The sequence below is a fragment of the Cupressus sempervirens genome, chromosome 3, assembly GCF_028749045.1.
Source record: "Cupressus sempervirens isolate cs-2001-9-10 chromosome 3, ASM2874904v1, whole genome shotgun sequence".
Taxonomy (NCBI): Eukaryota; Viridiplantae; Streptophyta; class Pinopsida; order Cupressales; family Cupressaceae; genus Cupressus; species Cupressus sempervirens.
Genome location: NC_143120.1, coordinates 323,437,114 through 323,509,202, shown reverse-complemented (window position 1 = coordinate 323,509,202; position 72,089 = coordinate 323,437,114).

The window sequence follows — 72,089 nt, the reverse complement described above, 5'->3', positions numbered from 1 at the left end:
AAATATCAAAATTTGGCAATACATGACTTATCAGTCATACCTCAAAATTTTAATTTCATAACTCCCTCTGAGTTGATTGTTCTTTGCTATATTCTGTACAAAAATTTTCGCATGCTAATTAGATTATCTATTTGTTTGGATTTGTCTCTATCTCCCCCATACTTTTTCTCATTATTACTCCCCCTTTGTCCTTACTCTCCCTTTATCCTTACTCCCCCTTTTTGACACTTATTTCAATGGGTTATATACTAATTCTATGTTTGTCCAAAAATGGTTTGTGGATCTCAAGGATGATATTTAGAGATGCATCCCAATTATCACAAGCTACCTCAAATGACTTAATTTGGATGGCCATCTCAGCAACAAGGTGTACTAAGCCTTCATGTGTAGAAAGATGAGAATCTTTCTTCATGATATTTTTAGTGTAGGCTAGTTCCTTGTGCAGTATCTCCATGTGTGGAGTCAATGTCAACTGGATGCATATTAGTTTGGCCCTGATGTTGGCTTCACTACATGTAATGTTGCTAACTAACTTTGGGAATGTAGGAGGGTATTGAAATATTTCTCACTTTGGGCTAGTGACTTTGGTAGAGTTATACTAGATGAGTGCATAATACTCTCTAAGTTTAGAATATGACTCCTAACTCCCATTGTGAAGAGTGCAGTATCATTCAATTGTTAATTCAACCTAGGTTAGTGCAATAGCACTTGATATATTTTCATCAACCTAATGTTGAAACTTTCTCTCAAACCATTCAAGTAATTTGGCATTAGAGTCCAGGTCCATGTCATTTAGCTTCTCCACTAAGCTGGTTACGTATTTAATTATTGTATTGTTTTCTTCTGGAGCCTACAAATTGAATGCATTAGTAAAAATGTCTTTGTTATCAATCAAATCTTGCTTTTGCCTATGCTCCTGTCTAAGCAATTATTGATTCTTCTTCTTTGCTAGAGCTTCCTAGAGTATACCCATCTGTTCAATAGTAATAAGTGCATAGTCAAATTTGGGAAACTGAATTACTTCATCCAGGTTTACATCAACAAATGATGTAAATTCAGCTCCCTTGGATGTACTTGGACTTGGCCTTGAGGATTGTAATGGTGTGGCTTCTATGCTCGACCTATGAAGAACTTGACTAGGAGTGACAAATTTTGGTAATGTTACCAATGTTTGTATTGTTATCTACTCCTCTGACTTTGTTGTCAAACTTGATTCTTCAGGTGTGTCCTTCTCTTCTTTTGTACTAACAGTAACACCTTGATTATGTGTTGGAGGTGCAGGAGTATCTACCCGACCTGTTTGAATTTGAGTTTTTTCATTCTTTTATGTCTCATATTTCTACTTTCTATCTATCTCACCTTTATCATGTACATTTTCCTCTATAGTGACTGAGACTGAAGTACTTTGTGTCATTTGTATTGATGGTAGGAGTAGTTGTCTCCTTCCTTTGATATACCACAAGGGGTAATGTAGGTTGTATCATAGAAATTTGAGGAAGGATAGTAGGTGTAACTTGTTTCTGTACTTCCTCCCCTATAGATATCTTATCTACCTTCTCAATCTCACCAACACTCATGAGTATAGGATTTTCACAAAGTTTGGCTTGGGTAGTGGATTCCACCAGTATCTTTTTCAAATCATCTACTATGAAGGGATTGACATTCTGAGTGACAAAATTAGAGACATCCTTTATCTTTATAGTGTCATCATCTTTGTTCACCTCATGTGATGGACTGACACTCGGCATTAGTGTATCTGGTACTCTTTATTCTGTTGGATGCTCATCCTTAGCTAGTGCCTATGTGTCTATGTTCATGTTTTTACCTCCCTCAACTATATTTTGTTCAGTGCCATCTTCTTTTTCTCCTTTCTTTTCTTCACCTACCTCAATAGGTTCCTACAATATTCCCTGGGGTGTTGTCAACCCATATGGTGATTTCCACATCAAAGTAGTCTTTTTCACAACATCCTCAAGATTATTCTATAATATATTGAATGCCATGTATTTTGGTGCAAATTTTCTAGAATGTTTCTTAATGGATTTTTCCATTGCACCCTTACTTAGTTTTGGCATTACCTGGGCAAGTGTTGTTTCTCTTATTTGTTTTTTAGTATTCAGGCAATAGTGCCACTTCTACTCAACTCCCTTAGACAAACTCTTGGGTAAGGAGTTGGCAAGTTCAAGAGGAGCCTTTTTAAATATTTCTATCATGGCATATACTTCCTCTTCAACTTGATTCATTTCAATCTTCCCAAGATTTTTAAACTCAATGTGAGAGACTCCAGATAAATCAACATGTTTTCTAATATTCTCACATAGATTATCTAAATTTGAAGAAGAACTGTGACTTACCACTTGAAACTTGAAACTGGTTTTTTTCATCATATTTAGTCTTATCTTTGTTAGATTCAACTAGAGCAACATATTTTCTCCTTGGTCTCTTCTAAGATTCTTCACCCTTGCTAGCTTGACTAGCTCTTTTCTCCTTTGGCTTGGCTACTTCCTTAGCCTTTTATGTAGTGGCCCTTGTGCTATCCCTTGTTGTAGGCATTGTAGGCTGAGTAGGTTTTGCAAACTTATTTGGTTTGTTTCTTGTAGGTGTTTTAGTTTTTCTTTTCTTCTGTTCAGTAGCTTTAGGTGCTTCATTGGCTTCTTCTCCCTTGGCACCTTCTACAATTTCTACTTCCTCTTCTTGTTGGTAGTCTCCTTGACCTTGGGTGATGGAAAGTGGTTCTTGGGTAGGTGCATTCTCTTCTTCTTCATCAACATCATCATCATCTTCATCTTCTTGTACCCCTTCACCACATTTTTCTTTCAACTTCTTTACCATCTTGTTCTTCTTTCTAACAATTGAAGTAGTCTTCAAGCCAATTGTGATTTTTGAATTTTCCACATCATAGTTCCCAAAAGTTGTAGCCTCTTTGTCCACTTCTTTTGCAAGTAATGTTTTTATTTCTATAGAGGTTTCATCAATGTTGATTTCATATCCCATTGGTTTTAACCATCTAACTCTAGGAACTACTACCTAGACATATTTATAATCAGTGTCAACTACGAAGCAAACATCATTAAAATGTTTCTCTACTAGTGAAATTGGTATCCTTAGTTTTTTCTTCATTGACTTCTTAAAGTCTTCAAAGTAACTTGTCATAACTAACTCAAAATTATCTCCTAGTTGCTTAATGAATTCACCTATTTGCATTGCAATAGACCTATTTACCTTCTATCCAACTTTACAAAAAGTAGGAAATATATTATGTACATAAAAGAATAGATCCAAATTTGCATTATGCACTTTTGGACTTCCTTATGTCACCCAAATTCTCAGTCAATTATTGCAACTAAAACTCGGCAAGATCATAAGTATGATCTTTCTTCACTATTTTGTATCCTACATCCACTGCAATACATGGAACACTATTAAGCCTATTGGATTGATAGAACTTATGTGCTATTATCCTCACTACAAAAGAAATTAAAGGATTTGTGATTGTATCTATTGCCATCCCTCATTTATTCCACACAACCCTTGTATTCCTTTTAATTACCTCTTTTTCTTCACTACTCAATGTCTTTGGCCAATCTAGGGTTGGATACCCTGTAACACTATGTAAAATGTTCTTGGCACCGACCCATTCTCTAACCAAATAGAATCATCATGTATCCTTCTCAAAACTATCTTTATCTATTCTATCTTGAAGATGTTCAGGAAATATAGGGCACAAGGTAATCATTTCTTCTCAACAACTTTGAATTCTTCCTTCAACACTCCATTTTCACACAATTTCACATATGTCTCCTATGCTTCCAAGCTTACATGTATAGCAACATCTAACATCTTGGATCATTAAGACTTTCAATGGAATCATTGACAATGCACCAGATGGATCTTGTTTATAAGCTATGTTAGGTATGACTTTGAAATTAGGTTGTTTAATCTCATTACTTATCAATTACACATTCAAAACTTCCTTTCCCTCTACAACCTTGGCTACTAAAGAACTAGATGCCATTTCAGAAAATTAGGTTTTGCAAAAAATTCAAACTACATAACTTGACACTTGATAAATACCTTTACAATTCTGCAATGATGGTGTTGAGTGACTATTGAATCCATTTAAAAAAGCTCAGAATAATTTCTCTAGTTTGTCTTTAGCTCTTTGTGCAATCCTACAAATCTGAATAATGTCAAATGAGTAGAAAGCAATCATATAGACCTCAAAACCTTGCAATTCATGCTTAGTGCTTACATATTTTTAAGCTTGACTTCAATAAAGATTTCAACTCACTTAGCTTCCATGAAGTTTCCTTTCCACTTAGTAGCCACTATGAGCTCGGTCAGCACTAACAACTTTGATAGCTTGACATCAACTAATATTTCACTCGACAACCATAGTGAAATGTTTCATGCTCGATAACAACATGAAAACTAACAAAACTAAAATATTTCTTCTTGATTCTTAACAACACTTTGCATCTTTCTTCATGCATATATAATCTTTTCGGCACTAAATCCTTGGAACTGGTGTAAAGTATATCCTTTTAGATATCAATCTCACTTACCTCTTAATTGCTTAATTGGAGGAGGTGTGATCACTTGACCCATTGGGTGAAGTGATCCCTTCTACACTTGATGTGCTGCAATCTTCCTTCTTCTTCCATGTCTTGTTCATTTCATCTCTAATATTCTCAACATCTACCTTTTCTTTGCCTTTGTTGAACTTGTTGCTTGGTGCCTTTGACCTTGTTGGACAATTTTTGCTTATGTGACCAGTCTTCAAATAACTAAAACATGTGGTTTGACTCAACCATCTACTATAGTCACTTCTAAAATGTGTTCTTATGAAATATTCAGCAACATTACCATATTCTTGATAGTAATAACAACTATACCTTGTGTTATAACCCCAATTATAAGAGTTTTCATTATGCCTTGCTTTTTTCTACTTGTTTGATAACCATTTAGGCTTGGATATACACTCATATGATGTACGTCCATATTTCTAACAGATATAGCAATATCCTTCAAATCTTTGTGAGCTTGTGGTTTTGGTTTTGCATTCATGTGCCCGATGTCCTTGTTTGTTACATTTATGGTAATGACCTATGAATTTCTTCTTAGGATTCTGATTTGTAGTCTTGCTCCTATAAACATTAGCAGTATGACCTATCTTACCACAATTATGATAAGTAGGTTTGGATTTCTTACCTTGGTTACTTCTCTCTTTGCCACTTTTGGATGATTCTCCTTCTTCAATACTAGTGTATCCCAATCTAGAGGTATCACTATTGGATCTAGGGGATCTCATCAATTGTTCAAAGTATTTGATGGCTTCACTAGGTTTGTTGAAACTATCAACAAACTCCTTTTCTCTTTTCAAATCATTTCTCAGTTGTTCATTCTACAATTTTAGTGTTGTCATCTCAATATCCTTTGCATTTAGTTCATGATTTGCAGTCATCATTTGATTCAAGGTTTCCAATTGCATGTTAGCAATTCTAGTTACCCCTGATGTTTTCTCTTCCAATCTATTGGTCAAAATACTTTTGTCATCTTCAATCATGATTTTGTCCTCTTTAGCTTTCTTTTTTTGCTCAATCACTTCACATAGCAATATTGATTGGATCTCTTGTTCTCTCTTTAGATTTCTAACATCTTCAAATAGGGTTTTATTCTTTTTCATCAGATTTGCAACTGCTGCATCAATTTCATTGGAGTTTCCATTTGCAAATAATTCAATAGTATCAATCTCTTGGTAATGTGTGTCATTCTCTTGAATATCAATTTCCTTCCTTCTCTTCAATGATTTCTTTGATTCATATCTTGCTTCATTTAGTTGATGTAGGGCAAGTTGTATTTCAATTGTCTAGTTCTCAATAGTCTTTCCCAATTTGTAGACTTCCATCTCTAAGATATTTCCTCAAAGATGAATAGCTTTACTTTTAAAGAACTCAGCTCTGATACTTATTGTTGGAAATAAAATAGGGAAGTAAACTTTGCGAGGGAGGGGGGGGTGGGTATAATCAACACTTAACACTAAAATTCCAAATTAAGCATATACATCCATAGCATGAAAGTAAAACATTCAACACATGCATGACACAAGATATTGGGTTACCTAGAAACCCTCCAAGGAGAAGGTAAAATTGGGCTGGTAATGACACCCACAAATCTTCACTACTGTAGTAATAAAGTGTATCCAATGAAGTTTTCAATGTTTGATCATAAAAGGTCTACCCCATTAAAGGCTTTAAAGATTCTTAGATCTTACCCCGTTGAAGGATTTAGAAGACACTACTAAAAGTGTGCTTGGTAAGAGGAATTTAACTTTCAATGAAGTAAGCATCCTGTTAAAGGATTTGAAAAATCTTGTTAGGACTATTCTATTAAGAGATTTGACTGATTCATCCATTAAAATGTCTCAGCAATGATCCTATGGTTATAACTCTATTGCTTGATGTCAGATCACCTCTAAATTGATGTGTACTTGATCCTTTCTAATCAGATGTACCTCTGTTGTCCTCTGTTTCCTTTCATCTATTCTCCTTCTAACTAATTCTACAATATAACTCAATTCATAACACCTTAATCATTATGAATGCTCTATTTGTGCATGCAAACTCTCTTCAATTCAACTTAGCATTCCTTTCCACTTGGATTATAAAGTTTAGGGTTCATCTTCCTTTAGAAGTCCTCAGTGATTTAGGGTTAGGTATGAATCAAAAGTAGTGAATCACCCATATTGCCACTTAAACCTTCCCTTTTTCTGATTGGATGCATGTCATGCGTAGGGATTCACAATTAAGATTCATCCTTATCAACAAAGATCGTAAAATAATACTTAAGTTGGCCCAAAAATAGTTTACATAGAAGTTTGTGCCAATATAAACAACTATGTCAAAATTGTAATACTCGGCATCTAAAGTCCCTAATGCTCAGCACTAATTGTTACTTCAATGTTGTCACCTAACATCTAAGTGACTCAACATGTACTGCTTGCTCAACACTTGAATCACTCATCACATACTATCTGCTTAGCATCTGAGTGACTTGACCCTTGAGTGGCTCAACACTCACTATTTACTCAGCATGCACTAACTTATATGTTATGCTCAACATATGTTATTTGTTTGGTTTGAACTAAGTAGATGATTTAAGTGTATAGACACTCATTAGTCAAAACTAATCTGAGATCAACATTGACTACTTTTAGTGATCTACCCTATTAAGAGCAATAAGGACTGTGAGGTCCACCTTGTTAAAGGATTTACAAACATATAATGAAGTATGCACTTGGTTAGGAGATTTAGCAAAAGACTGTTAAGTCTACCCTATTAAAGGATTTGACTGATGCACCTATTAGGATAAACCAGTGGTTGATCTCTTATCTACAACTCTAATTTGATAACTGAGATTTATTGTATTGCAATGATCACCTGACTGTGATAGATAAATCTCTACTGCCCCTTTTTACTACTTGTAGCCTTTAGTTTTCCCTCATATACTTCATCATCATCTTCAATGACATATTTGGATATGATAGAATACATTACATATATACCAATCCAAATAACAACTTACTAGAGTTAGATACAATACCAATTTCATCATAATTCACAAAGTCGGCCAAACTATTGTAACTCGAGTTCTAAAGGAAAACTTGATGATGTTCCAATACACGAAAAACATTGTCAATGCTTGACAAACTCTGGCACTTGGTTGAACTTTGAAGATCGGTCCATACTAATCACTTCCAAGTAGCTTGAACTTGGTCAACACTGTGTGACTCAGTGAACATTGAGAAACTTGATAGCTATTGAATCATTCGGTTGACACTGCATGACTTAGTCAACAATAGATTTAAATTGTTAACACTATGAGCTCAATAGATACAATAGAACTTGATTAACATACCAGACCTCAGTTAATACTATGATCTTCTTTACTTCCACTAAATAGCTTGGTAGCCTCTGCTACACTTAGTTTGCACTATACATAGTCTATGAAGCTCGATAAACACTATGTAACTTGGAAAACACTACAAACTAAATCAAGTGCTTAGTAGACACTGCATTTTGACTACTTGGCTTGGGAATAAATGAAATAATTGGTTAACACTACTGAAAGAATGATAATCTCGGTAGCTATGTCACCATTTGACTATGAATGATAATCTCGATAGCAATGTCACCATTTGACTAAGTGTTGAGTCACTGATAGACAAATTGGCCTTAATATCAATAGCCTCCCCCTTTGGCATTAGTGACAAAAACACTTATCAAACCAAAAATCTGAATAATCAAAACTATAAGTCAAAAAAATTATTTATCATCATTCTAAGTTTTCAACTCAGTTTGACTTCTTCTTGTCATTGCTTGGTAGAATACTCTATTTTTTTTATTTTTCAAAATTTCTTTTGTAAAGATATTATCTTCTTATCTACAATTTACTATACTACCCCCCCATACAGATATCTCTCCTATATACATAGATCTAGAGTATAATATGCTTCTCCTCCTTTTATTAATATCTTCTCCCTTTTTATACAATATACAATATCATTTACTTCTCCCCCTTTTTGACATGAATGACAAAGGTGTATAATATCTATATATGAATACCAAAATGTGACAAGAAATCAAAATGTACCTTCAAAATTAGTACCATAGTCTTGTCCCAATTCTCTTGTAATACCTTACTTGCATGCAAGGCTATCTAAACTTCTGCTAATAAGTCCATCACATGGTTAGCTATGGGGAAGTTGTTATAATGGATGAGAGATTTTGAATGTTCAATGTACTTTTGCAATGCATCCATTTTTGGAAGAATCATGCCTTGAATTTCTACAAGTGTGGCCCTAATCCTGGTTTTTTCCTTCAATAATTTTGCCTACAAATTTGTCAAATGTTTGATCTTTGTGAAATGTGCAAAACAATAACTCGAGTAAAGTGACAACTAGTGTGCACTTGCCTTCATATCTTCATCTATCTTGAACAATTTATCCTTGATTTCCTTTGTGAAGATAGATGTCTCACTCAGTTTGACAAACAATGAAATATCATTATTACCAGAAGTTTCTAGAGAAACAAGAATAGTAGATAAATCTACTTGTTTTATAGCAATTTTCTACGCAACTTTCTCTAATACTCTATTCTCAAACTTTCTTTTAGCTCTTTGAAGCAATTTTTATTGTCTTTTCAGATGTTCATTGAATTTGTGTACAATTTCTATTAGCTGATCCAAAATAGTTTGTGTACTATCAATCTCAATACTTAGAGCATCAACAAATATGCTCTTTATGTCCTCAAGGACTTGATTTTTCTTCTTATTTTCTTCTCCAAGCTTCTATTTCTTAGCTCTCTTCTTCAATAGTTCACCTAGGGTATCCATTTGATCAAGGGTGAGGGTAGAGATATCCCAATTTGGAGTAACTATGTCCTCATCTAGATCAATTTCTTCTGCTTCTTCTTTACCCTCAACTTTTAGAATGGTAGAAACAATTTTTTTACTCTTATCTAATACTTCAGTGCTCGATTGAGACTGGTTGTCAATTTTCATTGCACTAGCTATGAATATAATTGAAATAAAAATAATTGTAGAAATAGATGGAATAGAAATAAATGTAGAGATGGCACTGAAAACAAGAATACCTTGATGTTGCACAATCAAGCCTAATGATGGAGGAACTTGTTGCATGGTAGATGAAGTGTTGAGCACTTCAATCAGTGTAATACTTGATAGAATAGATCCAAAGCTTGGTTGGGTGCTTGGTATAGTAATGGTATCCACAACCAACTTGGTAGAATCTTTCTCTGAGCTTGATTGCACTAAGGCTTTTCTTGGAGAGTGAGGAAATTAAGCCATGACTACCACTATAATTTTCTCTACATCTATTTCCTCAATGTTTCGTATCTCTCAAAGTCTTCCTCTAGTAGCTTCCTTTTCTTCCTCCTCCTCATCAAGATTGGCATCATCTTTTATTTCTACTTCTTCTTCCTCATCTTCCTCCTCCTTTTCATCTACATGCACAACAAAGTCACTAGGTTTGTGCAACCCATAAATTTTCTTCCATATGGTAGTAGCTTACTTTATCATAGATTCAATATCCTTAAGAAATTTCATACATGTGTTGAATTTGAGAGCGAACTTCTTCTCATTTTGCTTCAAGGATTCCTTCACTTCCTTCTCATTGAGACTCGACATGAGTTACTTCAAAGTTTGTTCAAATATTTCCTTGGTAGTCCTCTTTTCACTTTCCCATCTAGGTTTAATTACCTTAAAAAATTTATTAGGTATTGTTTGTGTAAGCTCATCTGGTCAGTAATTCCACTTGCCCAATTTTGACATAAACATATCCTCAATCTTCTTTTTCTCTTCTGCATTCCTAGTCTCATACTTAAGAGACTTAAAATTTTCCATGCCATATTATTCTTCCATCCTTTTCAACTTTTCTTGAAGTGTACGTGCAAGTCTTTTGAAGATAATCTTCTTAGCTTCATTTTCACCTGACTTAAACTTCTTCTTAGATTTTGTTGTCCTTCTTTTGAATACAATAGGGGAGGATTTAGCAAGCTTGGTTATAATGACCTTCCTCTTCTTCTTGGGAGGCTATTCCTTCTTAGATTTGGATTTCTTTGCTTCATCTTCTTCATCATGATTGTCTACATCATCTCCTTTTCCTTTTGTTAGCATGAGAGGAGAACTTGCTTGCTTGGTGTTCTTCATCAACTTTTCTATCCTCTTTCTTCCTTTGTTCACTACTTGAGGTAGCTTGATCTCAAGCTCAATTATTGGCTTTGCCTCATCATATGTTCCAAAATAGGTCACTTTAGGGTCTAAAGGTTCATTCAATAGAGCTCCTATAATATCCTTAGTGCCATCAATGTTAACCTCATACTCTAGAGGCTTAACCCACGCCACTCTAGGTCTGACTGCCTGAATGTAGACTTTGTCATAGTCAACCATGAAATAAATATCTTGCTCATAGTCTTCTACAAGAATCTTAGGGATCCTAAATCTATTCTTCATCTTTTCTTTGAATGTTTTAAAATAATTATCCATGATGCTATCAAAATTCTCACCCATTTCTCCTATATACTCATTAATTTGATATAAAACCAAAACATCCTTCCTCCATACTAAAAAACCTTTGGAAGTGAAAAGCTTTTGAACAAAGAAAAATGGACATGTCAAAAGAGAACCAAACTTACATGGGTTATTCTTTGACACTTTAATGCTCTCCATGTTCTTATTGAATTGGTTCAACAACTATTCTGCAAGGTTGAAGGATAGATTATTCTTTACCACCTTGTATGCAAGATCAACAACTTCACATGACACATTGTTTAACTAACTAGAGCTATAGATTTTGTAATCAATCACATGTATGCCTAACTTTAGCTCCATGTCTCTCATGCCATTAAGCTTAATGCCTCTTTCATCCCACTTAGTAAGAGTCTTCTTAGTTTTTCTCGACCTGGGGTTGGTCATCTTCACTGTGTTTAACATTGGTAGTCCAATGAATCTATGAATCATTTTCTTTGAAATCTAAATGGTTTGGTCCAACCATAATTTCCCCTTGTGAACTCGACTTAGAATAAGTCTAATCCACTTGACTTTAAAGTCCCTTAGCATATGTGAAATATGTGTCAAACCCTTGGTTTCCAAATGTTGATGCTTGGGTTTTAATACACCATCCACACATAAATTATTAAATGCCTCATTCATCTCTAGGGTTCTAAGTTCTTGAATAGAATAGTGGTAAAATGAATGGATGTCATGCATGAGTAATATCTTGGGCAGAATTTGAGGTTGTGCACCAACTGGTTCAAACACCTCTACAATTGCTAGACTCAACTTGAAATTAGGTGCCTTGCAGTCAACTCCATGAACCAACATTTCAGAACCTTTCTTCACTTTGCTACTTGATGATGTCATTGCTTGGTATGGTTTCTGAAAAAGTGAGAAATCTTCAACAATAAATACTCAAATCTCTTGGGCACTCTGAATTTGTTCTTTGCGCTATGCTTTGTAAAATTCACAGTGAAATAATGAAATTGATTTCATCCTTTTAACAAATTTCATTTTTTTGAATGCCATTAATGCTTCGTACATCATACTTTCTCAGTGATAGACTTCCCTCCACTTAGTTTTGCTTTTATGCTTGAGAGACATTCATAGGTTGGTAGAGTCACCATCACTCAACATTTGCATCCAATGTTCCAGTGTATCTCGACCTCACTCAGTAATGTCTTGAATTTCCATCATTACTCGGTGATCCTTGTGCATCTCAAATTTTGAAATGGATTTTTCTTCTTGCTAGCTAGAACTAATGTTAGATTACTTCTTCTGACTCACAGTTCCAGTGATCTCTATAGGGAACTGAGTTGAAATGATTGAGCCACCCAAGTCATTGACTTGAGTGTCAATAACTTTAGGACTTTGATATGCATTCTCTAGAGATTTTGGTACCCACTGCTGCCTCATTTTTTTTTTCTGATATTATCAAATTTGGCTTTCTTTTCATCTTCATTTCTACCTGTATTCATACAATTCTTGGCAAGACATCCAAGTTCTTTACAAATAAAATATCTTTTTGTAGTATCTCTTTTCCTCATGTGATGTTTCACACAGTTTTCTCCAATGTGTCCAAACTCACCATAGTAGTGACATCTACACCATGTGTTGTAATCCCATCCAAATATTGCTTTCACAATTTGTTGTGCTGGTTCCATTTCTTGGTTTTGCACTTTGAAGATTTGTGCCCTTGTTTCTTGCAATTGTGACACTTTCCTTCAAACTTAGGTTTCTTTGTACATTCACTTACTCTATGACCATGCTTGTTGCAACTATAACACTTTCCATTGAATTTTTCTTTTCCATTGCTCCAACATTTATTTGATGTATGTCCTATCTTACCACAATGATTGCAAGTAGACCTTTTTTTCTTTTGAGCTCCTTGTTGAGATGATTCACCTTCTTCTGTATATCCTTTTCCAACTTTGACTTTGTTTCTATACTTACTTTTCTCATTCAACTAATTCACGTTTTCCTAAGATTTCATCATTCTTTCATTGGTTTTCTTTGCAATGCTCAGATCATTCTATAGTCTTTCATTCTTTGATCTTAGATTCATAAGTTCTTCATTTGTACTAGTGAGTTGATCAAAAAAGTTTGCTTACTGAAGGGATAGTTGTTGAATTTCATTGTCCTTAAGTTCTATCTCTTCTTTGGCTTTGTCTTTTTCTTCCATGACTTCACATAATCTGCCTAATTGAATTTTTTTCTCTCTTTTCATCTTTCTAACTTCTTGAAGATTGGAATTCTTTTCTAACAGATCTTTGATTATAACATCAACTTCATCTAAATTTCTTTTTCAATATAGGTATTCAATTATTTCTTCAATGTAGATATTTTCATCCATTTGTACTACAAGATCTTTTCTTCTTTTCAATGATTGAGAGAGTTTCTCCTTTTCTTTCTTGAGTTGTCCAATTGCTAATTCCAAATCCAACTTTTCATTCTCAATAGCCTTATCTAGTTTGTATACCTCCATTGCCTCTAACATTATCTCAAGCTATTAAAATTCTAATGTGAGAACCAAAAGCTTTGATACCAATTGTTGGAAATATAAGGTAGGCTAGGTTATTGAGAGGGGAGGGGTGAATCAGGAACCAATAAATTTTTATCTTTTTTCACCAATTAGTCCTTCATATAATATTATCTTGATCTAATTGCATGTATGAAAGAATGAAAGAAATAAAACATTCATAACACTTTGATATAAGATATGGTAACCCATAAAACTTCCAAATAGAAAGTAAAACTGGGGTGGGAATGATACCGACAAGCTTTAGTACTACAATATAAAGTTAACCTATTAAGGATTAGGATTGACCACTTCTGGTGATCTGCCCTATTTGGAGCAATAAGGACTATGATATCCACCTTATTAAAGGATTTACAAACATACAATGAAGTACACACTCAGTTAGGAGATTTAGCAAAAGACTGTTAAGTCTACCCTATTAAAGGATTTTACTGATGCACATGTTAGGATAAACTAGTGGCTGATCTCTTATCTATAATTTTGAATTGCTAAATAAATCTCTGCTACCCCTTTTTACTACTTGTAGCCTTTAATTCACACTCATATACTTCATCATCTTCTTCAATGACATATTTGGATATGATATAATACATTACATATATACCAATCCAAATAACAACTTACTAGAGTTAGCTACAATACCAATTTCATCATAATTCCCAAAGTCAGCCCAACTATTGTAACTCGGGTTCTAAAGACAAACTTGGTGATATTATGACACACAAAAAATATTGTCAATGCTCAAAAAAATCTGGCAATCAGTTAAAATTTGAAGCTCAGTCCATACTAATCACTTCCAAGTAGCTCAAACTTGGTCAGCACTATGTGACTTGATGAACATTGAGAAACTTATTAGCTACTAAATCACTTGGTTGACACTATATGACTCAATCAAAACTAGATTCACAACATTAACACTATGAGCTCAATAGATATAGTAGAGCTTGATTAACATACCAGAGCTTGGTTAACACTATGATCTTCTTCACTTCCAGTGACTAGCTCGGTAGCCTCTATTATGCTCAGTTTGCATTGTACATAGTCTATGAAGCTCAATAAATACTGTGTAACTTGGAAAAAATTGCAAACTAACTCAAGTACTTGGTAGACACTGCATTCTGACTAATTGGCTTAGGAGCAACTAAAACAATTCATTAACACTGCTGAAATAATGATAAGCTTAGTAGCAACTATAGAGGTTGGTAGTAATGTAATCACTTGACTAAGTGTTGAGTCACTAATAGAAAAATTGACATTAATGTCAACACAAAAGTTGGAAAAATATAATGAAGATCTAATGATGGAAATTGAAGAAGGATAAGGATGAGCACAAAGTTTTATTTTCTAAGTGACTAAATGCAATGAATTTGAGATCAATGTGTAACGCCCCACCATGTGACCCAAAATAAGTTAACCTAAAGTTTTATTAAGTTTTTCAAACATTTTTCTTTTTAAAGTTAAAGATAATAACTTAACAACAACAGTTATAACATAGCAAAAGCAATTAACATTCACATAAACATATTAACAACACATAAACATGTTACAACTCTTAAGGGTCCCATGATAATGAATCACATTTAATTTTAATTAACACTAAATTCAATATATAATAAATCCACATCAAACAATAATTTACCAGTATGAAACCATTAAAATAATATACAATTATATACGATGCCACTTGGCAATAAATAGAATGCACAATATCCACTGTACAGGTCATAGGGTATGAAAGGCTAAAATAATATACATCATGAAATAAACTACATCATCTCTTAAGATCTTATGAAATCAAATACAATACAATAGTACAACCATCCATCATAGAAAATACAAGAACAAATAGAAATACAAGAATAGATAGAAAGGAACATCTGCACAAACATATCTAGCAATGGCATCCAACGGTCAGATCTCAATGGTATAAGAAAAAGAACTACCACCCAACCATGTGGAACCTAAATAGCCCACTCCCACTGCCCTGAGGAGATAGTCTCAAGTCCCCAATAGGATAACAAACTCAAAAGTCAAAAACCAACATCTAAGTTCAAAGAATCACCTAAAATCAAACTATCTCAAATGGTACCAAGACACAGGTATCAACTAAACCTAGAGGCAAAAATGAAACGTAGGAAATCTACTATGCAAGTGAGAAAGTGTCATTGCACGAATCAATGCTAGAGTTACTCTAGTAGTCTAACTTGACCCCAACCCCCTAGTGACTCTATGCGGCACTAGTATCCTTTCATACTGACAAGACATACTAACAATGCATGGTCCCAACCAAGTGTTCTTTCTACTCTCATCCTAGTTTGTACTAGCACTCAAGGCATTGGTAAGAACATACAAAGACTCTTATTAGGTTCATTTTATTCCCATTTAGTTTAGTGTTTTCACTTATTAAACAACTTACAATGGGTTATCTTGGCAACCACTTTGGGCCCTAACCTCCATTGTAAGCCACTTCCCAACATTACATATAGATAACCTACCCCAAACTTAGATAAAAAAAGACCACATACCATACATCAGTTCTTAAATAAGAAACTGACAAGTATTTGAAAAAATAGTAATCATAATCACAGATTCCATCAATACAATCATCCTAATAATACTGATCCCAAAATCAAGTATAAATAAACCAATCCATTTCATAACATGACATCACCAAGCATAAATCATACAAACACCTCAGTCCTATACAAGTGACCAGAAAGCAATCCAAAAACAACTGATCGAAGACTCAAAGGTTATATCAGATAGGTCACACCATTCACCTCAATTTCACAAAAGAACACTAGAAAGCAATAACAATCAATAGATCAACACACATCATAGAGCACACCAGACACATTACCATGGTTAAGTATAAAAGATCGAGATCAAAACATCATCATGACATCAGAAAACATAACTCGCAAGCCTCTGGTAAACATCCTGAATGGCCCAAGCTAAGTCAAACCCAAAAACTCCAACACCAGTAAATCACACATCATATAAAGTGCATACAAAAGTGAATTTCATAATTCATTAGGTTTTGAAAATCTTAAAGTTCAATATTTACTAAAGGTTTTTAGATTAAATCACAGACAATTCTATAATGGAAATCAATTTTCTCAAAAAAGAGTTTCAACTTAGAGAACTTCTGAAAATAGAAACACAACAAACACGAAGAAGACAAGAATTTGAAGAACGAGCAATTACTGCAAAAACTCACAAGATCCTACCTAGATCTGATGCTGAAATGATGAATGCACAAATACATAAGAATCTTCCTTTTCCTTCAAAGACCCTCTTTTTGGAAATTGGCTCCTCCAAACTTGTGTATCTAGAAATGAGCTCCAATTTCCTTAATAAAGAGTTTTCCCCCCAAATCAAGGCTATGATCATGCAATCATGTGAAAATCCTATCTTTAATTACTATATTTTAATTTTTATTCACACACTTTATACAATTTAATTAAAATAAATTTTATTAAATTAAAGCTTTCTCTCCCTTATTAAATCATGTGACGTTTTAAATATAATATTTATTAATTTAACTAATAATATTATTTAGAGTTTATTAAAAGTAAAACTCCTAAAAAAATTATTATTAAATTAAATAAATATAGATATACCTAAATTAGAACTTTAATCAAATCTTTTAAATTTAATTCTTTCATGCACATTTATATAACTTTTTTATTAAAATATTATTTTTTATTTTCTTTTCCTCCACTTATTAATTAGTGTAAGCACTATTTAAAAGATAGCTTATTATTTAAATTAATAAGAATAATCAAAGCTCATTTTTTAAATGCAACTCTAATTTAATAATTATTAATTAAATAATCATAATAAAACAATATTAAATATTTAATCTTTTAATATTTTAATTCTATTTTTATCCAAATTCTTAAATTAGACTTTTTTAAATAAATATTTTAAACTGAAGTACATATTTAATTAATTTCTAATTAATTAAATATCATCATATTCTAATCTTTCTTTAACCAATTTTCTAAATTTAAACCTCTAATTTTAGACTTCTACTTTTAGACTTTTTATTTAAAGCATAAATTGTAATTAGTTTTTAATTAATCAAATATTCACATATTTTAATATTTTCTTTTTAATCAAATAATATTTATTACTCAACTAATAATATTATTCAGAATTTATTATTCAGCTAGATAGTTTTGCTTTTCCTCCTTTTGTTGCTTTGTATGTTCAACTGATACTTTCTCTTCTGGGTGAGGCTTGGCCTCCTTGTGTATATTCGTATTGATACTCTGGTATTTTTTTTTGGTTCTGAAACTCTTATTTCTAATATAAAAAAAAAAGTATGCTAAAATTAGAACTTTAATTTAATTTTTTAAATTTAATTCTTTTATTTAATTAATTTTTCAATTAATTAAATACAATTAAATATTGAATTTTCTATATACAATTTTCATGCAACAACTTTATGCAATTTAAATTGAAATATCTTTATTAAATTAATTTTCTTTCTCACTTTAATTAATCATGAGACGTTCTTAATATCATATTTATTAATTTAACTAATAATATTATTTAGAGTTTATTAATAAAACTCCTAAATAAATTATTATTAAATTAAATAATTATAAATATGCCAAAATTAGAACTATAACTTTATCTTTATTTTTTTTTTATAATTAATTCATGAGACATTTTTAATAATATATTTATTAACTTAATTAATAACATTATTTAGAGTTTATTATTAAAATAAAACTCCTAAACAATGATCATTAAATTAAATAAATATAAATACATCAAAAATAGAACTTTAATAAAATCTTTAAATTTAATTCTTTTATTTAATTAATTTGTCAATTAATTAAATATCAATTTTTTAAATAAAATTTCCATTAAATTAAATCATTAAATTATCTTTTTTGATTTAATTATAATAGAAAATCACAACAGACCCACAAAACCAAATACAACAACTCAACTAAAGACACATGACAAAAATCAAATTCTAGGGTTAAAATTATGAATTCACGTCACTTGACGAATTCAAACAGGTAAAATAACTCAGATACTTGTCATACTTTATAGGACAATTGTCTTAGGGTTTAGGATTTGGATTCAAGAGTTATCTCTCCACTTATAACATTGAAATACTACGATAGGGTATGCTCATCCTGGCAATTTAGGGAAGTTGATACCCGATACCTGTAATCTGCATAAAATCCACAAATTTTTGGCTATTGATTAACAAAGAAGATTAAAGTACAAAGTTGTTGAAGTTGAAAGAAGTAAGGAAGATCGAGTAAAGAAGAGAGGAGATCAAAGAAGAGTTAAGGAAAGAGTGAAAGTGATAAGGTGTGAATCGGCCAAATGAAGATCAAAAGGAGACCAAGTAGAAAAGAGATCTAAACAAGAAAGATAGTGTTGAACCTAAAAAATCATTTGAACTATTACTTTATAATCATTACAACATAATAATATCTTAACCGAGTGGACCTAAAAAGTCTGTGAAATCCTATATGGTAACATCGATTAGTGATGTTTGTAATTCCTTTAGAATAGGCCACTCTTTAAATAGGATCAAGGAGTGATAAGATTTAGATGACATTTTGATTAAAATCCTCTAACCAAGTCACATTCACAAGGTATATGTAAACCTTCAACAAGGTTGGATTCTAGTAGAGCTCACTTTAGAACATGAAAATTTAGGATTGCTAGTCCCAGGTGGTTTTTCCCCTTTATAGGGTTTCCATATGAAAAATCTTGGTGTAAAATGTGTGAATCTTCTTATGTTTCAAGTTAATTTTTATTACCAATCAATAAATGATCAGTAACAACTAGGTAGCATAATAGCTATATGACTGATAGTCATTAATAATAGGAATAGTGAATGACTAGTTTAGAATGAAATGATTATAAGTGTTAATTATAAAATTGAATGAGATCATCAAGTAAATTATTTTGAAATTTATAAAGTTTTATTTGGTACTAAAGTGTTTTAAGGGACTGTAGGATAATTGAACATAACTGAATCACTGATTCATCCCCCTCCTCTTAGTTATCTAACAACTATTGTGAAATCCTTGAAGAAGGTAGATCTTAGCACATATGATTATATACTCTTACAAGAGTAAGTCACCAAAAGTGACAAAGACATTGTAGCCCTAACAAGGCACCCTCTTACTGCAATAGTGATGGATATATGAGTACTATCCCCACTACAATTTTCTCTCTAACCAAGGGTTTTTGTATGACCATATACTTGTGTTATGTGTTATGAGTTTATTTTATGGTTGAATGGTTGATGCAAGTTAAATTAGCCAAATTTTTTTTCATTTACAAGTATTATGGTTATTGTTATGTGATTACCAAGTTGTGGAAAAGGATAAGAGTACCACTAAATTTGTTTGTCAAAGTTTTAGAGGATACTAATTCCCCTCCCCCTCTAAGTATCCTACCTTTCCTAATATTCAAACAATTGGTATCAAAGCATAGTTCTCTTGTTGAGGGTTTTACCACGTAAGAGAAAAAATATAAATCATGTAGAGGTGAATCTTGACAAAACCATTGAGAATCATAAACTAGAGTTAACGATGACCATGAATTAATGAGATGAGATGAAAGACAAAATGAAGAAGTCAATGAATAGAAGGAAGTAAAGTTCCAAACAAATGAATGCAATAACATATAAAGAAGAGATGATTGAAGAAATTTCAGATGGAAACATGTCTAATGAATCTAATGCTACCAAAATTGATCTATTGGAGAACAAACATAGCCTTACTTGTTGGAATGTTGTGAAGTGATTCTTGATTCACCCCCCTGCGCTCAGTCACCTAGTTTACATTACATTTCCAACAATTGGTATCATAGCAAGGTTCTCTTATCATAAAGTTTAGTAGCTTGAGAACAAAGATTAGAGACAATGGAAGTATACAAGCTAGAGAAAGCCATTGAGAATGGAAAGTTGGATCTACATGTGGCCATGGAAAAAATCAAACAACTAAAGGAGCAACTCTCTCAAACCCAGAAAAGAAAAAAAGAATTAGAAGAAAAGATAAATTACAATCTCTATATAGGAGAAAGAATCAAAGATATTTTAAAAGAGAAAATTTTAGATGAAGCAAATGCAACTATAGAAGATCTACTTGGATGGAACCTTTTTCTTCAAGAAGAAATCAAAAAATTGAAAAGAGAACAGGGGATTCATTTAGTTAGGACATATGAAGTCACAAAAAAAAAGAACCAAGCTGAAAATAACAAAAATATGGTAGAAGAAGACAAAAGACTACTCAACACTAGGATAAGAATAAAAAGACAATGAAATCCACTAGCTTTCACTACATCAGGAAGACTTGGTAAATCAGTTGATCAATTCAAATAAAAAATTCATCCATATAAGGACATAAAATAAAAGGCTCATGAATGATCTTAGAGAAAAAAAAAAAGAAACCAATGAAAGAATGATGAATTCATAAGCAAGCATGAATCAGTTACCTCAAATATCCTAGATAAGACAGAAAGGTAAAGCGAGATTGGGCTATACTGAACAAGGAGAGTCATCACAACAAGAAGCTCAAAATAATAAAAGACCTACATGCTATCATTGTGGAAAAATAGGGCATACTTCAAACAAGTGTTGGAGGAATGGAAAGTCAAGTTTAATGGAAAACATTATAGTTGCATCAAACATGGGCATAGAGCAAGTGAATGCACAAAGAAGACCAAATTTGAAGGAAAATGTTTCTCATGCAACAAGTAGGGTCATAAATCTTCAGAGTGTAGAACCAAGAATTGGAATCCCACTGAACAACTTGCTTAAGCTATCTTTGGTTGGGATTAACACACTTGGTGCAAATGTTATTTATGTGGAGAGTTTGAGCACATTGGACCAAAATGCATGAAGACTTACCTTAAAAAAAGGGATCCTACCAAGAAAATTTATGTATGCTAAGAACTTGATCATCTAGCAAAGAATTTCATGAATAAAGGAAAATTTGAAGATGAAAAGAAAGAAAAGGCTGATACAATCAAAAGATAAATGAAGCAGTAATGGATAAAGAAGTCTCCAAAGAATTCTAGTGAAATCAATGAGGTCATTGACACCCAAGACAATGGACTGGATGATTCAAACATCTCTACATAAATATACAAGGAGACCATTGGAGTTGTGATAAAACTTATATTCTACATTAGTTCCAAGCAAGATAGTCTAGACCAACATATTAGATGTACTTGGATAGATGAAAGACTCAAACCTAACCGAGCATGGAAAGACTCAACTAAATTATAGACTAAACCAACTGTGGAAAGACTATACTAATCAAGCTCCAAGACCAAATCAAGTATCTTTTACCTACCCAAGTGTGTAGTATTAAATGAAGCCTTAAATTTAGAAATTTAATAAAAGGTAAAGATCAAAGCTTTGTCTCACTGCATTTTCCAAATTATCTTCGAGCTCAACGTTTCTTAAGCCCCCTAGAGAAATTTTATTATAAATTGTTGAAGGATATTCTTAGGCTAAGTCATTGTTACAACTCAAAATTGAAACCCTAATTTTGAGTACCATTGAAAAATTAAGCCGTATAAATGATTTTTGATGCATGCGTACTCGGCTATCCTTTTGAGGCTTAAGAGGTGTTTAATGTTTCTAACACCTTGTATTCAATGCTTCTATGAGATCCATGATGATAATTTCCATTCTGAGCCATTTCGTGAAGTCCCATTTTGAGCAATGTCAAATTCTGCATTTTTGCCTGTGTCAAACAATGACAAGAGGTTGTGTTTGCAATTGAATATCTCACACCTAGTAATGTTTCATGACTTTCCATTTTAGGAGTGTTTAGTGTCCATAATAGAGAACCTATGTTTCAAATTTTGAGTTGTTTTGAGTCCATTTGTCTAGGTTTTGAATCCCTTAAAGTTGGTCATTTATTGTTGTCATGCTCATGTAAATTGTTCAAAATTCTGGGAGGCCCTATTTGAATTGTTATAAATTTGACCTAGTTGACTAAAATGAAAAAATTCCTTTTGTGTTGCATTGTAGAGGTTAGAAACTTACTATGTTTCAATTTTGAGCTTATGATGAATCCATTTGTTCAGTTTTCAAATGTGATTCCAAATGCAATTTCTAACTTTTTACTAGTGTCAAGAAAGGCAAATTGGTCAGTACCCCTATTCGTGATGTCATATCTCTAAATTTGTGATAGGTGAGATTGAATAGATTGTACCACTATTTTTTACTCTAAAAATACTTTGAGTGTGCCAATTTTCAAATCTTGACGAATCCGTTTGCACATTTTTCCAAGTCCATTCCATTTGCAAAAAATACTTTTATGTTATTGTTTCCAATCTACAAATTTTGAGTAGCTCACTTTGACCACTCGCCATTTGTACCCAGTTACTCATCATGGGCCCTAATCCCATGTTTATGTTGTCCTCATGATAATGAACCAAATCCCCAATTTTTGTGCCCCCAAGTGTCAGTTTACCCTATTTTTGAAGCCAAATTTGAACGTGTTTTGTGGTTTTCTGACATATTTACTTGAAGGTAATTCTCAGAGGGAAACTTTGACAATCAATATCTTTTGACTAAGAATTTTTCATGAGAAAAGATTTGACATGGTAAAAGTATGCGGGACAGAGAATCAGTGTGTTTGATTCGAGAGCCCAGTCAAGTGTTTGGATCAGTTTTTAAAGCCAACTGACAGGCCATGTAAGCTGAAAATCACAATTTGCATATTAATGATAAAATGTGATAGAGTAGTGATTGAATTTGTTTCCAATGGTCGAATTTGTTTCAAATTAGTGCCAGAGGGTGAATGAATCATTTTTGTAGTTCAGTTGTTCAGAAACAATTTTTTTTTAAGTTAGACCCACAGATGTCAAGAAGATGTTGCAATGATTCATTGTGTACAATATCACTACAGATTCAATAGAGATTTAAAAGGAAAATCTTGAAGTGCTATTGATACTTTTCAAACTCAAACATATGAAAGGTTATGAGAAATTGATGGATTTCAACTAATGATTTAGTGTTTCTCGATTTGGGGAGGGAATTTCCAATGATCAGAAGATATTGCTTTCCTTGAGGATGATGTTATATATTTCCTAAGATTCGTCCATATAAGTCCAAGTCAATTGTATCAGGCAAAAGCTTTACAAGTTGAAAGAAGGGAAATTGTTAAATGCTAAAGTCAAAAGTGGGTGATGCCACCCAAGCATATTGATGTTGGCACATAATTAAAAGTAGGTACAGGAGCCCACTATGCTAATTATAATCATGATTTTGGATACGAAGAGGTTAAAGAGAAGTTACCATAGTATTTCTTGCAAAATGGGCTTTAATATCCGACCCATTCTTAATCTTTGTCTTTTCACTCTCATTTATGTCATTGAGCTTCACCACAACCAAAGATTGAGCATTTACACATTTCCATTCACATGTGAATCTACAAGGATGGTCTGTTGTTCATGGGTTTCATCTTCATTCTCTTTCCTTGTTTCATTTGTTGCAAGTATTACTTTAGACAGGGGAATGCATTTTACTAAATCCTTTTGCACTTGCTAAGTGTTTAGAAATCCTCAATGGGTCAACGTAGAAGGAGAGAATATCCAAGTCTTGGTAGAGGCAGAACACCCACAAGTAGAGGAAGACATCAACGAATGAGGAAACTATGTTATAAATTAGAGAATGTGTCTTTTAATAAGTTTGACCAAATTCTATAGCCCACAGCAAGAGGCTGCAGCAAGAGCATTCACGATAGGAAGGAGTCGCCATGACATAGGCAGGAGTGTTCGAATCCATAGGCAACGAGTATCCATGTGAGTTGTAGAGGGAAATACATGCTCTAATAGGTGGTTGCACAAGAAGATGGAGGTAATTCATGACAACCAAGCTTGTTAAAGGCAAAGAAGCCCACGTCATAGTAAGACCATGTGTAGAAGCAAGGAGACACCATACTGAAGAGGCCCATGCAAAGGATGGAACAAGGAGTTCCATGCAAAAAGTGACAACCAATGTGGTAGGGGAGTCAACAACCATGGCAAAATGAGGAGCTAACGCTGAAAGAGGTGGATGTCAACAATCTCCTACAGAGGAAAGCCATAGACCCACATTAAAGACCACCTAAAAGCATGGGATCCACAAAACATATGCATGGAATAGGGAATGCCAATGCATATTTCATTTTCAATGATGATTTCAAGGTGTTTGTATCCGCCATGAATAAGCTTTCAATATCTTCCTCTTGTAGTTGCCTTTGCATCCGTGCTTTTGCATCTGTTAGTGTAGTTTTTTATTTTTCCTATTTTGCTAGGTTTTTCCTACACTTTTAATAATCTCGCTTAGGTTAATAAAGCATGTCTTATTAGGTGAATGGTTGTGAGGTGTCATCTTCCTACATGTGAGCATCCATTAGCTATCTTGGGAAGATACTTTGCTATCTTTAGTCTGATAGATGGTTGCTCCTCATTGGTTGGTGTTGCCACCTCCTCCCTCTTCCTAGCCTATATAAGCATGCTACCTGGCTTGTATTTGTATCTCTTATTTTTGCATCCTCTTAATGCTATTTTGCTTCCAGCATTTGCATTACTCTCTTGGAGACTAACTCTATGATGCTATTTTGATTTTGTATCATTTGAATTCATAGTTTAGATATTTACTCTTTGCACTAGTTTTCTGGGTTATTAATCTGTTCAGATTCTAACATGGTATCAGAGCTTTTCTATGTGCAAGAGTAGATTTTAGTTTCCTTATTTGAGAGATTCGGGGGAGGCAAATAAACTTTATTGTAGTTTTTTGAAAAACGAAGTATGCTCTTCTCTTGCATCTTTGGATGATCTTGAGAATCAGAAAAGTTTTGACAAAAACAGTTTTTCTCTGAGGTTTCAATCTCAAATCTGACAACCAACTTGCATATTTGGAGTTTTCAATCAGTTTTGCAGGTTCCAGCATGCCATTGATGGACTTAAGAAGCTAATCCAGCATTTGCATGTCATATTTTGGTTGCTGGGGTCGTTTTTTGATTTTTGGAGCCATTTTTTACTGTTAAAGACGTCTAATTTACACTACAGCAACATCTTCTGTTCATCAGCAAGAAAAATGCTTTCTGGGTTTTGTTTGCAACCCCGAAAAACCATCTGGGTATCTTTTAGATTTTGCATGCAAACTGTATATTTTTCATAATCGAGCATGCAAAGCTACAGCCATACCCCTCTCCGTTGGCAGTCGCAGATTTGAATGCAGTTTTCAAATGTCTCGTTCTTGCTCATACGGACTCCGATTTTGATGATTCTTGTTATGAAATTGGCTATTTTTTTGTGCTCTATCCACTAGTGGAGTTGTTTTTTGATTTTCATGCATGAATTCTTCAGAAATTGCAGATTCTCAGTCGTGACTGTGCACAGTTCTCATTTTGGAAACTTCGGAGGATCATAACTTTCTCATACGACCTCGTATCGAGGTGACTCTTTGTTTGAAAGTGCATGATTTTTCGAGTAGATCACATTGGTGCTATTTGTTTCCTTAATTATTGTGCCCAAGTTTCACTTCTAGCATATGCTCTTCATGAGGGTTTGTAATGCATTGAAATCAAGACCACTAAGTAATTCTTTCTAGTGGTAGTTGTAAATGCACTAAAATAAAGTGCCAAATAATATTTATTTGAGGGGGGGTTCTTTGATTGAGTAAAGAGGGGGGGGCATTGTCGTGGCTGGGTTCTCTTCTTTTTAGCATTTCTTCTCTGCATTTCTTCATCATGGATCAAACAAATATGCCCATCCTAACTCCATACAATTACTTTGAGTGGAAATCACGCATGACAATTCACTTAAAGAAAGCTGGATTAAATAGGATAACTATGGGACTTGAAACTGAACCTACTAAAGATGAAGACAAGCCTAAGTGGTTTAACAAATGTGATGAGGCATATGGAACATTGTGTTTGTCTGTTTCTCCTGACTTGCTATTTCACGTTGAGTCTTTGGATACACCAAATGAAGTATGGACAAAGCTAGAGACACTATTTGGCACACAAGATTCAATGAGGGGTCATATGTTGGAAAATGAATTAATTAGTTTGAGTCTAGGCAATTTCAACACAATCCAAGATTTCTTCACCAAATTCAAATCACTAAGGCTGCAGTTAAAACAATGTGGAATTGAAAAGAAAGATGAACAACTGATTCTTAGTATTCTCTCTAAGCTAAGTTCAGAATATTCTGTGTTTGTTTCTACCTTCTATGCTACTAAGGGTGCACTTGGTACTCAATTCACCATGCCATCTTTAGATGATTTTGCTGTCAATCTCACTCGAGAATAGGACAAGCTAATCCAGATGGGCATTCTTAAGTCCTTTAAGTCACATGCCTTGGCTACTAACCAAGGCACAAAAGAACAACAAGGACAAAGTAGTAACAACAATAGTAAGGACAAGAAACAAAAGAATAGCGAGGAGAAGAAGGATCAGATGCCGGTTTCTTCAAAAGCAACTATTGATACACCATCTTCCAAGGGTGATAAGCCTAAGAAAGAAAAGGTCAAATGTGCCTATTGTAAAAGATCTGGTTATGATGAACATAAATGTTTGCAGAAACAACTTGATCACTTGACATACATTCTTGAGAAGAATAATATCAGTGTTCCTGAGTCTATCAAACAAAGTTCTAATGAAGGGTCTAACAAAGAAAAAGAAAATAGCAAGGGGAAAGGAAAGGGCAAGGCCCTTTTTGTAGTTGCTTCCTCACCATCCACTTGGGTTCTTGATTCGGGTGCTTCACACCACATGGCTTCATCTAAGGAAGAAATTGCATCCTTGGAGCAATGTACTATGCCTTCTATGTTGATGGGTGACAACACTCCTATTGAGGTGTGTGGGAGAGGGTTTGTTGATGTGGGGGATGGCACATTCCATGATGTTCCTTATGTACCCTCATTGTCAACTAATCTCCTATCGGTACACCAGATCACTCACACAGGTTTAGGCAAGCGGGTTGAGTTCACTCCTGATTTAGTGGAGATACGTGAGTTGCACAATGATTCTACAATTGCAGTTGGGAGAGCAGATCATCAGTCAAGACTCTATATGTTTTCTCACCTTGTTCCTGATCCTCCTTTGACTATTTTTCTCACTCACTCTAATGATGTGAGCAGATTATGGCATGAGCAGTTTGGCCATCTTAACTTCCACTACTTGCATCAGCTTAACCAGCAGAGCATGGTCACAGGGTTGCCTTCTACTTTGACATTGGAGTCACTTGGAATACATGATAGATCTTTTGGGGGGGCCTCTTCCTCTCACTTGGAGTCCTAATTTTCTTTGGGGAGTCTCTTTTCTCTCTCTTTTGGGGGAATTTTATGTACATGGGTACCTCATCAGCCTTGACTTGCCGGGACCCATTTCTATATCCACCTAAGCTTCGCTTATGGGGGGGTATTAGTGTAGTTTTTTATTTTTCCTATTTTGCTAGGTTTTTCCTACACTTTTAATAATCTCGCTTAGGTTAATAAAGCATGTCTTATTAGGTGAATGGTTGTGAGGTGTCATCTTCCTACATGTGAGCATCCATTAGCTATCTTGGGAAGATACTTTGCTATCTTTAGTCCGATAGATGGTTGCTCCTCATTGGTTGGTGTTGCCACCTCCTCCCTCTTCCTAGCCTATATAAGCATGCTACCTGGCTTGTATTTGTATCTCTTATTTTTGCATCCTCTTAATGCTATTTTGCTTCCAGCATTTGCATTACTCTCTTGGAGACTAACTCTATGATGCTATTTTGATTTTGTATCATTTGCATTCATAGTTTAGATATTTACTCTTTGCACTAGTTTTCTGGGTTATTAATCTTTTCAGATTCTAACAGATAGCACCTCTGCATACATATCGATTGAGTGCTAAAGGACAATGGTTGGAATGTGACTTCCATCCAACCACAACATATGCAAACATGAGCTTGGAAAGGATAAGGATATTGAGGTTTCCCCTTAAAAGGGAATTTGAATACATTTAAAAAAAGGGATTTTGAGATAATATTCAAAATCTTCAAGACTCCTCATTCCTATTCAAATCCATTCACGAGCAAAATGAAACCTTGTAGATGCAGGCATGGATTGTACAAAGCAAAAAAATAGAGGGAAGAGAGTTATAAAACAATAATCCCACATTGAGCAGGCTAAGAAGTTTTTAGACATTTAAATTCTATTCAACTCATCTTGTATGTTGTCTATAAAACAAAAGACTTTTGCAAGCCGTGACTTGTGTGGTGGGCCCAACTTGGACAACTAGGACGGCTAGCATGACAAGTGATTTTTACCAAATGTGCAAAGAAGAAAAGTTTGCCAAAATTTAGTGGTCGCTATGTCGCCATTGAAAAATTGGAGGGTTTTCTAGCAAGCAACATGGCGACCTGCCAGAAAACCTAGAAATTCTGGCGAGCAGTTGTGAGTGTCATGGGATCCACCATTGACAAGGTGGCCACTCAAGATCTGATATTTAGAATTTGAAAGTTGAAAAAAATTGTTTAAACAATGACCTTCTATAGTTTTAAACTATGGTATGGAATTTTTTTAATTTTTCAAATTTATTCCTTTTAATTGCTCTATTCCTAGTTGGGGACCTGATTTTTCAAATGGCCACCAAAGGGGCAATTTTTGTCTAAAATAGGCACTTCAATATACCGTTGGAATTGGGAGGAATTTTTTTTTCCAAATATGAAGTTAGATTTTGCACAACTATTCACCAGTTCAGTCTATAAGTGAATTTGTAATTTTTAGGGCATTCTCAGCAGAAAGAGCAGATTTCACCATTGAGCATCAAGGTTGGTTAGGAGGAAAATATAAAAGCTTGTTGAAGCTTGATTGTAAAAAAAAATTGATTATGATAAGCTTATTGTGCCTCTTAAGACCATGTAACTAATTTTTCACCTTTGGATTGATTTAAAATATAGCATCAAAATTAGTTATCTTTTCAATCAAATACTTGAGATATTTTGTGCTTTTGAGAGCCAAAATGGTTAAGGATTTGATATGTAGTTGCAGAGAGAGATTAGAGAGATGCTTTGTCACTTCTAGGAGTTGTTTTCCAAGTAGACACATGTCAAATGCATAACAGATCTAAGAATTTACTCTCCTCTAAATCATTCTCTTTCTTTCTCTATTGTAGGGATTCCAGTTTTGGAGAAAAAATGATTCATTGCTATGATACCATGTGTTTTCCAATCTAGATTTTTTTCATATTTTTGAAACCAAGGTTCTAGTATTGATGTGTTCCCATCACTGTGACACCACATTCTTTAGCATATTCTCTCTTGTATGAACAACAATAGTGAAGATAATAGAGAAAGTTCAAATATATTAGGTGTTTTTATGTTTTGATTTCATGCATTCGAATGTATTGTTTCAAATAAATGAATACGAATGAGCCAGAATTTCTTTAGTTTCATTCTCATTCTCATCTCCTATCTATGTAATATGTAGTCTTATGTAGTCTAGAAACAAAAAACTAGGACTCATTCACATCCCTTTAAGGTTTTATGTCAGATATGTTTTGCTATTGAAACAAAGGGTCAAGTAAATGCTTGATGTGTTTGACAGGATTGCTGATTATTTGAGAAGGATACTTCATAAGAATGAGGTTTTTATGAACATTGATGTCTGATTCACAAGGTGATAGGATAGCTCTGATGTTTGGGTGTATGAAATATGTCCTAGATATCACAGATGTATGTATTGAATTCATGAAATTGCCCAATAGAAAAGGCACCGATCAATTACAGGATCACTTGTTTATACTACTGCATATTTGGGGTTGTGTTGATATTCAACATCATTAATCAATTGTATTTCCCTTTTATGTTGAAAAGCTGAAATGTGATGCCCTCACTCAGCTTGTGAATTTCATTGTCTTGCATTTAGCTATGGCATATCTATGTTATTGTATAAGTCAATAGGAGAAATAAGGGCTAAATCTACTATTAATAGATTCAAGAATATGTTTAGCATTGGTACCATATAGATTGAATATGAGGTCCACCTGCCTCGGTTTTGCAAAGCCTAAAGTAAAAGAAGGGTTTAGCCTTATAGTTGGCCTGACGTCTGAAAGGATATGTTAAGGATGGGAGTTAGCTTCTCGTAGATGTGTCTTGTTCTCATTGAGGTATTTTGAAACCTGTAGCATTTCAAAACATCAACAATCATCATCGTGAAATTCTTCTTCACCAAGCAATATGGTAGTGTCTTCTAGTTCAAAGGTTAAGAAAGGTTCAAAAATGTTGGTAAAGAGTTTGAATTGCATTCCTCTAAAATTCCAGCCATATCCAATAATTACAGAGGAAAAGGATCCTCAAGGTTCTCACTCTTCCATTCCTCCAAAGGTATTACTTATCCACGATATCAGATCATTTAATCATTTTTCGATCCAAGAACTAAGAAATCTTGAGCTAGATCAGGCCCATGCATATTTATACAAAAATGATGTGTTGAAGCTAGAACATAAGCATCTAGAGGTCAAGGGCTTGACCCACATCATCCACATGCCTAGGAACTTTTGAATCAAGTGGATTGGGCTTATACTAAGCTAAGTTCATGATATATCATTTTGGTTGGAACATACCTACCCTATCACTAAGAAGATTATTCATAGGATAACAATGCATCCTATGATAGAGAAATCCAAGAGTATTAATACCCTAGTTCAAGAAGAACTGACAATGTTGACACTCACTGAATGGGATAACAAAGGCATGAAGTTGAACAATGTGTCAGACATGGAAATCAAGTTTGGCATCCATGTCATTGGTCATAAAATCTATAGCTCAAGTCATGCCAACAATGTGCCATGCAAGGTAGTGGACCTAACATACAAGATTGTAAAGAAGAACCTATCATTTGACCTTGCTAAGCTTTAGTTCTCCCAACTAAGAAATAACATGGAGAGCATTCGTGCTCAAAGAATATTTCATGTAAGTTTGCTACACTCTTAGTATGTTTGTTCTTTTATGTTCATAAAATCTTTCCTTCCAAACAAAATGTTGTTTGGAAGGACACCATTGTTCTGTATCAAATCAATGAATTCATAAGAGAAATGGGTGAGAACTTTGATAGCATCATGGATGCTTACTTTGACAATTTCAAAGAAAGGATGTAAAGAAGGCTTACGATTCTTGAGTAGCTTGTCAAATATTATGAGCAGGATATATGCTTCCTAGTTAACTATGACAGAGTTCACATCTAGGTAGTTAGACCTAAGATAGCATGGGTTAAACCTCTATCATATGAGGTGAATATTGATGAAAAAAAGGATATTATTGAGGCTCTCATCAATGAGCTTGTGGACCCCAAGGCTACTTACTTTGGAACTCATGATGAAGCAAAGAGAAGAATCTCTCTTAAGATTCAGATCCCTCAAATTCTGAAGAGAGGGAAGAAGAGGTTGGAAACTATTGGAAAGAAACTTGCCAAATTAAACACTAATGGTAATGATGTAGAAGAGAAGATGAAGAGGAAGAGAGTGATGAAGAAGAAGAGGAAGAAGATGAAACCAAGGAAGGAAAGAAAGCATCTAAAACTTCAGGATGATAATGAAGATGAAGACAAAGCCCCAATTATATACTTGAAGAAGGCACCCCTTACCTTTGAAAAGAAACTAGAAAGTATAAGGGAATGAAGGGGTGTAGCAGGATTTAAATACTTCAAGTATGACTCTAGAAGCAAATAGGAGAAGAAACAAATTGAAGAAGCATTAGTTGTGAAAATGACAAAGTGGAAATATGATCCTTTTGAGCTTAAGGGCCATGCTCCTAAAAATCTATTGAAGGTTGTTTCACACCATTGGAATAATGCAACAAAAATAGAGAAGGATATTAGAGAGAAGACTTTAAGAAATCTCATGCCTAATCTCTCCAACAAAAGAAATTAAGGAGGCAATGTCTAAACATGTAGATAAACATACTCCTATATTTAAAGCTTTCCAAATTTGGTCAAATAAAATAGAAGATTTTGTGCAATCCTAGAAGAACATTTTTGACATCAAGGAAGAAAGAGATCTTCTAGAGATTTAGATAATTGAGGACTTTGATGCTGAGAAAATTATAACTGAAGTCACGATGTCACTTCTCTCTACTCCACATAAGGTAGAAATTGTGCAATAATCAATTGAGTTGAACCCAGTTCAACCTAGCAGTGAAGTAACAATTGTCACATCTTCACCAAGTTCTACCATAAAGTAAACTAAGCAATAGGTCCTATTAGCTTCAACTAAGCAAAAGAATCCATCCATCTCAATCGAGCATCAATCTCTCTTAGTCTCAACCACACAACAACAACAACAATAACAAAAGGACTTGGTTAACAAAGGAAATGTTATATTTCCTTCTTCAACAACTAAAAGCAAGGGAAAAAAGAACATAGTTGATGGCATTGACCTTGATGAGGAGATTTTAATCCAAAATTGGGACCAATAAAATATATTATCTAAAGAAATGGACATTTTGGGAGAGCTATGGAAGACAAGGGCAAAGCAAAAACTGCTAAGAGCTAAGAGAGATAGGAGCCAAGTCTTGGAAGACATCAAAGAAATATTCATAGATGCTCTATCTATAGAGGTATATGAAAAGGTCCCCATCATTGATCAACTAATTAATATTGTGCACAATTTAAATGAAGATACTAATGGCAAGGACAAACTTCTCATGAAAGTTGAGAGATATTTTTAGAATAAAGTGCTAAAAAATATAGCACAAAAGATAGCAATTGATCAAGTAGAATTATCTACTTTGATATATTCATTAGAAAATGTTATAAACAATGTTGTACCTTTATTTGTAAAGTTGAGTGATTTCACTAACTTTACCAAGGAAATAAAGGAAAAACTGGCCAAGATTGACAAGGACTTGTAGGAGAGTGCAAATCAATTGGCATTTAATCCAAGCTCCAGTTCCAATCATTTTGCAAAATCTAGATTTTTGATAGATTTTTAGGTAGAATTGCTAAGGGAAGAGGCTAGAATAAGGGCAACATTGATTGATATTCAAGGTATGATACTTCCCCATATGGATATTATGTAGAATAGGGTGGATCATGCAAGGACATTAGTCAAGCACACAAATCTGTTAGTTACAGATCATATGTATGAGTTATCAATAGAGATTCAGATTGATCTACATATTTTGAAGGTTCTGCAAGATAACTCAGATAAGACTTTGCCCATAATTTTGAAGATACACCATGATTTTCTTTCTCATTTTCGCTTAAACTTGTAAATATGTTGACATTTGTAACAAAAGCAAAGGGGAAAGAAAGTGTACAAAGGGGGAAAGCATATAGAGGAAGTATATGTACATATATGTAAAAGGAAATATGTACAACAATTAAGATATGTAAAAATCATAAAAGCAAAAAAAAATTTGAAAAACCAAAAATAGAGCTTTTAGTTCAAACTGAGTTGCAGAGTCTTCAGTGCAAACCAAGCTACTAGATCAGGCATATTCCAAGGGGGAGTTTAACTGAAGAAGTTTTTTTAGATCTTGTGTATGATAAGTGTTTTCGTCACTAATGCCAAAGGGAGAGATTGTTATTGTCTTGCAAGATATATTGTTAGTTAGTGTCAAAATATTTTTTCATAATGAAAAGAAAATTACAATCGAGTTACTAGTATGCAGTGTTAACTAGCTCACAAATGATCCAAGCAAACAAGTTAACCTTGCACATAATTTTAGTGGTAGTTGAGTTGCAGTAGCAACGGAGTTGATAGGTCACAACGTGCTTCAATGTGAATCGAGTGAGAAAAAGTCTTGTTCCAAGGTAATAATCAAGCTGGCAGAGAAGTACAAGCTGAGTTAGAAGTGTCATAATGAAAAGAAAATTACAACCAAGTTACTAGTACATAATGAAAAGACAATTACAACCGAGTTACTAGTATGCAGTGTTAACTAGCTCACAAATGATCCAAGCAAACAAGTTAACCTTGCACATAATTTCAGTGGTAATTGAGTTGCATTAGCAGTGGGGTTGACAATTCACAACGTGCTCCAATGTGAATCAAATGAGAAAAGAAGTCTTGTTCCAAGGTAATAATCAAGATGGCAGAGAAGTAAAAGCTGAGTTAGAAGTGTCTACCGAGTGATTAGTGTGAATCGAGCACCTAGTATCTACTGAGTGCTAGAGCAAGCTAAGGAGATAGTGGTGACTAAGTGTTTCTGATATCCTACATCCTTGATTTTGTGCATTTAACACCTTTATTTTATGAGCATATTCATATTGATTTAATTATATATAAGAAATCTTCCTTTTCTATGCTTCATCCTTCTTTTCAATTCATCACTTGTACTATGTTTCATGTGATTTGCAATGATAAATGCTTTATTTTTCATGATCAATTTACCTAAAACTTCTATGTTTCTATTATTTTTCTCCTTGGTTTGTGGCATTTTAATATAGTCCTTTTGAAGGCTCAATGTCTTACTTTTTGAGTAACATAATAGTCATTTCCCTTTTCCCTTCACTTGGGGGGAAATGGCCCTATCTTTTGTTCTTATATCATTAGATCTATTATCTCCCTTTTTGACTTATTTCACACTTAGGGAGGCATAATGTGTCCTTCTTCACTTGTTTAATGCATCCAATATCCTTTATGAAGTTGCATTATGATGCATGAGCATCCTAGGTATAAGAGGAATCTTGCATCAACAAAAAATATTTCATATCACTTGTTTATAATAGGGTTGTCTTAGTGCAAAGTTTTTGTTTGTGGAGGCTTATTACTTAGTAAGTTAATCATACGAGCTCAAAATGTCCTAATTTCAAATGTGAATGTTCATCTTGGATATATTAGTCTACCAGTTAAGGCTCAATGCATAATCATGAGTATTCATGGATTTATTACCATTTTTTGGTGGGATATTTTGTTATAAAAACTTTAGGCTCACCATTGAAGGCCTAAAAGTGCCTAGATAAGGCTCAAAACCTCGATGGATGGGCGCTTGCACAAATTCGAGCTTGTAGATTAGAAGCTAAGGTTTCTGAAAAGTGGTTATAATAGCCAATCAGAGCAACGATTCAAGAGTTATGGCCTTCTGAAGTTGGGCTGACCAAAACTTCCAAAATAAATGTAAAAAATGTATTTAACCAACTCTATATGTATTTTTAGGGTCTTTGGGCCCTAGATATTAAGTTTGAGTGTCAAGAACCTTCCTAGACAATATAAAATTCCCTATTTAAGAAATGCTTGAACATTGTCTAGGAAAAATTTGGATGATAGTTCACAGCTTTGTCTTTGTAAATTATTGTAATTAAGGTGCCCATATGGGTTATCGTATTATAATTCTAAATTATTTAATTCCACATTTGTGGTGATAATAACCTTTTGTTTCTCACAAATTGTTGTTATTTCTTTGTTTATGGTACTAAGGGGAGCACCCTTATTTAAGTGGTATCAGAGCTAGAGTTCGTGAGTGTGTGGAAAGATCACCATCTATGAGGTAGTTTAAACCATGATCATGGTTTGGGCTGAGCACATAGATAGATCATCGATTGTGAGGTTTTTTGCAATAGGGTTTCAATGAAAGCACAAAAATGCCTCTATGAAGAGAGTATGGTGGAAGAGTTGTAGGTGTTACACGAGAGGGTTTTAGATCCCTCCAAAGATAGATACAAGCATTGGAAGAAAAAATGCGTAGAGGAATAAATCTTGTCATAAGAGATGAAAGCAATGATGAGAAAGAAGAAGAAGAAAATGTTCAAGTAGAGGTAGTTCTAAACCTAGAGAAAGAGAATCTTTTTAAGGGCATGTCCAAGATTGGAAAAGGCCTAAGTTTGAGGTTCCCACATTTTTGGGAAATCTTAACCCAGAGGAGTTGATCAATTGGATCAATGAATTGGAGGAATACTTTGAGTATGAAGATATTAAGGATCTTGATAGAATCAAGTTTGCAAAGGAAAAATTGAAGGGACATGCAAAGATCTGGTGGCAAGAGATTCAATTGGAGTGAAACAAAAGAGGAAATGAAAAAATCACCCGATGGGACTAGATAATAGCTAAATTGAAAATAAAATTAATTCCCATGGATTATGAGCTAGATCTACTAAAGAAAATGCAAGGGCTGAAATAAGTAGGAAGATCTGTTCAAGAGTATACTAAAGAGTTCTACCAAGTTCTCATTAGAACCGACCATGCAAAAGCTGATAACAAAAAATTAGCTCATTATCTTAATGGTTTAGGCCAAGCATTCGGGAGGAGTTGAGCTTGATTTGAATGACCAGTATTAAGGAGGCATACTGTTTTTCCCTAAGAGTAGAGGAGAAGTTGAGAAAAAAGTTTGATAACAAAATAGTGGTAGAGGTTGCAGTGGAAGATATGGTGGATGATATTATGGAGGCTGAAATGATGATCAGAAGAACAAGGATGAGGTGAGCAGTAGAAGTCAAAACTAGATGGGGGACATTTCCAATTGTTTCCATGATCAAAATGGTAGAGATTAGAGGGGAAGAGGCAGAGGACAATGATCTGGAAGAGGAGGCTTCTATGGGAAATGTTTTCACTATGGAGAAGAATGACATAGAGCATTTGAGTTTTCCTAGCACCAAGGAAGGATAGATCAGAGAGTAGAAGGACAAGAAAGAGTTGCACATATTGATAAAGATGTCAGATGATCACATTCTGAATATGTTGAAAGAGGAGAAGTCCTAGTTAACAGGAGAGTCCTACTGAGTGGTGAGAATGAACTTTATCAGAGAAGGATCTTGTTCCATAGAAAGTTCATATGTGAAGATAAGTTTTGTGATGTGATCATTGATGGTGGAAGTACTAACAATCTAATGTTAGAAATGATGGTCATAAAGTTGAAGCAAAAGAGGAAAAAACACTCGCATCCATAAAAAATTCCCTGGGTGCAAGATGAATACAAGGTCATGGTTAGTGAGCAATGATTAGTGAATTTCAAGATTGGAAGCTACCAAGATGAGGTTCTTTGTGATATCATACTAATGGACATATTGTATGCAAGAAAATGTAACCTGTCAGGAGAACATGTAAACAAGCAAACATTAGTAACATGTGCATATTAAAGATTCAAATAAAAATTGGAATAACACTAAATCTACTTGAGTTTTAAAACTAAGTGCAACTCTTAAGAAACATCATCATGCAACCTCAAACTAGCTCAACAAGGGCACGCATAAGAGGCCTTGTTGGTGTGATCTAGTTGGATGGATATGAATGTGCTCTCCTCAAACACAACTATGATTGAATCCCATGATAATGCAAGTATTAAAATGAGATATGAATCTATGCCAGATGAGTGAGAAATGCTTCAAGAGGAGGCTATGGAGGAAGCCATTCTTAAAACATTCTAGGAAATAAAGATGGATACAAGAAAATAAACTAGATTATAAAATCAAAAAATGAAATCTAATACAACTACCAAAGAGTTAAAAACTGTTGAAAATATAGATGAAGTAACTGAGAGGGGAGGGGTGAATCAGTTACTACAAAAACAATTCCAAAAATCTCTTAGATGTTTATAATGCTTACTTACTGCTGATACTCAATAAATAGTGCAGGAATACTGTAACTCGGTAGGTTAAGTAGTTACTAATCATCTAGCATTCATAGTTATTAATACGCATGCAAAGATTAAATAAATGAATACAAGAGACACTAGATTTAACGTGGAAACCCAATATGGGAAAACCACCAAGTAACTAGTCACCAATTTTCACTCTTTTGAAATGAGCCCTATTAGGAGCCAGCCCTGTTAAAGGTTACAATACACACTGTTAGGTGTGACCTTGTTAGAGGATTTAATCACCCTATTAGAAGTGGCCTAGTTAGAGGTCTTTAAAACAATTCAATTGAACTGTCAGCTTGTTAGAGGATTTACAAAATGGCTGTTGAACCAACTCTATAAAGAGATTCTAGATTCACTGTTACAATGATTAGAAAGAAACAATGAAGTGACCTGAATGATATTCAACTTATCTTTTGCTGACTACAGATCTCTATTCTACTTTACTAGATCCTTACTAATCGAATATGACTTTGCAGCTCCTCCAAGATATCTAATCCTTCATCAGAATTTGCTCAATATTTGCTTATTCCATCCTTATTCATATATTCACACTTACACTTAAATTCACAACTTGAACATCTATATATACCTTTCAGATTATCAAGTTGGCTCAAATATAAGTTACAACAACTGAAAAAATCATTACATTAGTCGACTACACTTATTTCACGAAACAATTGAACTTAATATCAAAACAATAAAATCCTTCGCTGGCCAACCCAACTTGGTAACCACTGCTCCAAAATGGTTTTCTAGTGTTAACCAAGTGAAGCTTGGTGAACACTACAAACCCTACAAAAATCCTTTGGAGACCGAGTGAACTCGGTTAGCACTGACCTTCCTTTGCTGACCTTGTGAGCTCAATAGAAGCTAACTTTCTGCCACATTATCTTTGATGACCGAGTGAGCTCGGTAGACATTGAATTTTCTTCGTTAACCTTGGGAGCTTGGTTAACACTAACTTTCTGCTACAAAATCCTTTGATGACCGAGTGAGCTCAGTAGACATTGACTTTTCTTCGTTAACCTTGGGAGCTCGGTTAACACTAACTTTCTACTACAAAATCTTTTGATGCCCAAGTGAGCTCAGTAAGAACTGACTTTACTGTGTAATGTTCAAGAATGTTTGGTAGACAATGTAAATTGCTTTGTTGATCATCTAAGCTTGGTAGACTTTTTCTAATGACTGATATGACATTTGTGTAACATCAAAGACAATACACAATTAACAATTGTATCCAATAATCTCCCTCTTTGGCATTGATGGAAACACAACATGTCATAGCAGAATAAAATTTGAAACAAGTCTAACAAGTCTTTTTCTTTTAGAACAACTTTCTCTATTAGATAGCAAACTCTCCCTCTTTCAGTAATCTCCCTCTGTGAAGGAATTCCATAGCAAACTCTTCGTCTCAAACAAATTTCAGAAAGATATGACAGTAAAACTCTCCCTCTTTGACAACACATGCCAAAGAAAACACAACTCAAATGAATTTTAATGTACCTTTAGTACTCATTCATATGCAATATTTTCTAATTATGCTGCTTCAACTGATAGATCTTCAACTTGGTATGCTTTGATGCATCACTAAAACTTCATTTTAGTGAGCTTCAAATAGGGGAGTGACCCCTAACTCACCTCTTAGATACAAGAATGCATCCTTAGGTAATGGCTTTGTGAATATGTCAGTAATTTGTTCCTTTGTATGGACATATTCCAATCTGATTTCTTTATCTTGCACCAATTCTCTGACAAAATGATATTTTATTGCAATGTGCTTAGTTTTGGAATGCATCACTGGATTCTTAGATATGTTGATTGCACTTGTATTATCACAGAACATAACAACTGGTTCTTTGATTTCCACCTTCATGCCTTCCAACAACTGTTTAAACCAAACAATATTAGAATAGTTTACTGCTACAACAACATACTCTGCCTCTGCTGTAGATTGGGATGTACAATTCTGCTTTTTGCTTGTCCAAGAAACCAACCTCTTTCCAAGAAAGAATGTTCCTCCACTTGTACTTTTTCTGTCATCAAAGTTTCCTTCCCAATCAACACCAGTAAACACTTTCAAATCCAGATTACCTCCAAATTTGTACCATAAACCATAATCTTCAGTTCCTTTCAAATATCACATTATTCTTTTGATTGCCATCATGTGATTTTCTCTTGGTTTTGCTGAAAATCTTGCTACAATACCAACTACAAGGGCAATATCTAGCCCAGTACACATAGGAGTCCCAACTAGTTTACAATCTTCCATACCAAACTTTTTCAATATCTCCTTGATGTATTTTGATTGAGTGATGTAGATACCATTTTTATTCTACTGAGTTTGAAGACCAACAAAGAATTTGATTTCACCAAACATAGATATTTCAAATTCCTTGTTCATTTGCTCTGAAAATTCTTTGCAAAGATCGTCATTCCCTGTGAAAATAGTATCATCTACAAATATTTCTACCAAGAATATCTTATTATGTGGTCCTTCCTTTATATACAAGTTACTGTTATCATTAGTTCTTTGAAAACCAATCTGAATAAAATAGTTATGCAATCTTTCATACCATGCTCTAGGGACTTGTTTTAGACCATATAATGCCTTGTGTAATTTGCAGACCATGTTCTTCTTATCTAGATCAATAAAACCTTCAGGTTGTTCAATGTAAACTTCTTCATCCAGTATACCATTGAAGAATGCTGACTTGACATCCATCTGATAAACTTTGAATCCTTTGTGAGCAACATATGCAAGTAAGGTTCTGACTCTTTCCAATCTTGCAATAGGAGAAAAAGTTTCTCCATATTCTATTCCTTCTTCTTGAGCATATCCTTTGCATACTAGTCTAGCTTTGTTTCTTGATACCTTACCATCTTTAGTCAACTTATTTCTGAATATCCACTTAGTTTGAATCACATTTTTATCTTTAGGCCTGGGTACAAGAGTCCATGTCTTGTTTTTCTCTATCTGCTCTATTTCTTCATTCATAGCCTCAATCCAACTATCATTTTCCAATGCATCTTTGATATTTCTAGGTTCAAAATCAGCAAGTAAACAAGTACCTTTCAACTTACTTCTTGTCATGGTTCCTTCATATTTGTCTCCAATGATCTGATCTACTAAATAATGTCTCCTGACATATTTTGCTAATACAAGTTCCTTGCCTTTTGAATGAATTTCAATGTTATCCTCTTGCACTTCAACTTCAGGTTCTGGCTGTTCTGGCTCAGTAGATATTGGCTCAGGTCCTTCAGACTCGGTAGACACTTGCTTGGTAGCATCTAAATGTAACTCGTGTTGCTGTAGCTCGATTTGAACTTTCTGTAACTTAGTTACCGATGACTCGGGAGTAGAAGATTTTTGATTGAATGGTATTGTATCAGGTTCAATGCAAACAAACCTTTTATAATCTTTTGGTTCCCTTTTGCTTTCTTCTTCAGTCCTTTCTGCAAACTCATCAACTTTCACATGTGCACTTTCTATGACTTTGTAAGTAGACAAGTTCAAACATCTATATGCTTTACTTTTGCAAGAGTATCCCAAAAATATTCCTTCATCACTTTTCACATCAAATTTGCCTTTTCTAGATTCTTTCAAAATGTAACATTTACTTCCAAATACTTTTAGATAACTTACATTAGGTTTATAGCCATGCCATATCTCATAGGGAGTTTTGAATGAGTCCTTTTTTAGCTATACTCGATTCAAGGTATGAACTGTAGTGCTGATAGCTTCCTTCCAGTATTTGATAGCAATGCTCTTTTCAATCATTAAGGTTCTTGCACAATCTATGATAGATCTATTCCTCCTTTCGGCTATTCAATTTTGCTCAAGAGTTCCAGGGGCTGATACCTGTCTTTTGATTCCTCTTTCAATGCAAAAGTTATTGAACTCATGTGAAATGAATTCTCTACCTCTGTCTAACCTCAAGCATTTCAATCTTTTCCCTATTTCCTTTTCTACTTTGGCCAAATACCATTTGAATTTCTCAAATTCTTTTGATTTGTTCCTTAGATACATGACAATCATCATTCTTGAGTAATCATCAACAAAAAGAAGATAGAACTTTTCTCCTGTATAGCTTTCAATTTCAATGGGTCCACATAAATTAGTATGCACAATTTCTAATATATCTTCAGATTGATAGTTTTTACTTTTAAAACTAGTCTTTCCCATATTACCAATCTGACAATTCTTGCATAGACCGACCTCAGATTTCTTTATGTTAGGAATGCCTCTTACTTTCTTGAATTTTCTTATCTTCACCAAATTATCAAAATTGACATGACACAACCTTTTATGCCATGACCAACTTTCTTCAACTTGAGCAATAAAGCATGAGCATTCACCAAGTTCAAGATCAAATAAGTTACCTTTTGTTTGAGTGCTTGATCCAATCAGTTTTCCTTTGCCATCCAGCAGTCTTGCTTTTCCATGTATGAATTCTACTTTGAATCCATTATTGAGTAGCTATGCCACACTCAACAAATTATTCTTTAGTCCTTCTACCCAATAGGCATTATCACATATAAGTTCTTTGGTTAGAAAGATTCTTCCTCTTCCTTTTATACAACAAGGTTCATTGTTACCAAATCTTACACTGCCACCATCATAGTCTTCAAAGTATTCAAACACAATTTTATCACCAGTCATGTGATGAGAACAACCACTATCTATGATCCATGTATCATTTTTTCTCATATGAGATATGAGTGCCATTTCCTCATCATTACCAGACTCATCTTTCATAGCAATGTAGACAATTTCATCTTCTTCGTCATCATTAGAATCATTAGAATCTTTAGCCATAAAACATGTTTTCTTACCTTTATCCTTGAATGATTTGAAGTCTTTCTTGCCATTGTACTTGTAACTTTTCTTCTCATCTTTGTTCTACTTGTTTGGGCACCTAGCAGCAATATGACCAACTTCTTCACATGAAAAATAGATTAGAGGAACTTTACCTTTATATTTCCCTCCGCCTCTAGAATATTTTCTTGCTAGTAGAGCTTCAATCACCTCAAGATCACTGTTTGAACTTTGGTCTGATTCATCTTCACTTCTTGACTAAGATTCCTTTTTCATTTTGCTTTTCTCCTTGAGTGAAATCTTGGCTTCAAATGCTGATTCAATGTTCTTGGAAGCTGGAACATAGTTGTCAAAGTTGTCTAGTTCAAATGTAGTTAATCTTCCAACTATGGCCTCTAGATTTATCTTATGATTTGCTTCACATCTTCTTTCTTGAATTGCAGAAACTCTAATTGCATAAATGGAAAGTACAGTTCTAAGAACTTTACTTATAACTGTCTCCTCCTTGATATCTCCTCCAGATGCTTTGATTGCACTGACACATACTTTGACTCTTTCAACATATTTTATAATATTTTGATCCTCTCTCATCCTCATCTGATCAAATTGTTCTCTCAGACTTTCTGCTTTGGCTCTTCTTACATTATCATCTCCTCCATAGATTTATTTTAGCTTTTCCCACATTTCAAAGGCAAATTTGCATTCCTTGATGTCATCAAATTCTTCATAACTTAGAGCAGATGCTATATCTATCATCATAATGTTGTGGGTCTTCTTTTCAACAATATCATTGACAGATAGTGTACCAGCTAGTTCTGCATATTTTTCATCAAGGTCTTTTAGTCTTGTATCTCCAATAGAAGCTATATGAAGTCTCATCAACCCTTGCCACACTGAGAAGTTATCCCTATTAAGTCTTGGAATTTCCCTCTTATAAGACATCCTGATCTTTGGCTTAGATCCTTGAAATCTTATCCTGTAAGCACCAAAAGCTCTGATACCAATTGTTGAAAATATAGATGAAGTAACTAAGAGGGGAGGGGTGAATCAATTACTACAAAAACAATTCCAAAAATCCCTTAGATGTCTATAATGCTTACTTACTACTTATACTTGGTAAATAGTGTAGGAATACTATAACTCGGTAGGTTAACTAGTTACTAATCATCTAGCATTCATGGTTATTAATATGCATGCAAAGGTTAAATAAATGAAAACAAGAGACACCAGATTTAATGTGGAAATCCAATATGGGAAAAACCACCAAGTAACTAGTCACCAATTTTCACTCTTCTAAAGTGAGCCCTGTTAGGAGCCAACCCTGTTAAAGGTTACAATACACACTATTAGGTGTGACCTTGTTAGAAGATTTGATCACCCTATTAGAAGTGGCCTGGTTAGAGGTCTTTAGAACAACTCAACTGAATTGTCACCTTGTTAGAGGATTTACAAAATGGTTGTTAAACCAACTCTATAAAGAGATTCTAGATTCACTGTTACAATGATTAGAAAGCAACAATGAAGTGACCTAAATGATATGCAACTTATCTTTTGTTGATTACAGATCTTTGTTTTGCTTTACTGGATCCTTACTGATCGAATACAACTTTGTAGCTCCTCCAGGATATCTAATCCTTCATCAAAATTTTCTCAATATTTTCTTATCCCATCCTCATTCATATATTCACACTCACACTTAAATTCACAACTTGAACATCTATATATATACCTTTAAAATTATCAAGTCGGCTCAAATATAAGTTACAACAACTAAAAATATCATTACATCAGTCAACTACACTTATTGCACAAAACAATTGAACTTAATATCAAAACAATAAAATCCTTCGCTGGCTGACCCAGCTCGATAACCAGTGCTCCAGAATGGTTTTCTAGTGTTAACTAAGTGAAGCTTGGTAAACACTGCAAACCCTGCAAAAATTCTTTGGAGATCGAGTGAACTCACTTAGCACTGACCTTCCTTTGCTGACCTTGTGAGCTTGGTAGAAGTTAACTTTCTGCCACATTATATTTGATGACTGAGTGAGCTTGGTAGACATTGACTTTTCTTCGTTAACCTTGGGAGCTCAGTCAACACTAACTTTTTGCTACAAAATTATTTGATGCTCGAGTGAGCTCAGTAGACATTGACTTTTCTTCGTTAACCTTGGGAGCTCGGTTAACACTAACTTTCTTCTACAAAATCCTTTGATGCCTAAGTGAGCTTGGTAAGAACTGACTTTACTATGTAATGTTTAGGAATGTTCGGTAGACACTGTAAATTGCTTTGTTGACCATCTGAGCTTGGTAGACTCTGTCTGATGACTGATATGACATTTGTGTAACATCAAAGACAATACACAATTAACAATTGTATCCAACAAAAACAATGCATGAAAATATTTAAAATAACTAGAAAGCTCTAAGCTTAAACTGGCATGATAACGGTGCATATGGAGGGGATTGAAAATGCTTGAGACAAGGACTCTATTTATAGGCTTGAGAGAGGCCTTTAGGAGGTGACATCTACATAACATCCACATAGGTGCTATAGGGGAGACACATGGGCTAAGGGGACAAGCCCTAAAAAGGTCAACATAAGCCTCTTTGGTGATATAGATATCTCAAGGTTTGCTCACACATGTGTGAGCAACCTTGGGATAAGGAAAGGAAGACAAGTGTGTAAGAGGATTTTTGGATAAATCAATAAAAGGGAGGCTTTCTTAGATCTTGAGTTGCTCATACATATGTGAGCAACCATGTAGGGGGTAAATGGTGTTTAGGGGGATATTTAGGATAATTAAATGGGATTTACTAATGGGTAGGCTTAGAAGGATGAGAGTGATGGGTGTAGACTAGGTTTTAAGATGGGATTTTGAATAAATTAAATAGGATTTAACTTAATCATAGGATTAAAAAATTTAATAAAGTAGAAGGAAATAAATATATTGAGATTTATTTAAAAGGGGATTTATGGAGCACTATGAATTAAACAAATTTAATATATTAGAGTGGATGCATTTAAATTAAATTTAAATACATTAGGGAAGTAAACCTATTTAATAAAATTAAATAAGTAGAAGAATACGAAAAATATAATTAATAAATAAATAATCAATTATAATGTCAAAGAAAATATTAAATAAAATAATATAGTGTTTGGGATGATTTTAAGCATCTACACATATGTCATATGTTTCTAGGTAGGCCATGGTAGTTTGACAGGTATTTTGTACATGATGGGTGAGCAAATACCGACACTCTGACAAAGGATGGAGTGAAACATAAGTTGAAGCCAATTAAGGAGAAAGAAGAAAAGGTATGTAGTGCTGCTAAAATATGTTTTGTTGATGGAAACAAGTTTCTCCAAGGTATGAAGCATGATCATATGTGTTTTGTGATAATCACAAAAGATGGTAAAGAAGAAGTAGAGAAGGTACCTGTAGGAGTTGCAGATTTGTTAGGAGAGTTTCTTGATATTGTGTCAAATAATGCACCTAATGGATTACCCCCTATGAGGAAGATCAGTCAACAGATGGATTTGATTCTAGGAGCTAGTTTTCCAAACAAGGCAACACATAGAATGACACTAGTAGAATGTGAGGAGTTGAATAGACAAGTGCCTGAGTTATTGTAGAAGGTGTTGATTCAAGAGAGTTAGAGTCCATGTGTTGTACCGGCAGTATTAGCACCTAAGAAGAATGCAGAATGGAGTATGTGCATAGATTCTCAGGATATCAACAAGATCACAATCAAGTATAAATTTACATTGCCAAGGATGGATAATATTATGGACTATTTGAGTGGAGCTATGCATTTCATGAAGATAGATCTGAATAGTAGATAGCATTAGATTTGAATTAGAGAAGGTAATGAGTGGAAAACTACTTTAGGGATAAGGGAAGGATAGTATAAGTGGTTAAGCATGCCTTTTGGGCTAACCAATTCACTGAGCACTATCATGAGGCTCATTAATGAGGTACTAAAGGAGTTTCTAGGTAAGTTTGTCATAGATGACATATTGATCTTTAGTAAGACATTTTAGGAGCATTTGATGCATATTCAAAAGGTGTTTGCTAAGTTGAGGGAAGAAAAGTTGCTGATAAACCTAAAGAAGTGCAGTTTTGTGAAGAAGGAGTTGGTGTACTTGGGATTTGTAGTCTTAGCAGAAGGCCTAAAAATGGACCCAGAGAAAGTTAAGGCTATCCTTGAATGGCCTACTCCAAAGAGTGCTACAGAGGTAAGATATTTTCATGTATTGGCAAGTTTTTACACAAAATTTATAAGAGGTTTTAGTAGTATTTGTGAACCATTGAATGAAATAATGAGGGGGGGTAGGAAAGAATTTAAGTGAACTATAGAAGTGTATAAATGTTTTAATCTGTTGAAACAAAAAAGTTACAAAGAAACTTGTTTTAGCACTTCAAAATTTTAACAAGGTGTTTCAAGTAGATTGTGATGCTAGTGGTACTGTAATAGGAGTTGTTTTGAGCCAAGAAGGCAGACATGTTGCTTATTTTAGTGAGAAGTTGAATGATGCCAAAAAAAAATATTTTGTTTATGATCAAGAATTTTATGCTATATTTTAGGTATTGAAGAAGTGGAGACACTATCTTCTTCCTAAGTAGTTTGTTTTGTATAGTGATTAACAATATTTGCAATATTTGAATAGTCAAGGAAAATTAAACCAAAGGCATTTGAAGTGGGTTGAATTTTTGTAGAGTTATACATTTGTTTTGAAACAAATGAGTGGGAAGTCTAACAGAGTTGCAGATGCTCTTAGTAGAAGATTGATTTTTCTAACAGAGATGCATATTGACATGGTTGGGTTCAAGGAACTCAAGAATTTGTATCTAGAGGATCTTGATTTTTGTGAAGCTTGAAAGGACAAAGTGGTTGGATTTTATAATCCAAGATGGTATGTTTTTCAAAGGGAGCTAGTTATGCATTCCAAGAAGTTCAATGAGAGATAATCTCATCAAGGAGAAGCATAGTGGAAGATTGGTTGGACACATTGGGAGAGATAAGACCATTTCTTTGGTTGCTAAGAATTATTACTGGCCACAGTTGTAGCATGATGTGAAGAAGTTTGTACAGAGTTTTAGAGTATTTTAGATAGCAAAAGGAGTGAAGTAGAATACAAGGTTGTATCAGCCATTTCCTATACCATAGAAGCTATGCGAAGATGTTAGCATGGATTTTGTTCTTGGATTACCAAGGAATCAGTGAGAGAATGACTCTTTTTTTGTGGTGATTCATAGGTTTTCAAAGATGACACATTTCATTCCCTGCAAAAATACTAGTGATGTTGTTCATGTGGCAGAGTTGTTTTTCAAAGAAGTGGTTAGACAACATGGTCTGTCAAAGAGTATAGTTTTAGATTGAGATGCCAATTTTTTTGGGCATCTCTGATGTACATTGTGGAAGAAGTTGAAGATGGATTTGAAGTTCAGTTCATCACATCATCCAAAGATTGATGGACAAATAGAAGTTGTGATTCATAGTTTAAGAAACTTGTTGAGATGTTTGGTTGGAAATAAACTAAAAGGATGGGATCTGATTTTAGCATAGGCAGAATTTGCATATAATGATTTTATCAACAAAAGTACTAGTAAATGACCATTCTAGATTGTATATGGGAGTAGTCCCAAAAATGCTTCTGAATTGAGGCAATTGGATAAAGGAGAGATAAGTAGTGCTTATGCAAAATAATTTGTTGAACATTTGAAGAATATCCATGATGAGGTGAGGAAGCACATTATCAAGATAAATACATAGTACAAGGCTAAGGTAGATGTGAAAAGGAGGTATAAGGAATTTCATATTGGAGATGAAGTCATGGTTCATTTGAGAAAGGAGCATTTTCCTGTGAGTACATCTAATAAGTTGAAAATGAAGAAGTTTGGATAGTGCAAGATAGTGAAAAGGAATGATTATAGAAATGCCTATGAAGTGGAGTTCTTGCTGAATTGAAAATTTCACTAGTATTTAAATTTCAAATTTGACAAAGTTTTACGAAGGAGGTGATGGTGATGAAGTTGTAAAAGTGTAGTGGAGTATTCCAATAGCTAGTTTGGCTACAAGGGAGATAGAAGAGATATTGGATAGTCTTGTTGGCAAAAGTACAAGGAATATAACTTATGAAGAATACCTGGCAAAACAAAATAGGGAGGCCAGTAGAAGATTTTTCATGGCTAGAAATGGAGGAGGATAACCATATTAGTTTTCCTTTGAGCACCTGAGACGTGACAAGGTCACTTCTCAAATTACCCTAGGTGTCTGATGTAGGAGCATGTTGGGTGTAAGAGCAATCTTGCCTCAACCAAAAATATTTCATTTCACTTGTTTGACTAAAGGTTGTCTTAATTCAAAGTTGTTGTCTATGGAGGATTTCTACTTAGTAATTTAGTCATGCAAGCTACGAAAGTCCTAATTTCAAAGGTGGATGTTCATCTTGGATATATCAGTCTACTAGTTGAGGCTCAGTGTCATATCATGAGTATTCATGGATTTATTATGGATTTTTAGTGTGTAATTTTGTTATAAAAAAATTTAGGCTCACCGTTGAAGGCCTAAATGTTCCTGGATGAAGCCTAAAAACTAGAAATATGGGTGCTTGCATGGATCCAAGCTTATAGATAAGAAGCTAAGGTTTCCAAAAAGTGGTTATAATAGCCAATCAGAGTAATAATTTGAGAGTTATGGCCTTTTGAAGTTGGGGAGACCAAAACTTCCAAAATAAATGTCAAAAATGTATTTGGTTGACTCTATATGTATTGTTAGGATCTTTTGACCCTAGGTATTAAGTTTGAGTGTCTAGAAGCTTCCTAGGTGGCATAAAATTGCCTATTTAAGAAATGCATGAACATTGTCTAGGACAGCTCTGGGTGATAGCTCACAACTGTTTTGCAGATTACTTTAATGAATGCACACATGTGGGTTAGCATATTCTAATTTTGAATTCTGTAATTTTGCATTTGCGGGGATAATAAGAAGCCTATATTTTTTCTCACAAATTGTTGTCATTTCTTTATTTCTATTACATATTTATGTGTCACAAGCATGGATATGAACAATTAGAGCCAAAGGCATGCCTAACTATCCAACCACCTTACTGAGAAAACACAATGGAAGCAAAAAAAATAAAGAACAACACCAAGGAGGGAGGGAAGGAGAGAGAGAGAGAGAGAGAGAGAGAGAGAGAGAGAGAGAGAGAGAGAGAGAGAGAGAGAGAGAGAGAGAATAAATTTTATTGAACTATAAGGCCTCTCGGGTTATGACTAGATACAAAATATAACTTCAAGATCTGCAATTCAACTTCAAATTTGCAATTCCAAAAACATCCACTCTAAACTCTCTAAGTCCTTACTCTAACCTAAACCAAATACCTCTATTTATATTGGCCAAAGTGGCTTACAGAAGATTCTATATCATTAAATAATAGAAAGGGTGATCTTGAAATGGTCTACACTTATCCCAAGACAAGATCCTATTATTAAATTCATGATCCAAATTAAATACATAATTTGGCTCACACTAAGAACCAATCATGACAAACTCGGTCAAAAAAGGAACTAAGCATTAATAATTATCAAGATCACTTGGCACATGAAGCAATACTCGGCCAACATTGGTCAACTTGGCCAATACTTGATCACTTGACAATAACTTGAACTTGATAGTAACTGGAACTCGAGAATAACTGGTACTCAGAAGTAATTGGAACTTGACAGTAACTAGCACTCGACAGTAACTAGTAGAATGAAAAAGAATGAGAAGGATTACAAGGCAACCCAGGATGCTTTTGCATTAGATAGCCAGGGTCAAAATAAATAATTCTCTTGAATCATTGAGATGTAGCAACTTGAGCTGAATCAAACTCAGATTGAGAAATCCATGTAGCATCTTCAACTAGTATGTTCTTCCACTTCACCAAATATTCATAGGAATGTTTTCCTCTTGTAATTTTACCAACTCTCTGATAAAATATCTATTCAACCTCTTCAATCTACTTCTTAGGATAATCATCTAATACAGTGACTTCATCATCTGACTCATGATACTTATACAAATCGACAACATTAAATATGGGAGATATATCAATGTCATTAGGTAACTTAACTTCATTATTATTACCACTGTCAAACTTCCTCAAGATCTTACAAGGTCCACACTTCTTCATCTTCAACTTATTGTATGTTCCAATAGAAAATCTACCTTTCTTCAAATGAACCAACACCCCATCACCAACTTCAAAAACATGATGTCTCCTACACTTATCAGCATTCTCTTTATACTTCTGATTACTTTGTTCCAACTTTGACATTACTTCCTCATGCAAAGACTTCATAAAACCCAAAAATTCTTCCCCTTCAACACTTATCTTCTCTTCATTAGCAACATCCCTCAAATTTGATATTCCTCTAGGTGGTAGTCCAGTACCAATCTCAAAATGTTTTTTTCTCGTACTCCTATTTACAAATTATTATATGCAAACTCATCTTGTGCCAATACCAACTTTCAATTACTCAACTTATCTCCAACTAAACATCTCAAAAAAATTACACAAGCTTCTATTCACAATCTCCATATATCCATCTATTTGTAGATGAAATATAGAACTAAATCTAAACTCAATATCCATCTTCTTCCACAAATTCCTCCAAAAATAACCAAAAAACTTATAGTCTCTATCAAAAAGAATACTCTTTGGTAATCCATGCAATCTAAAAATCTCTTTGAAGAAAATCTCAGCAACATGCATGACATTTAATGTCTTCTTACATGGTATGAAATGTGTCATCTTTGAAAATCTATTAACAACAAAAAATATGGAATCATACCCTCTTGTTGTCTTAGGTAATCCAAGAATAAAATCCATATTGATATCATTCCAAGGTTTCTTGGGAATAGAAATAGGTGTATACAATCTAATATTCTAACTTACTCATTTTGCAACTTGACAAACTCCTTACAAAATTCTAAAGATCTTTATACATCTGTGGCCAATAATACTTATCTTTTAGCAAACTCAATGTCTTATCAATTTTAAAATGTCTAGCCAAACCACCACAATACTTTTCCTTAATCAAATTAACTCTCATAGAACTTCTTGGTCTACACAATTGAATTCCTTTAATCAAAATTCCTTCTTGAATGAAATAATTATCATACTTACTCATGTGATTTGATAGATTCGGTGCTCTTTAGTCTCTACACAACTCAGAAAAATTAGGGTCAATATCATACAACTCTTTCTTCATCTTGGTCAACAAAGAATGTCTTTTTCTCAATACATCAACAACTTGATTAGTGACTCCACTTTTACGCTTAATCACAAATGTGAAACTTTGAAAGTACTCAACCTACTTCATATGTCTCTAATTTAACTTTGGTTGACTCCCCAAATACTATAAATTTTTATGATTAGTATACAACACAAACTTCTTAGGAATCAAATAATGTCTCCACTTCTTCAAGGCTTGAACAATAGCATAAAACTCTTGATCATACACAAAATACTTCCTTTTAGCATCATTCAACTTCTCACTAAAGAAAGCAATAGGTTTACCTTCTTGACTCAACACAACTCCTCTTTTACTACCACCCGTATCACATTCCACTTGAAATACTTTATTGAAATTAGGCAAAGCCAATATAGGTAACTCAAGCAAATTTTGTTTCAAAGTCCCAAAACTATTATAAGCTCCATGTGTCCACTTAAAATCCTTTTTATCTTCTTTCATTGTCTTAGTCATAACATTACAAATAGAACTAAAATTATTTATAAAATTACTGTAGAACCTATCAAAACCATGAAATGATCTTACCTCACCAAAATTCTCAGGTGTAGGCCATTCCAAAATTGTTTTAACCCATCAACTAAAATCACAAATCCCAAATACACAATTTTCTCTTGCATAAAAGAACACTTTTTCAAGTTAATTGATAACTTCTCTTATTTCATTCTTTGCAATACTTGTTTAGTGTACTCAAGATGATCTTCCTTAGTCTTAATGAATATAAAAATATCATCAAAATAAGCAATCACAAACTTAGCCAAAAATCTCTTGAGAACATTCATCTACCTCATGAAAGTACTAGGTGCATTAGTAAAACCAATAGGCATAACCAACCATTCATACAAACCATCTTTGTTTTGAAAGCAATATTTGATTCATCACCTTCCTTGCTTCTAATATGATGATAACCATGCTTCAAATCAATTTTAGTAAAATATTTTTCTCCACTCAAACAATCCATTATGTCATCCATCCTCAGCATAGGAAACCTATATTTCACTATAATCTTGTTAATAGCTCTAGAATCAATACACATTCTCCATTCTCCATTCTTCTTAGGTGCTAATACAATAGGTACAACAAATGGAATCAAAATTTCTCTAATCAAACTTTTCTACAATAACTCAGACACTTATTTGTTAATTTTTTCATTCTCTGTAGTTGTCAATCTATATGGTGCTTTATTTGAAAAACTAGCTCCAGGCATCAGGTCCATACAATGACTTATACTTCTCACTCTGGTAAACCATTAGGTACATTCTCTAAAACAATTTTTGTATACTTATTTAGCAAAATTTCAATTTCTACTAGCACTATATCACTTGGTTATTACTAACCTCTGTCACTTGGTCATCACTATTTTCTAGCACTCGGTTATGACTAGCACAACTTAGTCTTATAGGAATCATGGAAAAATATATTTGATTCTTCTTCATTTCCTTTTCAAATTGTCTCCTATTGATCACACAAACTTGAATAGTAGTACAATTAACCTCATTTGAACTTTCAATCAAAGGCAACAATACTTGTTTTCTCCCATTCACCCAAAGAGTATATTGATTCAATCTTCCATCATGTATAGCATATCTATCATATTGCCAAAGTCTACCCAATAGAATATGACAACAATCCATAGGCACAACATCACATAGAACTTTATCAAAGTAATTTCCAATCTTGAATTTCACAACACATTGTTCACTTATCAATATCTTATGCTCATCCTTGATCCATGAAACATGATAGGGTTTAGGACGTTTTAGCCTCTGTAACTACAACTTTATAACCAACTCCTCTGATGCCAAATTTTTTGAACTTCCACTATCAATGATCAACTTGCAATATTTTTCAACCATTTTACATCTGGTCTTGAAAAGACTTCTTCTTAGCATAGGTTCCTTATCAATTTCTTTATTACACAAAGTTCTTCTCACCATCATATTTTCTCCAACCTCAGGTCCACTTGGTGAACCCTCAAGGTTTCGTTAAATCACAACGTTTATGTTACCTTGATCATTCTCACCAGAGGATCTATGCCCTTCTTTACCACATCTAAAAAAATCACCACAAAAACCACCTCTAAAATACGAGTTACCTCTTCCTTGGTAAGAACTAGTACCTCCTTAGTAAGAATTACCACCTTTCCATTTGATCTTGCCTTTGTCATCATTTTTACATTTAGATTTACCCTTATCTTTCACAAAATTTTTAGACCTTCCACCTTCTCCGTAGGATCTACCTCTACCTCTTTGGAATCTACCACCTCTACCTCTTTGTCTTTGTTCATGCTTCTTTGTCAAGATTTCCTTACCTTTCAAGGCATATTGATATGCTTCTTCCACACTTTCCAATTTCACAAAACTTATCTTGTCTTGAATTCCAAATCTCAATCCATTTAGATACCTTGCGACTTTCTCAACCTCATCATCCACATGTCCAAATCTGATGTTCAATCCATAAAATTCCTCAATATACTCCTTCACATTCATGTACCTTTGTCTCAAATTTTGTGTCTTTCTCAACAAGATAACTTGGTAATCAGCAAGAAGAAACTTTTTCTTCACCTTGTTCATCATTTTTTGCCAAGTTTTGATCTTCTCCTTTCCTCTCCTTTGTCTATCAGTTTGCAAATGCTCCACCATAGTGAGGCATGACATTTCAACCTAGTATCTATGATTTTCACCTTCCTATTATCAAGAGTGTTTTCAAACTCAAAGAACTTCTCCATATCAGAGATCCAATCCAATACAACATTGGTGTCCAATTTTCCATCATAAGGAACAACTTCTACAGCAGGCTTTGAATGTGCCCAAGACAATACTCTTAATAATCTTTCCTCATCTTTATCTTCTTCAGGTTTTGGATTAGGGTTTGGTGTCATTTCTTAATCATCACTCACATCATCAAAATGTTCTCCTCTCCTCTAGGTTTTCTCCACATCATCTAATATAGCTCCAATTTGTGTCAACATGTCCATAATAACAATGTCAAAAATCTGTCTTCCTCAAACCATTTTTAAAAATAGGTTCTTGCAAGATCGTAACTCTCTGCAAGGTATAGGTCAAAGCTTTAGATCTATCACCCAAAAACCCAATCCAACTTAGGGTTCTATATGATTTAATCTCCTCAAGGATGAACCTCAAGCTCTAATACCACTTGACACAAGGAGGGATATGAATAGCTATGGCCAAAGGCACACCTAACTATACAACCATCTTGTTGTGTAAACAAAATTAAAGAAAACAACATGGAGAACAAGATAAAAAAGAGAGAACAAAATGCTTTTATTGATTCATCAAATTATCAGTATACATGCCTAGCTGTAAAGCCTTCTGGGTTACACGGATACAAAATATAACTTCAAGATCCATGATCGAGCTTTAAATTCATGCTTCCAAACACATTTATTGTGAACTCTCTAAGTGCTTATTCTAACCTCAACCTATTACCTCTATTTATACTTTCCAAAATGACTTATAGAAGATTCTAGATCATTACATAATAGAAAGGCTGACCTTAAAATGGTCTGTACTCATCCCAAGACAAGATCCTATAATTAAATTCATGATCCAAATTAAATGTGTAAGTCGGCTAACACTAAGAACCAATCACAACAAACTTGGTCAAATAAGGAAAGGGCATCAGTAACTATCAGTCTCACTTAGCACATGAAAGAATAATTAGACAACACTAGTCAAATCAACCAATACTAGATGACTTAGCAACAACTAGAACTTGACAACAACTAGAACTTGGCAGTAACTAGAACTTGATAGTAACTAAAACTCGGCAAGAGCTGGCACTAAGTAGTAACTGGAAGAATGAAAAAAATAGGTAGGATTATAAGGCAACCTAGGATGCTCCTGCATCACATATGCAAGAGAAAAAATGGTATGCAAAACCCTAAACCTAAGTGTACTGGTAACTATTTTAATTGCAAGAACCAAGGATACCAAGCACATGAATTCAAATCAAATAAAAGTAATGCACCCACTAGACCTAGATTTGAAGGACATTGTTATAAATGTTAGAAATATGGACATAGAGCTCATGAATGCATATCCAAGGAAAAATCTAACTAAGCATCTGAAAAGAAAACACATGCACCTAAGAAAGGTAACTCTTACAATTGGAATTACAACACATGGTACAATTGTCATTATTGTGGAGAGTATGGGTGCATTCTAGAGAATTGCATAAAGACACATTTTAGAGGTAACTACAATAAATGCTTGAATGGAAACCTAGTTTGTTTCAATTGTCTTAAGATTGGACATGTTAGTAAGAACTATAGGACCTAAGCACTAGCATCAAACAATGAAAATAATAAAGGAAAAGGGAAAGTCAAGGTAAATAAAACATGGAAAGAGATAGTGGAAGCTCGAAGCAATAGAGAAAGAAAAGTTAAGATCACCAAATTCAATGGATTAAGTGATCACACCTCATCTAACTGAGAAAAAGAAGGTATGTAAGGGACTATATACTCAATGAAATATCATACATTAGTTATTAAAAAGTAAATGGTTAAAAGTCCATATCAACATGAATCAAGATACATTAGGAAAAAAATGAGAGAAGTATTGGGAAATGAAATATGTTTAACTATCAAGTGCCAAGGATTAGTAACTCAGTCTATGTTGACCGAGCATTGCAATATAGAATGAGAACTTACACTGACCGAGATGATGTATTGGCCATGAAAATTGATATTAATTAAGTAAGGTGATAGTGACTGAGTATTTGAAAAGAGGCATGTGTTAGGATAAACCACAGATAGAAATAAAAACTACATGAAAATATAACCAATAACAAAAAAATAATAGATCACACATAAATGAACACAAAGCACCAAGATTTAACGTGGTTCACCCAATCCGTGGGCTATGTCCACCAAACAACAAGTCCAATATTATTACAATCTAGTGATTACAACCTGATTACAATCTGTAATCTCTTACAGCTCACTACCACCGCAAAAAGCAATTTTGCATCACAACATAATGAAAATACCTAACCCTAAACCCTTTTATACAAGTATTTTATCCATTTTAGGGTTACAACATGTCAGCCATATGTCAGCCATAATATGTCAGCCATAATATATCGGTCATAATATGTCAGCCATAATATGTCGGCCATTAGTCACCATAATCTAACAATCTCCCCCTTGGAGACTGATCCTGTAGCAATACTACTACCACATGGGGCTCCCACTGGATCAAACCAACCTAGACTCTGCTATTCTTTTATTCATGTTTAGTCTAAAAGACCAACTGAAGCTAAAGAGGAGTTCAACTTCTCCCTTGTTACAACCTTTGTCAACATATTTGCTAGATTGTCATTTGTATGTATCTTCTCCAGCATTAACTTTTCATCCTCAAAAACTGACCAAATGAAATGGTACCGCAACTGTATGTCTTTGGTCTTAGAATGCAGAGCTGAATTCTTTGCAAGATGAATGGAACTCTGACTATCTGTGAAAAAATAATTATCCTTTTGAGGATGTCCCAATTCTTCCAAGAAGAACTAAATCCATATCATCTCCTTGGCTTCCTCTATAGTGGATAGAGCATTAATCTTTTGTAACCTAGAAACCTAGCTCACAACTGTCCCACCAATAGTAAAGACATAACCTGTAGTACTCCTCCTAGTATCGATATCCCCTGCCAAATCTGAGTCAACATAGCCATGTAAATCAGTAGTAGAGCCCCCAAAGTGTAAACACTTATTGGATGTTCCTCTCAAATATCTGAGAATCGACTTGATAGCATTCCAATGCTCAAATCCTGGATGACTCATATACCTACTAACGACTCCCACTGCATATGCAATATCTGGCCTAGTACATACCATAGCATACATTAAGCTTCCTACAGCTGAAGCATAGGGTACCTTGGAAATCTTATCCTCCTCTTCTTGTGTCTTAGGACACATCTCCTTAATCAACTTCAAGTGACCAGGTAAAGGTGTGCTGACAACTTTAGCATTCTCCATAGAGAAACGTTCAACACCTTCTCAACATAATCAGCCTGAGATAGCATCAATGTTCTATTCTTCCTATCTCTACAAATCTTCATACCAAGGATTTGTTTTGTTGCCCCCAAATCCTTCATAGCAAATGCAGGTGCTAACTAGCATTTCAACCCCTTAATATGATCCATGTTAGACCCATCTACAAGCATATCATCAACATATAAACATAAAATAATGTAGCTATCATCATCCAACCTCTTAAAATAAACACAATAATCTAAATGACACCTTTTATAGCCATGCTCATGCACAAAACTATCAAATTTCAGATACCATTGCCGAGGTGCTTGCTTCAAGCCATATAAACTTTTCTTCAATTTGCACACTAAGTTCTCCTTACCTTTGACCTCAAATCCTCGTGGCTGAGACATATATATTTCTTCATCCAAATCACCATGAAGAAAGGTTGTTTTAACATCCAACTACTCTAAATGCAAATCTTCAGTAGCCACAAGACTTAAAACAGTACGGATAGAAGTCATTTTAACAACAGGAGAAAATATCTCATCAAAATCAATTCCCTTTTTCTGTGCAAATCCTTTTACAACTAACTTGGCCTTAAATATTTTCTTACCTCCTTCCTCTTCTTTCAACCTGTAAACCCACTTATTCTGTAAAGAATTTTTACCTGCAGGTAACTTGCATAAATCCCATGTCTTATTCTTCAGCAAAGAGTCTATTTCATCTTTCATTGCAGACTCCCACTAAATCTTAGTATCCACTTGCACAACTTCATCATAACTTTCAGGTTCACCAACATCAGTAAGTAAAATAGAATACAAAGAAGGAGAAAATCTTTGTGGAGGTCTAATTTGCCTCTTTGACCATCTAACATTCACTGGTGTGTGTGGTATTTGTTGTTGTGATTGTTGCACATCATGAGGAATGGTTGGAACATCAACTTTTGGAGTATCATCCAGCACTACATAATCATCTTCTTTTTTCTCATGTTGCTGCAACAAATCTTTGTACGACACTTTCTCATTGAATATGACATCTTGACTTCTAACAATTTTATGATTTTCAAAATCCCAAAGCCTATAAACAAATTCATTAATGCCATATCCAAAAAAGACACATTTCTTTGATTTAGCTTCTAGCTTGGTTCTATTTTCAGAGTCTATATGAGCAAAAGCTTCACAACCGAAGGTCTTGAGAAAAGAATAACTCACCTTCTTACCAGTCCATGCCTCCTCTGGAGTACAACAACCCAAAGGAGTAGAGGTACCTCTATTAATCAAATATAAAATATTATTGATAGCCTCCACCCACATGTGTAAGAGCAACCCAGCATGCAACCTCAGGCTCCTTGCACAATCCATTATAGTTCTATTCATGTGTTCAGCCACTCCATTTTCCTATGGAGTCCTTGGAATAATTTTCTATCTATGAATACCATTAATGGAGCAATAATCTTCAAATTAATGACTACAATACTCACCATGATTATTAGATCTGAGACATTATAATTTTTTACTAGTCTCATTTTCAACCAAGCATTTCCATTTCTTAAAAGTTTGAAATACATCAGATTTTTATCTAAGGAAATAAACCCATACTTTTCTAGTTGCATCATCAATAAATGTAACATAATAATGAGATCCACCAAGGGAAGATACTTGAGCTGGTCCCCATACATCTGTATGCACAAGCTCTAATTTCTCCTTTTTGTTTTCTTTCCCAGTCTTTACAAAACTCACTCTCTTTTCTTTTCCATACACACAACTTTCAAAAAAATCCATATTAACACATTTCAAACCTGGTAAAACTTTCTTTGATTGAAGTACTTTCATACCTTTCTCACTCATGTGCCCAAGTCTGTTGTGCCACAACACTGTATCAAAATCTATAGCAACTACTTGTTCTCCCTGCTCAACTGCAGCAATTTCTCACTCATGTGCCCAAGTCTGTTGTGCCACAACACTGTATCAAAATCTATAGCAACTACTTGTTCTCCCTTCTCAACTGTAGCAATTGTTCCTGAACATTCATTTTTCTTTGAAACAATCAAAGTAGAAGGAACAATATGACATGTGGAAAGATATAAGGTGCCTAGTTTCACACCTTTTGCTACTATAAGGGAACCTTTTGAAACCTTCCAATTTTTATCATTAAAAGTAACTACACAACCCTCATCACTGAGTTTCCTGGCTAAAATTAAATTCCTACTTAGCCTTGGAACATATCTTACCTCATGTAGTAGCCAATGATTCCCATTCTGCAACTTAGTCTTAATTTTTCCCTTTCCAACAATTTGACAGAGTTCATTGTCCCCCAAATAAACAAGCCCAAAATCCCCTTGGACATAATCAATGAAATAACCTCTATGAGGTGTAGCACAAAATGAAGCACCAGAATCTAAAACCCATGAATCATCAACACTTTCTAAAGAGAGAAGAAAAGCATCCTCTTTGGATTTGTTACTTACCACATTTTCCTCCTTGTCTCCATCTGATCTATCTCCTTCATTTTTCTTTTGATTCTAGCAATCTTTCTTTTTGTGCCCTAGTTTTCCACAGTACCAGCAATCATTTGATCCTCTCGATTGAGACCTCTTCCCCTTTGACTTTCCTCTTGATTTCCCATGATTTCCAGAGTTACTTCCTCTCTCAGTCGTTCTACCCCTACTTTGTGCATTCAAAGCACTTCCTGATGTAGATCCACCTGAGGATTTCCTACGAGTTTCCTCACTCAAAACAACACTGATCACATCATCATATTTTAGGGTGCTAAATCCAGGAACATAATTACTCACCGCCGTTAACAAGCCATTCCAACTTTCAGGCAAAGAACACAAAATCAAGAGAGCCCTAATTTCTTCATCAAAATTGATACCCATAGAAGATAACTAACTAGTAATAGTATTAAACTCATTTAAATGATCTGCAATAGACCAACCTTCTGCCATTTTCATATTAAATAAATGCTTCATGAGAAATACCTTGTTTGAAGCGGAGGGCTTTTCATACAATGTTGCTAGGGTTTTCATCAAATCTTCTATTGTCTTTGCTTTTGTAATATTAAATGCTACCAATGATGCCAAGCATAACCGAATGCTTTCAAGTGCCTTTCTGTCGTAAAGATCCCATTCAGCATCTGACACAGTTCCTTGATTCTTGGCTTTGCCTTCCAACGGCTTCCATAAATCCTTCTGATATAGGTAGTCGTCCATTTGCATCTTGCATAATTAGAAGTTCTACCCATTAAACCTATCAACCCTCAGCTTACCCTCATCTGCCTTTGCTCCCACTCAATCATGAGACTCCCACTTAACCGTGAGACTTTCCTACAGAGGATAACTGAAAGACAACCTCGCTCGGATACCACTTGTTAGGATAAACCACGAACATAAATAAAAACTACATGCAAATATAACCAATAACAGAAAAATAATAGATCACACAAAAATGAACACAAGGCACCAAGATTTAATGTGGTTCACCCAATCCCTAGGCTATGTCCACCAAACAACAAGTCCAATATTATTACAATCCAATGATTACAACCTAATTACAATCCGTAATCCCTTACAACTCAATACCGTCGTAAGAAGCAATTTTGCATCACAACATAATGAAAATACCTAACCCTAAACCCTTTTATACAAGTATTTTATCCATTTTAGGGTTACAACATGTTGGCCATATGTTGGCCATAATATGTCAGCTACAACGTCGGCCACGGCCCCGAACCCCACTAATTATGAAGTATGTACAGTACTTTCCTGATCAATCACCATAATCTAATAGCATGAAAGGTTGAGACAACTATTGTGCACCTATCAAAGTACAAATGCAATTATTACACACCTAATTGGAAAAATTGAAGGTATATATCAAATTTGGGCATTCATTTTTACTTTACCAAGAAAATTCAATTACATAAGCAATTTAGAGGTGATCAAAGAAAATTGAGTGACAAAGAAAGAAAATCACGGTGTGCCATTGGCAATTTGATAGAATTCAGTAAGTAAAACTTTTATTGTTGAGCTAGTTGTTTTTTGAGGTTGTCAAAGAATATTTTTTTTGAAACCCTAGTTTGAAATGACATTATCTACATCTATAACTACAAGTGAAATGCTAAAGGAGAGAAACACACAATTTGTGAGGAACAATCAATGTCACCCATCTAATTTCAGGGATTGTTCAAATTTTGAAGCAACGAAAGACAAAATTGGTGCTCTATCATCAATTCTGCCAAAGGTTCTAACAGTTCAGCATGTACAAACTTGTTAAATGAGAAAAATTAAAGAAGTTAGATATTTTGACCTAAGAACAACTTATGAGAAGTTGTATGATAATGGAGCATTAAAGGAGTATAATATTATTGCCAGGAAAGGTCTTACCCATGCCCTAGGTTTTTCAAAATTCTTAAAAGAAAAATGGATAAAGATTGTGTTGAGTTGTATTCATGATATGAAGATATGGTTAGAAGGTGGGCATAAGATCAACAAGGCCATCATATGTCGAGTAACATGAGACCCTACCCTAGATGGATAGAAGATAATGAGATGTGCAACAAGAAATGAAGTTGAGAAATTGACAAAAGCTAAATGGAATGGTTGAGGTATGTTAATTGATGGGATTGATGACCATGCTGTCAAATTTGTAGTATAAGTGATTGCACATAAGTTTTATTAGTCAAGCCAATTGAATAGTGTGTCATGCATTGTAGTGGACCTAGGTTAAATTTTTTTTAAAAAGGATCACAGTTATGATCTTATCGAGTTGCAACTACAACAATTGATAGAGAATCCGAGAGCTATAAAGAAAGTGAAGAATACATCATGCAAGTTTGGCTCCTTGTTAGTTTGTATATTTTTCTATGTATAAAATTCATTTCCTACCATTGGCACAGTAGCATGGGATAGGAATATGTCATCTATGGAGAAAGTAAATGACTTCATAAGTCATCTAGGAGAAAATTTTGAGGCAATTATGGATAACTAATTTGAGAATTTCAAGAATAAAATGAGAGATCATATGAGGATTGCTAAATCCATTGTAGATATTTATTTTTATGATATATGATTCATAGTAGACACAAATTTTGTTTATGCCCAGGTTGTACTACTTAGAGTTGCATGGTTAAGGTCGATTCCTTATGAGGTAATCACAACAATAGTGACTGCATTTTTGTCATAGGATATTGATGTGAATGTGAAGCTATTCGGCACATATGACACAATAAAGGATCAAATGAATATAAAGACAAGTTAGCCCAAGAAAGATAAGAAAAGAAATAAGACAATAAAAGGTCTTGAGGGAAAAGATGATGAAGGGGAATGATATAAACATGAAACTCAATCCAAGGAATCTACAGGAAAAGAGCTAGCTAATTTTGAGCACAATGAAAAAAAGCACAAGAAAATAATAGTTGTTGATCCAAAGGTTACAAAATATCTCAAGAAAGGTGTGTAGAAGGTTGTCACACACCAAGAGATGAAAATTATAATAATAACAAGATCTAAGACAACTCAACCCCCGGTGGCAAAACCAAAAGAAATTCTAGCAAAGAGAAACTTGACCAACTCACAAAGTAGAACCTACCTAAGAGGTCAAAGAGAAAACTAGTTGTAACACAGGATGAAGAAGATGATGAAGAAACTTTGACAATCTAAGAAAACTTCAGATTGCACCAAGACCATCTCTAATGATTGTGGATAAGGTATGTTAAGAGATTAGTGAATTAACAAGTTTGATGGGATTCAAAGGCATTAATTTTGACTCTTCAAGTAAAGAAGATCAAGAGAAGCTTGAAAAAGCTATGATAGATATGATGACACAAATCAAATCTACACCTATAGAGTTAGATCAAGACATTCCAGAAAAATTGTATAATAAAGTTTATACTAAGTGAAAGTGGGCATTATCCACTGAAAGATACATCAGGGAGACCACATTAGCACAAGCAATGCTAGATTTAGGGAAGACAAATATGTCTATATCCCTGAAAGATTGAGTAAAGAAAATTATGCCTAAGGAGAGGGCATATAAAATCATGATGAATAAATCTTCTGAAGTTGAGCAAGAGATCATAAATATATGGAAGGAAACATTTGAGTTTCTTATTCCATCAATTGATAAAGAAGATGAGGGAGGAGAAGAAAGAGGTGGAGAAGTCAAGGAACAAGAGGATGATGTAGAAGAAGTTGTAAAAATTGCTAAGGAAATCAAGGAATTGGTAGAAGGGCGTGGACAAGTGGAGCTTTCTAATTTAGTCAAATAGCTGGAGGAAACTTTGAAGATTATTCATTCTTTATATATGAATTTATGTGATGTTGAGTTCTTCATGTTGGAGAATCAACAATCAATTGATATGATTCAAGAAGATTGTTAGAATTATTTAGAATAACTAAGAGGGGGGGTGAATTAGTTATCCAAGGTCCAATGATGTCCAATAAAACTTTTTCTACAAATCCTTAATGGTACTTAACTGAAATGATCATGCATGCAATTGAACATTAAACAACCATGAAAAGTAAACATGCATCACACCATAACACTAAGGATTTGATGACCCAGAAACCCTCTAAGAATAAGAAGGTAAAACTAGAGTGGGGATGATACCCACAAAATAACTGTGCAATTGATTTCAACTACTTCTAATGGTCTGCCCTATTAAAGGCTACAACACATTGTTAAATGTGACCTTGTTAAAGGATTTAAGAACATTCAACTTAGAATGTCACCCTATTAAAGGATATACATAGATCTCTTAGGCTCACCCAAGTCCATGGGATTTATAGTCTCCTATCCTCCTCCTAAATATCTCTTTATCCTTCTCTTAAGGATCTCTTTATCCTTCTCCTAAGGATCTCTTTGTCCTTCTCATGGGGATCTCTTTATCCTTTTCCTGAGGCTTATCCACCTAGCTGTTAAGCTAACCTAGAAATGTAGGGTTTCGATATCTAATACAATGGTAAAAAAGTATTAGAAGGGTTTTGACCTGATACAAATTTGCAACCCTAACTGTGCAAATTTCAGATCACTTCTTTAGTTCCTTTCTTTGCTTGGCTTTCCTCCCTTGTAGTGCTGACAACTTGTTCACCCTTCAAGATCTGTCTCCTTGAGTTCTTCCACTCATTACGCCAATGCTCTCTCTCGTCACTCAATCAATTCAGAGTCTTGATGCTCTGTTCTTACTCCTCTTGGCTTCTTTGCATGACCACACTTATGACCAACTCCCTCTCATGCATGCACATTTGATCTCTAACCTTTAGCTCCTTATAAAGAAGTTATGTTCTCGATTTCTTGCTCAAATATTAATTTGCTCTTGAGAAAATGGTATTTTTTTCCTTCCAAATTGTTTCTTTTATAAATTTCATGATAAATCCATTAGCATTCGCCTTGAAAATAGTTTGTATGGATTACATAGAATTCTATGACATCTACTCATCATCCTTATCATCCAACTAATTCAAAAAATTTGATGTAACAAACTTATCGTTGTTGATATGGTGAATCTTTGACTTTAACAAATAATGCAGCAACTCAGAATCATTGGTTTATTGATGCTCGGCTCCTTCTGTGTTACTCAACTTCTATTTATTTACTGGCACTCGGCACCTATAGCATTTTATGCTTTGCTCAGCACTTGAAGACTTACTCAACATCCATTATCTTGTTCTGCTACTCAGCACATGAAGGATTATGTGTTACTCAGCACCTGATCTTCACTCAGCACTGGAAGACTACTCAACACCTAAAGATCACTCAACACACACTAAGTTGAAATTTCTTGGCTTCAACTGAGAATTTGTTCAGCACTAACTAAAACTTAGTTAATCCTTACATCTTTGATATGTCTTAGTGTGTCAATCCTCTGTGTCTTAGAGTATGTCATCAATACACTATTTCATCAATGGCTTAGTTGATCCTTATACTTCATTACAACATCATAACTTCAACCTTTCTCTAGGTATTCTAGCTACATCTTATTGATTACCACCTCCTTGTCAATCAGCCAATTGATAGTATTTGGATCACTAAAGCAATTGTCATTTCTGCAAGTGGCAAGTTTGACATCAATGACAAAACAATGATTGAAAACATTCTTTACTAGTTCCATTATTCTTTATTCATGATCTTTTCAATCATTTCCAACAATCTCCCTCTTTGGCATTGACGACAAACCAAACTAATCAAATGATTAAGCTGATCAACTTAGTTACCACCAAAATCTCAATTCTTTGTTTTGCTTCTCCCTCTAGACTACTGCATCCTTATTCTACATTCCTAATCCTTCATATATATCTCCCTCTTACTTTGTATTGATTAGTTTCTCATATGTCTCCCTCTTTGACATAAATGCCAAAGATGTAGCATCTTTATCATGCTAAATATAAACTTTGCATCTTATGTTTTCTCCCTCTGTCACCATGCTTGTGACTGATCTAGAGTTTCTGCTCCTGTTGTCATCCTCTACATCATTCTTCTGATATTTCAATGATCTACTCTTGTTGATGCAGGGCAGCTTCTATGTTGCTTTAGACTACTTGAGTTAGGGGCATTACCCCCAACTTGCCTCTAAGATATTCATAAGCATCCTTGGGCAATGGTTTGGTGAAGATATCTGCAATTTGTTCCTTTGTGTGAATGTATTCCATCTTCACTTGTTTGTCTTCCACCAATTCTCTGACATAGTGATACTTGACTACAATATGCTTGATTTTTACATGCATTACTGGATTCTTGGATATATTTATAGCACTTGTATTATCACAATATAGTATCACAGGTTTAGTTACCTCTTCTTTCATTCTTTTCAATAAATGTTTCAGCCACACAATGTTTGTGCAATTGACTACTGTTGCCACATATTCTACTTTTGCAGTGGACTGAGATGTGCATGTTTGTTTCTTACTAGTCCAAGTAACTAGCCTTTTACCTAAGAATAATGCTCCTCCACTTGTGTTTTTCCTGTCATCAATGTTTCCTCCCCAATCTGCATCTATGTATGCATTGAGCTCAAACTTCTAATTCTTTTTGTAATATATGCCAAAATCATCAATTCCTTTGAGATACCTCATGATGAGTCTAAAAAATGCCTTTATTTTGTTATGTTTAAGATACTTTGTGATACTCTGTTTATCCTTGTTTTAACACTTATAAGCCTATGTTTGATAAACCTTTGATGATTTATGGGGTAGAAAAACTATGTCATCTTTTGCCTAAATTATATCTAATATGCAGTATTTCATATAAATATCCAAATGTGTGTTCTTATGCTTGAATTTAGTTTGATGGATGTTTATTCGCAAATATGTCTTATATCATAACTAACCTCATGATAAGGATTAAAGGATGAGCGGAAGAATCTAGAAGTTGGTTGCCGACAACATTCAAGGAGAAACGAGCATCAAGGAACAACCATGAAAATGAAGTTATAACCACTCTAGGAAACATGGTAGCGAATAAGGAAGAGCTTTTATGAGCCATTGCCTTCTCTACATTTATGTTGCAACAAGCAGATGCCAAGACTTCATTACTCCCTCCTCAATTTCATTATCCTTCCTTTTCGCTTTCAGTTGTTCTCTTATATTCTCTCCTGCAGACTTAACTTAGGACAGTTACTTTTCTATTATGTAATAAAGAGTAGATTCCCTATATATGTCAGGATTGACACCTGTGTGTGAAGTTTTGGTTTTTAATAAGCTTTATCGAGTAAGAGAGAACACTGATTCACAATTTGTTGCAGTTGTGTTTTACAATTCTGAATCATGTAATGACTGATTAATGAAATGAATTAGTTCTCTTTAGCTTCTATCTTGTGTTGGTAGATTAGAGAAGCCAACCAAGGGGGCCCACTTGGAAGGTGGATTATATTAGGATAGAATAGATTCATTTTACTAGCATTAGCAGTATTTTAAGTAAGACGTAGCTAGTTAATTCCTTCCTATAGCATCACACTTCATGAACGTTCCTGTAGCATCTGCGAGAACAGTCTAGTGGATGAGTCGAGATGGAATCTCTGTTATCTTGTCATTGTGTTTTCAACATTCATAGATTCAGTATTTTCCTTTCCACAGTAGTAGTGTAGTTTCCTTCCTTTGCATTTTTACTTTCCTGCAACATAAGCATAATGACTCATCAAGGTACCTAATGCACATACTGTGCTAACCATTTCGAGTATACATCCTTGGGTTGACAATCTAAATGCACCTCATGGTAGGGGAAAAGTCCTAGCGCATGACTATGGAACACCTATTGTGAGGCGGTTCATTTTTGGCACCGTTGCTGGGGATGGTGTCAAGCTAGGAGCATTTTTGAGTCATAGTTTTTAGACTAAGTTCTTTTACCAGTGTGAAAATTTTAGTTGCATGCATCGAAGAGGAAGACGACGAGATGAATATGGCAGATTTTTTCCACAAGGATCTGTTAATTTGAATGAAGAAGTTGAAGAAGAAGTTGAGTTGACCTTTGAAGATGCAAGTCTTATTTTCCCCACAGTATCATCATCAAGAGCTGAATCCCTAGATATATCTGGTCTCCAACCTTTCACTGAAATAGTGACCAATCTTCTTGATAACACTACCTTGAATCCACCAGTTGTTAATCATCCAGTGTCTAACATTCCTTTTTAGCAGCAACCTCGTAATCTAGTCCCACTAGTCATGGCACAACCCACTTTTCCATTTCCACTTCCAAGTCTCATAACCAATGCCAATCTCAAGAATATACCTCCCACTACTCTTCCGAAGTTCTATGGCCTTGCAACTGAAGACCCTGATACCTTCTTGTTTGAGTTTGACATCATTTGTCATAGTTTTGACTACAACACTAATGCCCATAAGCTTAAATTATTTCTAGCCACATTGAAAGAATCAGCTTTACAATGGTTCATAGGCTTAGGAGCCAATGCAGCTGCGAATTGGGATGAAATGCAAGCCTTTTTTTTGGAAAAATATAAAGAATATTGCAAAGCATCTGGCACAAGAGGAGATGATATCTTTAGGATATCACAGAAGGAGGAAGAGACATTAGAAGACTATGTTTCTCGATTTTTATATACACTACAAAAGAATCCTCAGCACACATTGTCTGAAGATTCCCAAAAACTAGTCTTTCTAAGAGGAGTGAATGAAGACTATTTGGAAGCATTGGACCTGATGGCTGGTGGAGATGTATATCAAGCTCAATGGGATGACCTCAAAAAGATATGTTAGAACTATTCAAGGTCAACCATGAAGAAAGGTCGAGGACCCCGTTCTACGGTTACAAAAGGAATTAGTCAAGGCATTTCAAAACTTGAAATATCCAATTTGTTGTCAAATTTCAAAAAGGACATCATTAATGATGTCGCTACATAGTTGGATACAATGACTATGAAGAAGAAGCAAGCAGAGGCTGAGTTACAACTAGTTGAGTACTGTCCTCATTGTCGAAAGCAAAAGAAAGATTGCCACTGTAAATTGGTTGCAAGCATGGAGAACCAGAATCTTCCAACTGGATATGTAAAAATAGATGGGGATGATGAGCAAGTATTCTTTGTTGCTCAATGCCGACCATGGGCTCGCCGTCAAGGTATGCCTCAAGACCCCTTGCAAAATTTAAATTCATATGGTAATCAATCTCAAAACCACAATACCCAAGGTCCTCCACAAAACCAACCCAATTGGAATAATGCTGGGCAAAATAACCCATAACAATCTCAATGGTTTCAAAATTCCCAACAACCTTGGCCTAACCAGCAGAATAATCAATGGCCCCAGAACCAACAGAACCAATGGCAACCACCCCAAGGGAATTGGCAATCTCCAAACCAATGGAAGGGATCTCAACAATGGCCTAACCAAAATATTGGTGCTCCACAATTACCCCCTCTAGCTCAACAACCTGATTTAATGCCACCACCTACAAATAGTGGACCTCAAAAGAAAACATAGCTACCTGCACAGCCTCAGCCAAATCCAAATAGTCAACCACAGTAGCCCATGTATAGTGCTGATACCCAGTAGTACCCTGCTTATGCCCTAGATGTTGCAGATATACATTTGAGATCTGGAACGACCTTACCAGCACCAAAGCCACCTCTTATAACCGAAGTATCAAACTCTCCTATAGCATCAGAACCTTTGGTTGATGAACCTATTGACCCAACTAATGTTACCATACCAATACCAATTCAACTAGTAGTAGAGTCTCCTTTTCCAAACCATCTAATACAAAAGGAACTTGAACAAAGCAAGGAACAACCCTTTGACATTGTTAATCAGTTGAAGAATATGCATGTCCAAATACCTTTGTTTCAAGCTATTAAGGACATTCCTACTTATGGAAAAGCTATAAGGGAAGCTTGTCTAAAGAAACATGGAAGGAAGAAGAAGGATCCTACCATAGTTCATGTTGTTGGACACTTAGCTAATATCATGTTAGGAAGAGTGATTTCACCAAAATATTCTGACCCAGGGAGTCCAGTAGTAAGTGTCAGCATAAATGGTCAATTTGTTAAAAATGCCTTAATAGATTTGGGAGCTGCTATAAATGTGATGACTAAAGAAACCATGAAGAAGTTACAAATAGAAGGATTAAGGCCCACACCAACTGTTCTGCAGCTTGCAGATAGTTCCACTATCATTCTTGATGGAATGATAGAAAATATTGTTGTGACCTTATATTCCCTAGAATATGCTGTAGACTTCATGATTTTGTACCCTAAAGTAAACCTATCTAGCTATCCTATCATTCTAGGTAGACCATGGTTGGCCATAGCTGATGCAAACATAAATTGCAAATCAGGGAATATGACCATATCAAATGGCCAAGCAACCAAGCAATTTGATCTATATCCTCCTGCACAACCATTTCCAGATTTGAGTACATCTTTGTTCACTACTTCCTTGTGAATTAGAAGGAAGCCCAATCTCTGGAATTGCTATGGTAGAATCCATTATTCCTTGAACTGAGTAAAGGCCATAAACTGCATGTTAACCCCAAATTGACATCTGTATAGATGGAACAATTAAAAGAATTGCTTCAGAAGCATGAGAAGAATTTTGCTTGGGATTATGGTGATATGAAAGGATTAAGCCCTACACTGTGTACCCATAGGATATACATTAATGAAGGTTGTCTACCACTTCGTCAACCTCAGAGGAGGATAAATCCAAGCCTCAGAGAAATAGTCAAAACAGAATTGCAGAAACTGCTTGATGTTGGCTTTATCTATCCTATATCTGATAGTAAATGGGTATCACCCCTGGTTATAGTACCTAAGAAAGGAGGAAAATGGAGAATTTTTGTAGATTATAGGGAGTTGAATAAGGCTACTAAAAAGGATCATTTTCCTTTACCCTTCATAGATCAAGTTTTGGATACATTAGCTGGAAAGAAGTACTTCTCCTTTTTAGATGGATACAGTGGCTATAATCAAATCAGTATTGCTCCTGAAGACCAAGACAAAACTAAATTTACCTATCCATGGGGTACTTTTGCATACTCTATTTTACCATTTGGTCTTTGTAACGCTCCTGCAACATTTCAACAAGCTGTAATTAGTATTTTTGCTGATATATCACATGATTGTATGGAAATCTATATGGATGACTTTACAACATTTGGAGTTACTTTTGAAGAAGCAATGATAAATCTTGAAAAAGTTGTGGTAAGATGTCAAGAACATAATTTGGCACTAAATAGTGAAAAGTGTTTCATGCTCATGCAAGAGGGTGTGGTACTCGGTCATTTCATATCTACTGCAGGTATACAAGTAGACCCAACTAAAATTGAGGTAATTCAAACATTACCCATATCCACTAAATTAAAAGATATCAGATCTT